Genomic DNA, 60948 nt, shown 5'->3' with positions numbered 1-60948 from the left:
GCTTAACATTTTGAATAATGTTTACCCGAGGACAATGTGTAAGAAATCAAAGTTCACATCATTTTACCTGAAGATGTGTTGTTTGAATCTGCTAAAACTGCAACCGCACAGCATGTGGTAGAGTATGCTATCCCAGTGAGCAAGAGGCAAAAAAACTGCAGATGCTGGAATCCACAGTAGACAAACAGGAGGCTGGAAGAACACAGCAAGCCAAGCAGCTGGAGTCCTGAAGCAGGGTAATAGTCAAAATGTTAACTTCTCCTTTCCTCCAGATACTGCCTAGCTTGCTGTGTTCTTCCAGTCTCCTGTTTGTCATCCCTGTGAGCAACGTTTCTAGATTTGCAGGTTTAGTGCATGTATGACTGTCAGGAACGTTGCTAGCAATTTCAGACAGTAAAGGCAATGAATGAGGGCAGCTTTGTCATTATCACAAGTGCGAATGTCAACTCATTCTGATTCACACCTGTCACACAATCCATGTTTTTGCTGGAAAGGTTTGAATTTTAATAAAACAATGGAACTGACCTCTTTGACTATGAAACTTTTGCTAGCCAACACTACAGTTCCAAGAGGCAAGATCCTGGGAGAGCCTTGCATCTAGACGAGTGGATCTCATAATAAGTCCATGAAAGTGCAGGCAAAGTGGTTGGATTTGAAAGCAGGACTAAAAATAAGATTTTTATTTTGGCCACGTTCTTCCAGCATCCATTTGACAGATTGGGCAGAATCAATGACATTTGTGTGGATTGTGAATTCTGGTGTATGGGTTAAAGATAACCTTCACTTGCATTTCATGTAGGTAGCAGTTATGAGCCATTGTCCCCATAATCCCTCCCATTCTTCTTTTGTTATTTAGTGACATTTGATTCATTACCAAACTTCCTCCAAAAGAACTCTGGGTATTATAAATTGGGGATGAGTGCATTATAAAGGATTTAGGTTGGTTCACTGGAATTTGTGATCTCAACTAATAGCTTGATTGTTCTCACTGCAATTAGAATTCTTACTGGCTCTTGGAGGTACAACAATATATCTAGATGTGATATGCCATTAATAATTTTTGCAATGAGCCTGGCCTGTGAACACCTAATATTTTGTTATTAGGAGAGATCAGCTGGGATTATGAATTGTGCATAGGCTGCCTGTCAGATTGATAGCTATTGACTCTGTACAAGATGCAGGTTAAATTTGATAGGACTGGGAATATACTTCAGCATTTCAGCACCAATATGGGTTCTGCAAAGAGGTTTCATTCCAGGCAATAACAACAATACCTGGGCAGTTACAGTTTGATAGGTCACCCTTCTTCGAATGTAGACAACCAGGATTGTTGCTGGCTTTGTGGAACAACAGATGAAGTGAAGCAATGCATTCATCTTTCATATTCAGAGAAGTGACTTTAGTAAAATCACTCCATGTATTTGTGAATATGATTGTTACAGTGCAGAGTGGGAAGCATACCTTCAGTTATTCAAGGTTACAGTTGTCAGAGTTTACTGTTTGACTAAGAGGCCTGGAATTCCACTGGGTTTAGATGACTTCCAGGTGTTCCAGATGGACTAACTCTGAGATTTCCAGCGCCACCCTTGTTTCTGGAAATTTTTGGATAAAAATAATGCAGTCAACCAGCCTGGAGCACTCCAGCTCTTGGCAGTTCCACTTCAGGAGAGAGAAGGTTAAACTCACATTGCCGTCTGTTAGCCCCCTCAACCCAGGTTGCCCCACCACCCCAACTCCCCCTCCCCTCCAACATCTCAAATTCTGTCAACGTGCAGTCCATGCCACAGCGGAGCCTGTTAGCTGAGCATCTTGGCAGGTGTCAAAACATATATCAAAACCCTGATCCAAAGCTGACTGGGCTTTGATTGCCTGGCAGCTGCCTAAAGCTGAACCAAAGGGCCAGAAAATTCTAACTTGAGTCTATGAACAGCTAATTGGCTGTCAAAATGGTTGCTCGGTGCCTGTCACAGCCCTCACTGGGCTCATCCATCAACATGACTTTTTAACCAAAGGAGCAGATAATCTGGGGCCTCGTACAATACAGTACACAAAACGAATGCTCTCCATTTTGTCATAATTAGTTAGGGCCCCAAAAGCTGACCAAACGCTTTAATGTGAAATATGGCAGATGGCAAAATGGGTGTGTTACATAAAATAATACGCCACCAAGGTGCAGAATTCTTCTATATTTAATCCAACTAGGGTGAATGCCAAACTCAATACTTCCTGATGTTGGTAACTGTTCTATTGGATAAACATCAAAATGGAACATGAGCATCTCTGTTTGTTCACTCATTGGTGGGATAATGTAAAGGAATTTCTTTTTATACATTCATTGATGGCATATGGGCATTTTAACAGTCAAACACATTGCAGTGGTTTGGAGTCACATGTAGGCCTGACAAAGTATGGATGGCAGTTTCTTTCCCTAAAGGACATTAATGAGCAAGAGGGATTTTCTTGTGACAATCCACAATGGTTTTATTGCTATCATTAGACTCTTATTTCGAGATTGTCATTGAATTCAAATTTCACCAACTGCCATGGCAGGATTCAAACCCAGGTCCCCAGAATTTTGCCTGGTCTCTGGATAAGTAGTCTAGTGATAATACCATTAAGCCATTCTCTGCCCATTAAGTAGCTCTCCCTACAATGATTAGACAGCATTATAAAATGTAATTTGAACACAGGGTCATGATGTGGCTTCTGAATCTCTTGCTAAAATGATGTTCTGTCAAATAAAGATCCAACTGAATGTCTCCTCAATCTTGCAAGAAGAAGTGTTCTGGTGCTGCCTTAATACTGGACATCATTAAATCTGCATCTGTCATCTGGTCTGTTCTGTCTTACAAACTATCATGTCCTGGAAGGACATCAGCTCCTTCGGTAAAAAAAATTGCACAGCAATAAAAAAAAACCTTGTATCAGATCAACAACTTTCATTCTTATAGAAAGACATCACAGGAGCTTCATCAGACAAAGATGAACATCAAGTCAAAGAAGAAGAATTCATGAAGCCTGAGCAACAAATTCTTAAAAGAGCTGTTAATTAATGAGTATTTCAGTGGATAGGGAGGGAGTGAGGCATTAGCATTTATGACGAAGCTTCACACCATGGGGCCAAGATGGCTAAATGTACTCCGGCCAAAGGACAGGATGTACAAAGTGTTAGAGACAGAGTAGCAGTAGGATTGTTATTTCTGAGTAGACTTGGGAGGTGATCAACTCATTGTGTATTGTAGACAATAACATTGAGATTAAACTCATAAAGAATCACTTTACAGCATTCAGCAGGAAGCTTATCAGGGTCCAATGTTTTGACAGTAGGATTAAATGTTATTTGTACCTCTAAAAGCAATTAATTAGAATAATCTTGGTAAAAAATCGCACACTTCAATTCAATTGTTTTTAAATGGAATGGGACCTGATCAGAAAAAGACCCAGGCCAGTAATACTGTCAACACAGTTACACTAGCTTTTGCAGTGCAAGGCAAATTCACACCGTTATTCAGCATCAATTTCACATGGGACCAAGTACCATTGTTTGGCAATGGGTTTATTCCAGCAACACGACACATGATGTTGTATACATCAACTACTCTCATTGGAGATGCCTTGTAATTTGATCTGAAATCTGAACATACAAAAACAGAATTAGTCATTAAATTCTTTAATAAAGTTTAGCATTTTGGCTGCTGTCAAAATTGGAGACTATTTTAAAAAATCACCTTATAGCATAGCAATTTGTGATATACATTGGTGAAAAACAGTCTTTAAATGCACTCAGAGATAGTTAGAATGGCCGATGCTGGAGTCAGAGATAACACAGTGTGGATCTGGAGGAACACAGCAGGCCAGGCAGCATCAGAGGAGCAGGAAAGCTGACGTTTCGGGTCAGGATCCTTCTTCATTTCACAGCTCCACACTGTGTTATCTTAGTCTTTAAATTCATGCTGGGAATCACTTTGGCAGCCTTTGATGTGTATTTGTTCCAAATCTGTTATTTAGTTTATTTTCTCATTTGTTGTAAATTTGCTTTCATATTGAACCACTCAGCACTAAAGAATTTGGCAACGTATTTGCAAATCGGAATAATGTGTGAATTGGAGGAGAACTTAGAAATTATACTATTCCTGTAAAACTTTGTTCATCTATCCTGATGAGAGAAAACTAAAGAAAGCATGGGCTATTGCAACCACTTCAGAATGGTTGTATTGCGTCTGTTTGTTAATTGTACCTTATTGTATAGAGACTGTTGGGATTTACTGAGAATTCAACGGTGCACCTATAAACAGAAACAGCAATGTATCATCACACCCAGAAATGTTGCTTCAATTTAAGTTGATACATGTCTTTCAGTGCTTCTGTTTTTATTACAATGAAATAATGGAACAATGTCCCTTTCAGAAGAGGCACTTAATTTATTATGGAGCCCAAAACAGACCTGGAAATGGGAACAAACGGGAAGGATGGTGCTTAGTTTATGAGTTACAAAGATGTTTACTGGTGAAATTCCAGAACATACTGTCTTGATTTCTGAACATGCAACTGCCGATCATTTGAAATGCAGTGGAGGACATGCAAAAAGCCTAAAATGCATTTCACTGCATGGTTTATCACATAAGAAAATATATAAATATAAGATAATAAAGTGTGAAGCTGGATGAACACAGCAGACCAAGCAGCATCTCAGGAGCTCCTGAGATGCTGCTTGGCCTGCTGTGTTCACCCAGCTTCACACTTTATTATCTTGGATTCTCCAGCATCTGCAGTTCCCATTATCTCTTATATAAATATAAATTGTATTTGTTAAACTTACATGTTATATTGTAAAATTCTCTTCTGAAGATCAACTTACAAATATGTGAATGGTATCAAATGATTACCTGGTCCATAGGCCAAAAAGAATCCTTTCATATCCATCAATTCATTGTCGTAGCCATGCCATCCATGCTGCCAACCCTTCTTGCCATCTGTTCCATTGGCCCAATAAGGCAACTTCTGTATATTCTGAAAGATAAATGGCAAAAAAAGACCGCGAGTTGCTAGAGAATAATCAAAAAATAAATTAACTATATCTGTTAGTAATTGTCATTCTAAAAATACACACTAAAAAATGTGACTGAAGCTTAGAATCTCCTTTTTCCATTTACACCGCCTTTAGCCCTATCATGGGCGTCAGTTAGTGCTGATAACTGGTTTGTGATGCAGGGTGACACCAACAGGGTGGATTCAATGCCTGTATTAGCTGAAGTTACCATGGAGGACTTTCCTTCTCAACCTACTCCCTTGCTTAACGTGTGGTGACTCTCAAGTTCAACCTACTCCAGTTGTCTCTCTCCAATGAGACAGTCGATTTAGACTATGCTGACCTCACCTCCACTATTTATTTTCTGACTTGTCCCTTTATTGTCCTTGTTGCCTTGCGCCATCATTCGATTACCCCTGCTGCTTTCTGCTTTTCACAGACCTTCCCTTTCTTATCTGCACACTTCCGCCCATTTTCCTGCCTCTGCTTAAAGTCTGTTGAATCTGTACATTTTTCCAATTCCTACGAAAGAGCATTGACATGACGCACGTGTTCGTCTCCTCACAAATGCTGCATCACCTGTGAGGGTTTCAAGTATTTTAAGTTTTTTCAATGAAAACTCTGCTCACTTCAGCAGGTTTCTAACTTTCCCAAGAAAGTTCTATTTCCAAAAAATCGGACCTTGCGCAAATCTTGAGAATGTCATTTATTTTCAACGCTAATTAGAAATAACAGAAATGGCTCCAGGAAAGCCAACTGAAGAAGAGAATGGGGATGTCTGGATGTCTAAATGTTTAATGTTTGACTGTTACTTTGAACTGATCCATCCAGATTCTGAATAATAATGACTCTATGGGCAATGAACAACAAAAATCTCTTCTTGAAGCAAACATTAGAACAGAGACAAGGAGAAAGTTCTTCAGCCAGAGAGTGGTGAATCATGTGGAATTCACTGCCACAGAAGGCTGTGGAGGCCAGGACATTCAGTATTTTTAAGATGGAGATAGATAGGCTCTTGATTGTCATGGGGATCAAGAGTTACTGGGAATAAACAGGAGAATCTGGCTGAAAAACTTATCAGCCATGAGTGAATGGCAGAGCAGGCTCGATGGGCTGAATGGCCTAATTTCTCCTCCTGTGTCTTATGGTCTTATTTAAACAGTGGCTTATTTTGCACTGTGTTAGTTTTCCAGACTAAGTTAAGGACCATGCTCCCTCCAGTTCCAAGTTGCAATAAATTCTGATTCCATATCTCCATAAATGCAGTCACCTTGAGTTGTAAATGTGACCTTTTTGGAACGGAATTATGTGACACTAATCAAAATTTATTGTCATGATTAGGTATGAATTGTGATGACTCAGAATCTTCTGCTAGAAAAAGATAAATCTGTGACAGATTTATTGGTTCCTGCACTTATATTTATCAGGTCACAGAAGGAAATCAGCAAGGGAATCACATGCGAGTAATAAGCACCAGCCCCTACTTTTCTTGAAATAGAATTTATGGTCTATTCGGGTGAATAGATCTGCACTGACATTTCTGTTCCACATTATCCTATTTCCTCAGTTTAAATAAGTGCAATGAACATCAGGTCCGCTTCCATCCTCACCCAATTTTCCTCAACTTCTTTTACTCATGTGATGGAACAAGAAACTGTAAGGGCTATAGTAAATTGAATGAGTCAAATTTCACATAGCATGCAGATTTGAGTCAGAAATGCACACGCATACTTCCATACTGACAGGTCTATTTTGGCAGAGAACAGTTTGTAAAGCAAATAATACCTGCTTTTTACACATCATTCAGCTGCCATATTCTGAAATGTAAACCCCCCACCCCCCCACCAGCAGCACAGACAGCCACCTTGACAACTTCTTTGAAAGGACAAGTACATAGCTAGTGTGAAGTCAGATTCCCAGACAGTAATGGCCACAGTGCCAGGTGGGTCAGGTGCTGGGGAAGTGCGGTGCTGGGGATAAAGTGCAAGGTTGGTAGGGTGCCAAGTGGGTAGAGTATCAAGGAGTCATGTGTCAGGTGGGTAGGTTGCCAAGTGGCAAGGGGTAAAAGCAAGAGATGGAGGTGGGTGGTGTTGGCTGCTGGGGTGTGATGAGGCAAGTGTTGTGTCTGGCTGCAGTAGTTAGGTCCCAGAGGGTCAGGTGTGACAGCAAAGCTGGGTGTTCAGGTCCTGAGAGCAAGGAGGTTATCAGTTCCTGGAAGGGGATGATAGCAGGCCTGACTGCACGGCAGAAGTGGATGCATTCTGGAGGGATGCAGTGGAGGTGGGGGTGTCAAGTGCCAACATTTTCTGATGTTGCCACAGGCTCATGTTTGTCACTTGGCGTCCCACGCAGGAGGAGATACGGTTGGGGAAAGGGTGTTGCGTTTGGTAGCCAGAGAGGAGGGAGATCCGGACCACTGGAAGGGGCAGGGAGTTTATCAGGTTACAAGGGTTGAGTATGGAGAGGGGAATGTTCTCAGGGCAGCTGGTGGGTGGGCAAAGGTCAGAGCCTATGGGTACAGGGAGATGTCAGATCCAGTGATGGGGAAGTAGGAGTGTTGACTCATGGTGAGACAGAAGGGATGTATCGGGTTCTGGAGAGGTGACCATGGGAGAGTTGGGTCCAGGGGTATAAGGGGTGTATTGGATCAAAGTGTGGGGGTATAACTGTCTGGGAGAGGTTTAGTTAGGGATCAGTTTAGTGATTACTCGGGAGTTAATCTAGAAATTTAACAGTCTAAATTCTCCTGCATGACTATTTATTAACTGCGGTGGAACCCTCCAAATTCTTCAATTTAACTGGGTACTTTCAGAAAGTTCCTTGCTTGGGGAATTGCCCAGCAGCATCTTCAATTTCCCAAATTATTCCTCCAGAGTATGCTACACCTTCATTTTTGGACTGCAGCGGTTCAAGAAGGCAACTCAACACCTTCTAGGGATGGGCAATAAACGCTGGTCGCTCAACATCGCTCATATCCTATGAATGAATAAAACAAAAGCCAAGGATTCCACAGACTCCCTGCACACACTTCACATCTACACTGCAGAAACAAATATCTGGCTGTTGGAAAATGCAGGTCAATGTCAAATCAGGAATTAATCTGAAAATCAAGGAACACAACAAACAGCTACTTTTACTTCCTTGTTGTGTTCCAAACAACCCTTTATTTTAGTTCTGTGTTTAACTCCATGAGTAGGACACTGAACTCTGCACTTCAGAATCATGGTCATTCAGCTGTAGCTGGTGTCAGCCAAACATGACAGGTCAAAATTCATCGATAACACAGGGGACATCTGGAAGCAACAAGACTATAACCATTACATGCAGCAAAATTCTACCATCTACATAGCATTGAATATAGACCTGCGCAGCACAGGAACAGGCTGTCAATCCACAATGTTGTGCTGAACATGATGCCAAATTAAAACTAATCCCTTCTGCCTGCCCATGGTCCATATGCCTCCATTCCTTGTATACTCATATGCTTATCTAGAAGTTCCTTAAATGCCCCTGTCATATCTGCCTCCACCACTACCCTTGGCAGTGCATTCCAGACACCCACCACTCTCTGTGTAAAACTTTGCTCCTCCCATCTCCTTTGAATCTATTTGACATTAAAAAATAAAAGACTCACAGGCTATTAGATCAGTAAATTAGTGGCACATTTTATACTGTGTTTAGATATGATAAACAGTCTGTTGTTTGGTTTACTGCTCTGGCACAAGTAGTTATAAAGCCAACTATTCGCGACATTAATACTTGGAAGTTCAAGGTATTGCTAGCGTTTTATGACTGTCTTTTGCATGATGCAGTTATCTATTTATCTGTAGCTCCACGTCATTCACTTATGTTTACATTTAATATCAAATGTCCTTTGTACTTCGAGATTGGAATAAACATTATTCAATCATAAATGTGATTAGCCTGCATAATTAAACTCTTACTATCAAAAAGCATTCCAAAGTGAAAAATTCATTTGCTTATATTTCTGATTTGGCTTTACATTGAGATTGTGCAATCTAAGTGGTAAGAATCAAGTGAAGTTGGAACAAATTCCTCTGTCATGTCAAGTCCAAGCCTTGAATGCAAGTTGGTTAGTAGGGTTCCATGCTACTGTGGATAATTCTGCTTAAAGAATTTGACTGTACAATGTCACCAGTTTCCAATATCAGGGAAAATAAATCTCTGTTTGGCTTGGTTACATCTTCACTTCGGCTAATATCATTTTATTACTGTATCACATGACAATGCCATTACCAACCGAAGCCATTTGAGATATTGCAGCATGGTGACTCAGTGGTCAGCTCTGCTGTCTCACAATGCCAGGGACCTGTGTCCAATTCCAACCTCGGGCAACTGTCTGTGTGGAATTTGTACATTCTCCTCATGTCTGCATGAGGTTTTCTCCGGGTGTTCCAGTTTCTTCTCTCGATCCAAAGATGTACAGGTTAGGTGGATTGGCTGCGCTAAATATCCCGAAGTGTCCAGGGATGTGTAGGTTTGGTGGATACGCCATGGGAAATATAGGGTTATAAGGATTGGGTAGGGGGTTGGGTCTGGGTGGATGCTTCTTGGAGGGTTGGTGTGGACTCGAATGGGCTGAATAGCCTGCTTACACGCTTTAGGGATACTATGCAGATCTCTCAAGTGAACCAAATACTTCATACAAGATGACGAATTATTGAACTCTCTACCTTAATTTCAAATGCTAGTTCTGACAAAAGCCAGCTAATTCAAGGAAGTAGTTCTGAGGAAGGGTCACCAGACCCGAAGCGTTAACTCCATTTTGTCCCTCGCAGATGCTGTCAGACCTGCTGAGCTTTTCCGGCAACTTTGCTTTTGTTCCTGATTTACAGCATCTGGAGTTCTTTCAATTTTTAATTCAAGGAAAGCAACATTTCGTGACTTCTAAGAGATGCAGATGTACAGAATGCACAAAATGAATACTAGTTTGGCAGTTCACATTGCAAACAAGACCACTTTGTGGCCTACAGAACAATTTTATTCCACCATACCTCAGCGATAAACCAGCCTTTCTGAGCCAGCAGAGTAAGTGGTGCGACAAATTTCCCACCTTTATAATGATATTTGTCTGGAATTTCATCTTTCTTGTACACGCTCATCTCTTTAACTTGTTTAAGGTTGCTGTACAGCTAGTAAAATCAAAGAAATTTTGTCAGTCACATATAGTTGAGTCTCCTCATTCAAAATACCTCAATCAAACTGAAGTTCCCATTACTAAAAAGCCATGTTAAAATGGTTTACAAAATGAATAATTTCACTTCAGAACAGCTGCAAGGCAGTTGGCTCCCGTATTTTTCCACAAGATTCAGTCCACTAAGACAAACTAGAGATGGCTACTCAACAATGTGAAAATTAATTGAGTTGTGTGATGTGAAAAGTCCACAGCATTTTTCAAATTATAGCTAACTGTCTATTGTGGGAGTGAGCAGTTGTCTTTACACAGATTTAAAGTATTATTTAGTCTTTGTGCACAGACAAATGAAAATTTGAATGTGAAATCTGCTGATATTTTATTTGTGACATTGAAAGCATGTTACAGGCTAATTTGGACAAAACAGGCAAGGACATTAAGGGTGAAGACTTGCAGTATTATGCTGATCTGATCTCTAGATCATACAATATATGTGCTCGTCTGATAGAAATGTCTTACTTCTGAGAAGAAGATCATATAAAAATATTCACATAGGTTCAACTTACTGCATTCTTTCCTCCATAATTTAATGTGCTCTATGTTATAACACCAATTTATACACATCACAAATTTTCCAAATTTGATTACTGGCCTATCATGAGTTAGCTGATTATAGCCAATATGGTAGTTCTGAGGACTACAAGGTAGAGTTATTAGAAGTACAGTGATTGCCAATAGGTTTCTCAAACCATTTGTCATTAATCTTGTAATTAAAGAGAGTATCAGACAAAAGATGAAATGTGAGACTAAGCTAACTAATAATCTGAAAGAAGATGGCAAAGAGTTGTTAGGTATCTAAAAGATAAGAGAGGGGCAAGAGTGGACATTAGACCACTGGAAAATGTACTGGAGGTGTGGTAATGGGGAACAAGGAAATGGCAGATGAAGTGAATAGGTACTATGCATTAGTTTTCACTGAGGAAGAAACCAGCAGCACACCAGAATTTCAAGAGTCAGAGCGTTCTAAACTAGGGATCATTTTTTAAAATGACAGGAGAAAGATTTAAAAGGGACCTGAGAGACAACTTTCTCACACAAAGGGTGGTTTATATGTGGAATAAACTGCCAGAGGGAAGTGGAAGATGCAGGTACAGTTACAATATTCAAAAGATATTTGGAAAGGTTTAGAGGAATATGGGCCAAACTCAAGCAAATGGGATTAGTTTAGTTTGGAAAACTTGGTTGGCATGGATGATTTGGAACAAAAGATCTGTTTCCATGTTTTATGACTCCGTGAGTGTATTGGCCATCACTAAGGAGAAGGTGCTGGGGAAGCTGACAGGTCTGAAGGTGGATAAATCATCCAGACCAAATGGACTACAGCTCAGAGCTCTGAAGGTGATAGTTGAGGAGACTGCAGAGGCATTAGCGGTGATCTTTCAGGAATCACTTAAGTAAGGGATTATAATGACTGTAATGGCTAATGTAATGGAGATAATGGGAACTGCAGATGCTGGAGATTCCAAGATAATAAAATGTGAGGCTGGATGAACACAGCAGGCCAAGCAGCATCTCAGGAGCACAAAAGCTGACGTTTCGGGCCTAGACCCTTCTGAAGGGTCTAGGCCCGAAACGTCAGCTTTTGTGCTCCTGAGATGCTGCTTGGCCTGCTGTGTTCATCCAGCCTCACATTTTATTATCATGGCTAATGTAATGCCCCTGTTTAAGAAGGGTGGGAGGCAGAAAGCAGCAAACTATAGGCCAGATAGCCTGACCTTGACAGTTGGTAAGATTTTAAGAGTCCATAATTAAGGATGAGATTGCGGAATACTTGGAAGTGCATGGCAAAATAGGGTTGAGTCAGCACAGCTTCATCAAGGGGAGGTCGTGCCTGACAAATCTTTAGAATTCTTTGATAAGGTAACAAGCAAGTTAGACAAAGGAGAGCTATTGGATGTGATCTACCTGGATTTCCAGAAGGCCTTTGACAAGGGGTGACACAGGAGGCTGCTATATAAGACAAGAGCCCTTGTTATTAGAGGCAAATACTGACACGAATAGAGGATTAGCTATTTGGTAGAAGGTAGACATTAGGGGTAAAGGGGTCTTTTTCAGGATGGCAGTTGGCGACGAGTGGAGCTGTGCAGGCATCAGTGTTAGGACCACAACTATTTATGTTGTATATTAAAGATCTGGATGAAAAAGCTAAGGGCATTGTTGCAAAGTTTGCAGGTGACACTAAGGTAGTTGGAGGGACAGGTAGTGTTGAGGTAATTGTGAGGCTGCAGAACTTGGACAGGCTAGGAGAGTGGGCAAAGAAGTGGCTGATGAAATGCAGTTTATCAAAGTGTGAGGTTGTGCACTTTGGTAGGAAGTATAGAAATATAGCAAATTTTCTAAATGGAGACAGGCTTCTGAACTCTGAAGCACAAAGCAACTTGGGAGTCCTAGTTCAAGATTCTCTTAAGGTTAACATGCAGGTTCAGTTGGCAGTTGGAAAGGCATATGCAATGTTAACATTCAGTTCAAGAGGGCTAGAATGCAAGAGCAGAAATGTACTGTATGGAATATTGTGAGCAGTTTTGGACATCAAATCTATAAAAGGATGTGCTGGCCTTGGAGGGGGTCCAAAGGGGGTTTACAATAATAATCCTGAGCATAAAGGACTAGACATAAGAGAACTAATTGAGGACTCTGGGTCTGTCCATGATAGAGTTTAGAAGAGCGATAGGGAATTTGATTGAAACTTACAGAATACTAAGAGGCCTGGATACAGCAGACGTACAGAAAATGTTTCCACAAGTACGAGAGACTAGGAGCTGAGAGCACAGCCTCAGAGGGGAGGTTGAAGCTTTAGAATTAAATCAAGGAGGAGTTTCTTCAGCCATAGGGTAGTTAATCTGTGGAACTCATCGCCATAGAGGGCAATGGAGGCAAAGTCACTGAGTGCATTTAAGACAGACGTGGATAGATTCTTGATTGGTAAAAGGATAAAGGGTTATGGGGAGCTGGCAGGAGAACAGGGTTGAGAGACATACCAGCCATGATTGAATGGCACAGCAGACTCAATGGGCTGAATGGCCTAATTCTGCCTATGCCTTCCAGTCTTATACATAATCCTGATATTCATACAGGATGTTTTCCTGCTGAGTGCATGGCATTGGCCAATTTTCTCAACGCAAATCAAACTGACGAATCTTGAAATCTATCCTCAGATTCCTTGCTCCTCTCAAACATTGCAATTACTGCATTGCCTACCTCATTCAGTTTTCCTTCTTGAGGCCACAAACTGACTATAGGCCCTCGATCCATCATGTTCAATACATCCGACATATTTATGTATTTATCAAGTTCGATGACCTTCTCCATCCAGAAAATGTCAGTCATTCCGTGGTCCGAAAACAGCATAACATTCAATTCATTCTGGAGACCCATTTCCTGCAAAATATGCAAATCAGTAAGTCCCGAATTTGGTTTCTCTTTCCATGTATTGCAAGAAGAAGTTGCAAACAACTTACAGCAATTTTACTGCTGTAACATTAAAAAAGGTTGCTGCACAAACGCTAGTCGTTTGTTTCTTATAATTCCTCAGAGTAAAGGACGTCAACCTACTAAACACAGATGAAACTAGTGAAACTATATTCATAAATATTAGAGTGATAACTGGATTTAGGCTGCTTTTCTCTACGTATTTCTGAAGTACATCAGCAATATGTGCCCCAGATATGTGCTGGAGATGAAGGAGGTTACTAGCTACTCTAAACTGAGGAAATGTATGCTTAAGCACACACCATGTGCCAGTGCAGCAGCTTTACTCAGAACCCTGACCCACAACCTGCCGATCTGGCATTTCAGTTGCCAAGGTAAATTCCTCAAGCAGACAGCCAGGTCAGATAAGGATCGGCTGAATGATCTTCTTACGTACTGTAGTGATTCTATTAATTCATAAATAATGCTACCAATTGCAACATCATGTTGATACATTAAGATGTTTATATAATCATATTTTGGGGCAGTAAATTTAGGGTAAAAGATGTGATGTATCCTGCAGTCACGTGCCTTATACAGTCATAAGCCCGGTTGGTATGGTTATTAGAGGTGAAAGAAAGGCTTATAAGGATTTATTGAGAAAACACTGCAGGGTAAACATGGTACTTAGGGCACTGAGAAGACAAGATAGTTACATTTAGTGACAATGCCAACCCTCTTTGAGTTTAAAATGCTTTGAGTCTCCCAAAATCCCAGAAGATATTATAGAGGTATTAGGTTGCATATTGTACAGCTGTACATTTGAAATCCTTTCCAAGGTGAAAGGGAATTAAGGTCAAAAACAACACTATGGTTGACACTGAACACTCAAGAATGACATCTTCAAAGTGCCACGGCATTGTTTCCAGAGAAGCAATTTGATTTCACATTAAAGGTTCAGTCTCACCCTGCTTCAATTCTGTGTTAGCAGCAGTATAATTGTAAATGATACAAAGCAAATTTTGAAGAGATCCATTTCAGTACTTTTCTGACATAAAAATATAACTTGACATCTAATTATTAGCAAATCTGCATTAAGTAGGTTGACATCTTTTACTGTGAGGAATTATAAGAAACAAAAGACTTGCATTTATGCAGCAACTTTTTGTTTTAATTTGAGTTGATGCCAAAGTGCTTTACACCTAGTGAGGTACTTATGAAGTGTAGTCAGGTTGTATACTTGCTACATGTTATCCATGGATCTGCATAGTCACAAGGTCAACCCCGGGTCTGATTTTTGCTTACCTCACTGACCAATCAGATCTGAGCGTATAGTCCTTCATGGTAGATAGGGGATTTACATTGTAGCAATCTTCACATTTTTTGTTATATGTAGGAGTCCAAGCCCCTGTCCCCTCTGAGTAACAAGAATTTGGTGTGATGCAGGAAATGTCATAGCCAACTTGTACACAGCCAACTTCCACAAACAACAATGTAACATAGTATGATGGCCAGATAATCTTTCATGTCGATTGAGGGATAAATATTCCCTGGTACACCAGGGATATATCCCCTCCTCTTCTTTCAGTTAATTGCTCTTGAAACTTCACGTGAGAAAACAGGTAGGATCTCAGATCTCCAATAGAGCTGCACTCCCTCAGTACTGCACTGACAGGTGAGCTTGGATGTTTGTTTCTCATGGTGGATTTGAACCTACAACATTCTGACTCATATGACTGAATCTCATTAGTTCAGCCCTGGCCAAGATTGGTTTGTTAAGGCTTAAGTGTGCATACATTGCGTTGTTGTGGTTTTTTCTGATAGTATAAAAGGGCTGACTTGAAAGAAACAATGGAAATGAAATGTGGCAGGATATAAAACAGACTGCGAATCACTATCGCACATTTTATACAATCACATGTAGTCAACATAACTTTTGGGACTCTAAAGGTGTGTTCAAGCATCCGCTGTTTGAAATAAAAAGTAAATCTTCTCAGAAGTATAGTTTTATTGATGAAGCAATCAATGCATATATTGACAGCTGTCATTTTTCTGACCTTAATTTTCATGTTCATGTTTCTTAAAGTCTCATCTAAAACTTTGGTGGCTTCCTTTCTCTGCTTTGACCAAGGGCCAAAATGATGACCTTCAACATCATTGCGTTCATAGTACACTGCAGCCATGTCTGCTTTCCCTTGCCTAATGAGAGAACAAGATAGTTAATTAAAGGGAGACAGCAAGAACTGCAGATGCTGGAGTCAAAGACAACATGTTATGGAGCTGGATGAACACAGCAGGCCAGGCAGCATCAGAGGAGCAGGAAAGTTGACGTTTTGGGTTGGGATCCTTCTTCAGGAAATGGTCCCAACCTGAAACATCAGCTTTCCTGCTTCTCCGATGCTGCCTGGCCTGTGGTGTTCCTCCAGCTCCACACTGTGTTATCTCTAGTTAATTAAAGGCAGCCCTTTCTTTAACAGGTACAGATCCACTTCCCGTTCATGTCATTGTGATATTTTTGGGATCATTGCAACATATTAAATGGCTTAAAATTGTTTTGTTTCCTTGTACAGGTGTCGATTTTGCTGTCAAGTCCAGTATGAGTTTCCCATTCCTAATTGCCGCCTTTGAACTGACTTGTGTATTAGGCCTCTTCAGAAGGCAGTTGAGAGTTGACAACATTTCTGTGGTATTGGAGTCACATGTGAACCAGAGCTAATAAGGACAACAAGTTTCCTTCCCTAAAGGGCATTAGTGAACCAATTGAGTTCCTGTGACAACCAGCAATGGTCACACGGATACCATTTGACAAACGGTTAAACTCCAGACTTTTACTGAATTCAAATGTCACCATCTGCAGGTGGTTTTCTAACCCATGACCCAGAACATTAGCCTGGGGTAACATTATCATTTTGCCTCTGCCTCCCTCATTAGAAATATTGGAAATGCTTCACAATTTGTAGCGGAGTAATAAACAGGCCCTCCTGGAAGTTTCACAAACGTGATGTGACCATGATCCCTTTCTGACATAACCAAATGATGATAATCTAGAAGGGATCTAGTACAATAGCATGGATTCCAGATACATCTTTCCCTGCAATTACAGGAAGGTGATGACTTTTGGTAGATACTGCTTCCTCAGATTACCATTGTATTATCTGTCAGCCAGGACATGTTCTAACAATATATTAATCATATCATCGAGGATCTGCCACGGCGTCTCTGTATCGCAGTTCAGGCAAACCTTCATCAGCTCTTGATAGCAGCAAGGAACCATGGTCTTGTTTTTGAAAGTGAAATTCATCAAATTAAAATGAGCTAAATCAATTTCTTCAGTTCAATCTACTTGTCAACTAGTATTAGATCTAAACAAAATGGAAGATGGATGGAATATACTTCTTCTGGTGGGTTTTTTTTAACATTTTATCTGAATGTGCTCCAGACATTGTGAACAAGATGACCCCTTTAAGATTTCTTCCACTAATCACACCACACATATAGCAGGAAGATCACTGATGTATTTTTAATCGCTCAAAAATGCTTTATCATCAAGCAATAGGTGACCATGTCGAAAGTAGATACACTCCAGATGTCCATCTCTGGGTGGCAAGCCTGTTTGTTTCCAAAGTCCTTGTGACACCTCAGGCTAACTGACTGAACACTGAAAGAGAGATTCTTGTTATAGTTTTTGAAAAACATATATGCTCAGTATGCATTTCACCTACTTGTGTGCTTGTGCCAGAGGTTTGGAAAAATGCAAACATTATGCCTTTGTTCAATGGGGATTGTAAACTTGCAGAATAGTCAGTTTAACGTCAGTGAAGTAGAAATTTCTAAAAACCATTATAAAGGATAGAATTAAGACCACAAGAAATAAAAGCAGGAATAGAGTAGAGTATTTGGCCCTGCTCCTACTGCTCTCTGCGGTGAGCACTTCCCAATACTCAAAGCCCTCAGAAAGAAGAAATTACTCCTCATCCCAGTCTGAAATTAGCACCCCTTAATTCTGAGACTGTGACCTCTGGTCCAAGATTCTCCCTCGGGGGGAAACATACACAATATTTACGAAGTTAAGCCACTTAAGAATCTGATATGATTCAGTAATACCAGTGGTATCAGCTTTCATATTTCTGAACTCAAGTGAGTACAGTCCCAACCCGTTTACCCTTTGCTCTTAATACAATCCCTCCATATCAGAGATCATCTAGTGAATCTTCTCTGAACTGTCTCCAATGAAATGATATCTTTCATTGAATAAGGGGAACAGAACTGCTCACAGTAGTCCAGATGTATCCTTATACAACTGCAATAAGACTTCCCTACTCATACTCCAATCCCTTTGAAAGATCAGCCAACCTTCCAGTAGCCTTCCGATTACCTGCTGCACCTCTGTGTTAGCTTTCTATGTTTCCTATAAAGTATCTCCACAGTGTGGCAGCTTTCTGCAGTTTTTCTCCACTTCAATAATACCATTTTCATTTGTTCTCTCTTACAAAATGAAGAATTTCACATTTTCCTATAATGTACTCCACTTGCTAACGTTTTGCCCACTTAATTAACCTATCTGTACCTCTCTGTAAACTCTTCGTATCCCTCTCACAACTCCTATCGTTGTGTTGTCTGCAAATTTGGCTACTGTACATGCACTTCTTTCCCCTAAATCATTAACATTGATTGTAAACAGTTGTGGTCTCAGCACTGATCTCTGTGGAACCCCACTGGTCATGGGTTCCCAACCTGAAAACAACCCCGTATACCCTCTCACTGTTTCCTGCCCCCCAAAAACCAATTCTCTATTCATGCCAATATACTACCTCCAATAGAGACTCTTAAGCGGCTTTTGGATAAGCACATGGAGGATAGTAAAATTAACCTTCTCAGGGTAAACTGATCTTAGTAGGATAATACATCAGCACGACATTGTGGGCCAAAGGGCCTGTACTGTGCAGTAATGATCTATGTTCTATGTTCTAATACTGTGGGCTATAATTCTACAAATTAACCTTTTGTGAGGCAGGAAAAAATTTAGTTAATTTTTAAGAATCAACAAGGGTTTGCTAAAGAAAACTGGAAAGAACTGTAAACTGTGAGGAGGACAGTGTAGAATTTCAAAAAGACATACGTACTTTGGTGGAGTGGCAGATGAAGTTCAGTATGGAGAAGTGTGAGGTGATGCACTTTGGTACTTTGAAGAGATAGGATAAACTAAAGGGTACTATCTTAAAGAGTTGGCAGGACCAGACAGCCTTGCATGTACGTATATAAATGCAAGTCTAAGCAGGGTGACAAATCAAAGAAAAACGAGGATAGTAATCAAAGAAAGAACAGTAAAATGCAAAAACGGGAGACAGGGTAATCAAGGGTGAGAGATGAATAGGGCCACAGTTTAAGGGAAAGTTAGGATGGTTAAAAATGGCAAAAAGGCAAGCCTAAAGGCTTCATATTTTAATGCACAAAGTATTTAGAGTAAGGTGGATGAACAGGCAGGGCAAATCGTGGTAAATGGATATGATCTCACAGCCATTACAGAGACAGTGATCCAAAATCTCAAAGAACAAAGAACGAAGAAAATTACAGCACAGGAACAGGCCCTTCGGCCCTCCAAGCCTGCGCCAACCGAGATCCTCTTTCTCAACCTGTCATCTATTTTCTAAGGGTCTGTATCCCTTCGCTCCCTGCCCATCCATGTGCCTGTGCAGGTACATCTTAAAAGACACTATCATGTCTGCGTCTACCACCTCCACTGGCAACGTGTTCGAGGCACCCACCACCCTCTGCGTAAAGAACCTTCCATGCATATCTCCCCTAAACTTTCCTCTTTGTGGTTCTATTAAATTCTTGCTACGTTTCATTCATAGGAATTGTATTGCATCATTATCCTGCACTACTTCAGAATCAAGACAGTTAACAGCTCATAACTATCAGTGAATTCAATTTCCAACATTGACTCGCTTGCATAGTTATTTCACAGCAATCCAGCAGGAATTAAATTTCATAGAAATTAATGTGAAATTGTTAAACATTGTAGATGATCTTGTTGACATCTCTCACATCCACCCTTCCAAAGTCAACCTCACAGGAAGCATTAGAATGGATGGACATAATTCATTGAAATCTCACTGGCAATGCTTCTCATCCTCCTGCAATGGTAGGCCAGTTAGAATATAAAGGATAGAGTAAGAACAGCCGATGCTGGAGTCAGAGATAACACAGTACGGAGGTGGAGGAACACAGCAGGCCAGGCAGCATGTGAGGAAGAGGAAAGCTGAAGTTTCAGGTCAGGACCTGATGTGGCCTCCTCTACATCGGTGAGAGCAAGCAAAGGCTCGGAGCCTGCTTTGTAGAGCACCTGCACTCGGTTCGCAACAAATGACAACACGTCCTAGTTGCGAACCACTTCAAGTACCCCTCCCACTCGCTGGGTGACAAGTCCATCTTGGGCCTCCTCCAGTGTCATAATGACACCACCCAAAAACTGGAGGAACAGCTCTTCATATTCCACCTTGGGAGCCTACAACCCAATGGTCTCAATGTGGACAGTACGAGCTTCAAAATCTTCCCATCCCCGGCCTAATTCCATGACCATCCCTCCCTCTCATCCTCACCTCCTTGACCTGACACAACCTGTCCATCTTTTCTCCCAAATATCCACTCCTCCCACCTCAATGACCAATCCCCACCACCCCCTACCTGCACTCATCTATCACCATTCCACCTACTTTCCTCAGGCCCACCCCTCCTCTCTCTATTTATTTCAGAGCCACCTTCCCCCTCCCCCATTTCTGAAGAAGGGTCCCGACCTGAAACATAAACTCTGCTTCAATGCTGCCTGGCCTGCTGTGTTCCTCCAGCTGTCTTATCAGCTATAATATAAAGACTTGATTCTCGCTGAAATGGAGAACCTAAATGCAGGTTTCCCCATTGAATGGTTGATTGCCATTAAGAAAGCCACATACATGAATTGAAAAATAGTTTTGTAATTCTTGTGCAATTCATATGCCGCATTCACACGATAGTGATGTGTCCCAATGATAGTCTTCCTGTCCATTCCACCCAGTGGATTAGCTATCATAGTAATACTAAAAATAGCAGATGATGTGTTCAGGACGCATCCATGGGATTTGACAATATGGGATTTGACAATATGATAATTTATGGCAGAAATTTGACAAAGTTCCCAAGGAGACAAAGTGCCGCAGTTCTCATAGAAATATTCTGATTCATTATGTAATCATGGTTCTCATCCTGATTTTTTAAAAACTTACTTTCATTCCTATTTGTAGCTTCTGCAATGGACCGAGTAGCATTATCTTTAATTCGTTCATTGGCTTTGCTAGCTTAGCCAGCAATCATTGCCCAGAAGGCAGTTAAGGGTGAACAACATTAATATGGGTCAGATGAGGTAAGGACAGCAAATTTCCTTCACTAAAGGAGGACGGTGAAGCAGGTAGGTTTTTATGATAATTGTCAGTAGTTGCCAGGTCTCCGTTGAGGCATTTTATTCTAGATTTTATAGAACTCAAATTTCGCCATCTGCTATAGTGGGATACAAGCCCATGTCCCCAGAGTTTCTTGGATTCTGAATTGCTAGCTAATGATGTTACCACTACACCATTATCATTCCCATTTCCTTGTTCCCTGTGGTATATTTTACAATGAAGAAACTTCTTGTGACATTCTTCAAAATAAAACTGAAACAGCAACCTTGTATAAAACAAAGAAATAATGTGCCCACTGAGAAAAGAGTCACACAAAATTTGTTACTAGCCCAGACTAAATTGCTGAGTTTTGGAGTCTTACAATGAAAACTATCATGTTTTGCTTAAACTGAAGTTTTTGTAAGTGTGAAGCAAGATCAGGGCCAAAACAGTCATTTTCCAAGTAACGTTGATATCTAATTTCTGGACAGAGCTGATGAGTAGATAATCAATTTCAGCTGAACTGCCATTTACAAATTTTATTCAGTGGACCGTGACAAAGTTGTCAGCAAACCATGGTGCACATTTTAGAAGTGCTTTGCTTTCCACTAAAGTAGAACATAGCACAGACTAATCAGTTTGACATGAAAAGCATCAAGGATTTATCTCAGAAACAAGCTTCAGCAAATTCTTATGGGATCTAGTGATATAAGACAATCTTTCTTTATGCCTGCTCTTCAGATGACGAAAATACACACAAAGCCAACGACCCAAGTTGTCCATTCTTCATATTTGCGCCTAGACAGTGTCCCTGTTCTCACTTGACACACCTTTTTTTTAACTGAATGTTGTTGAAATGTTTTGAATTGTGTAGTGAAAGTTCAAAATGTTGTCATAGACTGCTAAATTTGTCTTCAACCAACTTAAATCTAAGATCTTTGGTGCCATGCAATGTGCAGCATATGGCTAAAAAGACATGGAAAATCTAACAAAAATGATGAATCCAGGAATCTGTGGAGAAACTTACGGTGGCTGCTTCAGCAAACCAGAGGTTATGTAGTCTGAAGTGAAGGCACCTTTTGACAAATCATCCCTTCTGCCACCTACAATGCGTAATTCAGGTATACGATGAGATGTGATGCCTTAAAAAATACTAACACAACAAAACTTACGAAATTCAACTCCATCCAGAAGAATGTAAATTGGCAGTGTATACAGCAGAAGAGTTATTGAAACATTCACTGTCTCTTTCTTACTCTCTTTCTCTCTGTCCACAGACGCTGCCTGACTGACTGAACGTCTCTAGCAATTTCAGTTTTTATTTCCAAATTTTAACATCTGTAATATTTTGCCTTTCTGAAATTGAAACTAAATACCAAAGAAAATCAAGGTCTCTGAATTTAATATGAAAGGCAGTATGAATTCAAAGGTTAAGTTCCAGTATTGTACATGTGAAATATGGCTCAATTTCCCTTCTTTCTTTGGAAAATAATCACTATTTCTACAGCTGTTTTAGATTGTATTCAAACAAAATTCAATCTCAGTTTTTCCAGCTGAGTTATTCGAGTTCTGAAGAATTTTAAGTCCCAAACTGGGTCATCACACAACACTAAATTAATCATCTGCACAATGTACAGATGTTTCCAAGATGTTATGTAATTTCCCTGATGGCTTCTTCTAATTACTATTTATGTCTTATAGTTACAGTGACTGATTTGCACATTTTTTTCATATGTAAGATAATAAAGATATGATGCCATTTGTGACTTAATTGTTTTCAAAGGGCAGGCACTCTGCAGGCTTAAAAACATGCCCAACTTGTTTTTATGTGAGCATAAAGTGTGAAAGATTTCAACCTCACAAGAAGATGACAATGTTCCTCCTCCTCTCTCTCTCATCGTCAAATGTTATGTGATCATTAAAGCCGTTAGATCACCACAAATTTAGTTCCCGCAACTTGCAAGAATTCATGTTGAATCCACTATTTAGGAGCCTTCTTACTGTTTGATATGTTTTACCATTTGAACTGCTTTTTTGAATATTCATCAATATATACAGCAATGTACACCCACATCTGTGAACAAATTAAATGAAACAGAATCGATTTGGCTAGAGTCATGAAACAATCTAGATAGTATTACTTTATAGAATATATTCTATATGTCTCTATCTAGTTGGAAAGATATAAAGGAACAAATTAGTTAGGAAATTATAGAATTGTCTGTACAATTGTCTGCACAGTTTCCAGCCCAATGAGGACAGAGACATTGCTGGATCAGGTTTTGGGCAATAAGGTGGATCTAGTATCAGTTGAGGAACATTTAGGCAACTGTGATCATAGTATATTAAGATTTCATTATGTTAGCTATGGAAGGGTCAAAAGAACTCAAAATAGAAATAATGAATGGCAGGTGGGCTAACTTCAATGGGTTAGAAAGGGACCCTGTCCTGTATAATGTAACTGAAGATTAGCGTGAAAAGCCATAATTGAGTAATGAACTGCCTTTAAAAAGGAGATAGTTTGCTGAAATAAGATGAGGGGCTTACTGCTGAAGGAGAAATAAATATATATAAATCCAGAACTTCCTCTATGATGCAAGAGAAAAAGATTAAGATGAAACAAGAGAAGTTTTGATAGTTTACAAAACTTATTGCTTCTGCAAGTGATGTCTAGGCTGAATGTAGAAAGTTTAAAGTGGAAAGGGGGAAAAAAGAGCAGCAAAGAGAGGGTATGAGAAGAGACTGGTAGCTAATGTAAAAAAGAAAGCCAAACATCTTTTATAGTTATATTTCATAAAAAGATGGCAAAAAGAGGAGTAGTGCCATTGAGGAATCAAAAAGGAAACATTCACATGAGGCAGAGGGCATAGCTGAGGTGCTAAACAAGCTACAAACCAGTTTAGCTTTAACTATAATATTGTGTTAAATTCTCGGCACTGTACTTTAGAAAGGATGTGAAAGTATTATAGAACGTACAAAAACATTGATGAGAATGGAGAAACTTATTCCTGAAACCAACATCTGGATAGACTGGAGAATGTTTAGAGCATAGTGACCATTGACCCATTGTGTCCATGTAATTAAACATGGATCCAACAACACTAATCCCATATTCCCAGCACTCGGCCATAGCTCTAGAGGCTATGGCAACACAAGTGAATATCTAAATACTGTTTAAATGAGTTAGATTAATTACAACATGAATTATTTACTCTTGTACTCAAGTACTCTGTAATGATGCTGGAAAACCATCTGCAATTCTAATTGTTTGCTGCACCTTGAGATTAGCTTTACCAACTCAAAATCAAGGACATCCAGGGGAAAACAGGAAATTCAGAGTTTCACTACTAAAGTCAGGAGAGAAATGTTTGTCAAATGGGATGTTCTTGTTGGAAAGGAAGCAATGATGGTTTGCTATTTGATGTAACTGACACATAAATTCAAGGGCGAACTATACAGTAAATGGAAAAGTCCTAGGGAAAATTGATGAACAGAGAGATCTGGGTGTTCAGGTCCATTGTTCTCTGAAGGTGGCTGCGCAGGTCAACAGGGTGGTCAAGAAGGCACACGGCATGCTTTCCTTCATCGGACGGGTATTGAGTACAAGAGTTGGCAGGTCATGTTACAGTCGTGTAAGACTTTGGCTCGGCCACATTTATAGTACTGTGTACAGTTCTGGTCGCCACATTACCAAAAGGATGTGGACGCTTTGGAGAGGTTACAGAGGAGGTTCACCAGGATGTTGCCTGGTATGGAGGGTGCTAGCTTGTAGAGAGATTGAGTAGATTAGGATTATTTTCATTAGAAAGACGGAGATTGAGGGGAGACCTGATTGAGGTCTACAAAATCATGAGGGGTATAGACAGGGTGGGGAGCAAAAAGCTTTTTCCCAGAATGGGGGACTCAATTACTAGGGGTCATGAGTTCAAAGTGAGAGGAGGAAAGCTTAAGGGGGATATGCGTGGAAAGTTCTTTATGCAGAGGGTGGTGGGTGCCTGGAACACGTTGCCAGCAGAGATGGTAGACGCAGACACGTTAGCGTCTTCTTTAGCGTATTTTAAAATGTATCTGGACAGGTACATGGATTTTGTGCTCCTGAGATGCTGCTTGGCCTGCTGTGTTCATCCAGCCTCACATTTTATTATCTTGGAATTCTCCAGCATCTGCAGTTCCCATTATCTCAGGTACATGGATGGGTAGGGAGCAAATGGACACAGACCCTTAAAAAATAGATGGCAGGTTAGACAGAAGATCTCAATCAGCGCAGGCTTGGAGGGCCGAAGGGCCTCTTCCTCTGCTGTAATTTTCTTTGTTCTTTTCTTTGTTCTTTATAAGGATCAAAGATCATTGCAAAATGCAATTGACAAATCACCACACAGTCCACAACATTCAGACGGAGGCAACGGCCCAATAGCATTGTCACTGGAACAGTAATCTAGATCTAATAATCAGGGAATGTACTGAGGACCAGGGTTCAAATCCCATCAAGGCAGACAGTGGAATGAGAATTCAATAAAAATCTGCAACTTAAAGCTCATGAGCCTATTCATTTATGTCCTTTCGGCAAGGAAAACTGCTGTCCTCTCCTAGTCTGACCTACATGTGACTGCAGATTGTTAGCAAAGTAGTTGGTCCCTACCTGTCTAGCAAGCCACTCAATTACACCAATCACTAAACAGTTTCAAAAAAGAAATGAAATCAGATGGACAACCAGAGACAGCAAAGACAACAACAGCAAAAACAGACCTGTTGATCCTGCTAGGACCTTCTTACTAACATGTGACAGCTTGTGCCAAAATGGGATAGCTACCTCACATATTAGTTAAGCAACGCCCATGAATAGTCATGTCCAGAGGATCTCACTCTACAATGTGCCAAGTAACGCCCTGAATACATCCTGTACCACTGGCAGGACAGACCCAGCAGGGATGGCGGCACAGTGTGGAAGTCCTTACATTGACTCCAAACACCATGATGTCTTATGGCATCAGACCAAGGGGTAGGGATAGGGAAAACGCCTTCCAATTATCATATACTGTGCCTTCTTAGTGACGAATCTGTACTCCTCCATGTTGAACACAATTTGGAGAAAGCACTGAGGATAGTAAGGGTAAAGAGTGCACAGTGGATTAAGGGCTTCGAGACAACAACGAGACTGCTCATGCTGGTCAACCCTTGAAGGGTGTAGCTGCTTGCCTGGAACTGTGACAAATGATGTGGGGACGAACAAGTGAGAAAAAGATATCAGACCTCATCCTCACCAATCCTCCTACCACAGATGCTTCTGTCCATGACAGTCGCGGTTAAAGTGACCGCTGCACAGTTCTTGGAGATGAAAAGTTCCATCTTCATGCAAGAATACTCTCATTCATGCAGTATGTCGCCATCAGCTTGCAAATTGAAACTGACTTTGATCAGATCTTGCAATTCAAAACTGGGCATCAATGAGGCATCTATAATGGAGTAACAGCAGCAATGGAATTGTGCTCCAGCACAATCTGTAACTTTACGGCCCAGCGTATCTCCCCCACTCAAGCATGGCTATCAAGCCAAGGGAACAACCTCAGTTCAATGAACCATGCAGGAGAATATGCCAGGAGCAGTACCATGCATACCGAAAAATGAGGTAGCAACCTCGTGAAGTTACCAAACAGGACTGTGCCAAACAGTACAAGCCACAAGTGATAGAGGGAGCTAAGCAATCCCACGACCAAATGATCAGATCTAAGCTCTGCAGTCCTGCCACGTCCAGTTATGAATGGTGGAGGACAAATTCAACAACTCACAAATGCCCCCATCCTCAAGGATGGGACAGCCCAGCACATCAGTGCAAAACATAAGGCTGACACATTTGAAATAACCATCAGGCAGAAGTGCTGAGTGGATGATCCATCTCGGCCTCTTCCACAGGTCCCAGCATCATAGATGCGAGTCTTCAGCCAATTTGATTCACTTCATGTGATAATCAAGAAACTGTCAGATTTCTTGTATACTGCAAAGGCAATGGGCTCTGCCAACATTCCAGCAACGGTACTGAAGACTTGTTCTCCAGAATGTTCCTTACTCATTCAGGGAATGAGGATGTTACTGGCCAGGCAGCATTTATTGCCCATACCTCATTGCCCAGAGGGCAGTTAAGAGTCAACCACCTTGCTGTGGCTCTGGAATCCCATGTAGATGAGGATAGCAGTTTCCTTCCCTAAAGGACATTAGTGAATTAGATAGGTTTTTCCTGACAATCAGCAATGGATTCATGGTCATCATTAGAATCTTAATTCTGGATATTTGTTGAATTCAAATTCTACCATCTGCTTTGACAGGATTCGAACTGAGGTGCCAAGGATATTACCCAGGTCTCTGGATTAACAGTCCCGTGATAATACCATTAGGCCATTGCCTCCCCATTCGGGGACATTCCAAGCTGTTCCAGTACTGTTATAACAGTGGCATCAAGCAATATAGAAAACTGCCCACATATGTCCTGTTCACAAAAAGCAGGATAAATCCAACTTGGTCAATTTACCACCGTGACAACAAGGTGTAGAGCTGGATGAACACAGTTGGCCAAGCAGCATCAGAGGAGAAATTTTCAGAAGAAGAGTCTAAGCCTGAAATGTCAAACCTTCCTGCTCCTCTGATGCTGCTTGGCCTGCTGTGTTCATCCAGCTCCATACCTTGTTATCTCAGATTCTCCAGCATCTGCAGTTCCTACTATCACTGAAACAATTTATCACCTTTTACTCTTGATCATCAGTAAAGTGATGGAAGGTGTCATCAATTGTGCTAGCAAGCAGCATCTGTTCAGCAATAAACTGCTCTGTGACACGCAGCTTGGAAACTCATGTCAGCATTGGTTCTAACATGTACAAGAGAGCTGAATTCCAGAGGTCAGGTGAGAGTGACTGCTGTTGACACCAAGCCTGCATTTGAAAAAGTGTGGCATCACGGAGCCTGAGCAAATCTAAACTCAATGGGACTAAAAGGGAATGATGTTATTAGAGGTCAGCCATCTCAGCTCCAGGACATCTCCAGGACGTAACCCTAACTCTATTGCAGGAGTTCCTCAGGATAGTGTCCTAGGCCCAACCTGCTTCATCAATGACTTTCCCTCCACTATAAGGTCAGAGTAGGGACACTAATCAATGATTGCTCGATGGTTAGCACCATTCATCACTCCTCAGATTCTGAAGCACTCTATGTTCAAATGCAGCAAAACCTGGCAATATCTGGGCTTGGGTTTACAAACAGCAAATAATATTCTTGGGTTTACAAACAACAAACAACTGCCAGGCAAAGACCATCTTGAGCAAGAAATATTCTAACCACTGACTCTTGACATTCAAATGTCATTACCATCACCAAATCCAACACTGTATATATTCTGGAGATTACCACTGGTCAGAAACAGAACTGGACTGGCCATAAAAATATTGTGGTTACAAGTAAAGCTCAGAGGCTCAGAATTCTGCAGCAAGTTAAACTACCTCCTGACTCCCTATATCCTGTCCAACATCTAAATGGATTGTAATTGTAAGACAGCTGATGGGCTGAATGGTCCCCTCTATGCTTTAAAAATTCTATGATATATGATTTCAAAGCAAGTTATACTAGTCACCCAAAGTGGCATTTCACAATGACCTACCACAAAACATCAGTGGTAACTGTATTCTTGACAGTATGTAGGCCTGGTTCTCCAAGTCTCAACCTCACAACCTCATTCAAAGTTAGGAATGTGATGGAATTCTCCCCATTTGCCCACATGCTTACAGCTCCAACAACACCCAAAAAGCTTGATACCATACAGAAGTTTGCTTGATTGTCACCACATCCACAAACATTCACCATCTTAAACACCAACCCTGCTAAATCATGAAGGATCCTTAGACTTTACCTACCAAACCCACAACCATTCCTATTTAGAAGAACAAAGACACCGGACACCAAACAACATGGCCACCTGCAAGTTCCCTTCCAAGCCACTCACCATCCTGGCCCAGAAATAAATTGCGGTTCCTTTATTATCCTGGAATTCCCTCCCTAAAGGCATTGTGGGTCTACCTATAGAACATGGACTGCAACAGTTCAAGAATGCAGCTCATCGCCACCTTCTCAAGGGCAACTAGAGAGGGCAATAAATGCTGGCCCAGCCAGCAATTCCCATGTCCCATGAATGAATAAACATATTTTTCTAAGCTCTGTAAACACTATTTGGGAACACTGAATCCAATTCTGAGATCACTATGTCAGATGAAGGACATGAATTAAATGAGGCCTCATTTGATGTTCAATGATAGCTTACTCATCCACCGTTCTTAAGTGACTGTGTTCCAAGGTGAACATCTTTATTGGCAAACAAGTCCTATATCTTAATTTACACAACATATATCATACTTGACAGCATTGTTAAATTAATACAAAAGTTTAAGTACGTTATTGTACTACTGAATATTCAAGGCATACTTAAATTAATAGTTTACACTTTTGGAAAGAACTTGTTAAAAGATGATATGCCTCTCTCAGAGGAAGGGTGTTGTGCAATGCAAATTTGCATTTCACATTTTTCCCATTCAAAGCTAACATACAAATATGCACCAACGATGAGACTCTAGATTGAAATAAGTGAGACTCCAGGATATAACAGCAGGTGCAGTTTCATTCCAAATGTTCTTGCGACGTTCTTACTGCTTCTTCCCAAGAGCTTCAGAAAATTGGATGAAGGGGGAAAAAATTGGCAGGCCGCAGGGAAAGGAGAGTGAAATTAGTTTGATTGTTCTTGCAAGATTGAATGATCTCCTTCTCCACTCTAACAATTCTATGATATATGATCCAACAGCTAGTAAATAATAGATAGCCAAAATGGCTTTCTCTTAATGACCTACCACAAAACATCAATGGCATCTGAAACAGCAGTTGTAAAATTTTTGTCTGACGGATAGTAATAGTAATCTCGACAGTACGTAGGCTTGGTACTCCGAATCTCAACTTCACAACCTGATTCAAACAAAAACAAAACATATTGATGCTGTGGGTCCTTTTGTTATGAAAGAGTGGCTCCAATTTGACTATCATCCCCATACTCACTCATCTATATTGGCTGTCAATCAGAAACACTCAACTTTAAAACAGTACAGACTGAAAATTACACACAACATATGCGGTAGTCCCTAGGAATGCTGATGGAAAGATCCTGCCATGGAATCTTTTAGCAGGAGTAGGTTATTACACTGTAGCTAACACACAGTTCAGCTGACTGGGAACACTCTCCCACTCTCACAACCTGCTATAGCTGTATCAGAAGCCTTTACACATTGCTTAATGACACTAGTTCCATACATCTGGCCACAAAATTACATGTGATTCTGTGACCACAAACGCACCCAATTTTTAAAGATTGAAAACAGTAAATCACACACCCCAAATTCCTGACAACTTTTTTTGTTTGAACAGGTGTATAACCAATTTGGCATGGGTGGCACAGTGGTTCAGTGGTTAGCGCTGCTGCCTCACAGTGCCGGGGTCCCAAGTTTCATTCCAGCCTTGGTTCTCTGTCTGTGTGGATTTCCGCATTCTCCTGATGTCTGTGTGGATTTTGTCCAGGTGCTTCAGTTTCCTCCCACAGTCCAAAGATGTACAGGTCAGGTTGATTGGCCATGGGAAATTGCCCAAAGTGTCCAAGGCTGTGCAGGCTAAAAGGATTAGCCATGGGAAACGTGGGATTATGGTGGGAGGGTCTGGGTGGGGTGCTTTCTCAGAGGGTCAATGTGGACTTGATGAGCCAAACGGCTTTCTTCCACACTTTACGAAAACATTTAACGGCAACAAACAGCACTTCATCAAGTGTAGTCCAAAGCAAAATACAACATCATATGACCATAACTTTGATCTGAGAGGCATTAAAGGAGAAAAGCAAATGAGAGGTAGAGAACATATGGACAGGATACCAGAGCTGGGGGTCCAAGGCACAGCTACTAAAGTGACTAAAATTAGGGAGGCCAGAATCATAGGAGCATAAATACGTTACAAGGTTGTGAAGTGTGTGAAGATTACAGGAATGGCTCAGTGGTTAGCACTGCTGCCTCACAGTGCTAGGGGCCCAGGTTCAATTCCAGCCTTGGGCGACTGTCTGTATGGAATTTGCACGATACCCCCAAGTCTGTGTGGGCTTCCTCTGGGTGCTCCAGTTTGCTCCCACAGTCCAAAGATGTACAGGTTAGGTGGATTGGTCAGGTTAAATTGCCCATTGTGTTCAGGGATGTGTAGATTAGGTAAGTTATGGGGGGATGTGGGTCTGGGTGGGATGCTCAGAAAGAGCAATGTGGACTTGTTGGGCTGAAGGGCCTGTTTCTACACTGTAGGGATTCTATGAGATATGCAAACATTGCACCTTGTTGGGGAAACAAAGCTTTGTTATCTTAAAAAACATTACACGTTGGTTTAAATGTTTCATGCAAGACATGAAAAGCAAGAGCAAAGAATGGGAACTGGACAGCAGGGAAGATTAAAGGAAGTCAGACTGAGTTGTATATTTGTACCCCAATGGTATGCATTCATTGGTTGTTGTTGAAACAATTCAGTGATAAGTGATGACATTCACCAAACGTAAAGATATGAATATAAATGTTCATGCAATGCCAAATACTAACCTGGCCAGTAATACATATAAACTTGACGCTTATTCTTCATCATGGTAACCCAGATTGGCTCTGATGCTTCCCACCACATAGGGAGTCGACTGTCCTCATTCTCACCAATTAGAAATGACTTGTTTGTTTTCTCATCCCACATATAATTTCCAATCATTTGGTGCACATTGCAATAGTGTCCTGTAAGAGACACAGATCAGAATAAACGTGAGACTTCCCTTCATAATCATTTCACGCTTTCATTAGTCTGCCAGTCAATGTGATGTGTATTGTTCAACAATTCCTCATTATGGACAAGATTTATTGATTTTAATTTCATATTTCTAACTAATCTAACCTATGCCTATTATTTTCTTTGAAAGTAAAGTTAACCTTTAAGTCAGTCAATTCAGTTGATGATGTATGAAAATATAAAGGGTCACTGCCAAGTCAGTATGATCATTCATTGGCCCTAAGCCTAACCTAATGCAGTCAAGTCATCTGATCCACTGTCTATGAGATTTAGCACACTGTGAAAGATTATTCGGAAAACTCTTTGCAAATTAAACATTTGCTGAACTCATTGACTTTAAGGTCAATTGTATATCTTTACCCCGGCCCTGACAGATGTGTTAACTCAGCAGAGTTCAGAAATCAAATCTGTTGGAAAGCTAATAAAGCACTAAAATAGGCATTACTAATTTCATCCTTTATTCCCAAGTGCCCACTGCATTGCCAACACTGTTAGTTTCTTTCTAACACCTTTTCTACTCATTTCCACTCAAATCCGGGATCAGATAACATGTTGACATTAATTGGAATTGATCTTGTTATTGCAAAGAATATACAGAATATATCGGCAACTTTTATACAGCTATGGACATTTACAGCACAGAAGAATGCCATTTGGCCCTGTTGCATCCCAATTGTTCAACAAATACCTGATTACACTGATGACATTTAGCTGTTCTTGATCAATATCCCTTAGGCTATGACAATGCCAGTGAATATTTAATTATTGGTTAAATGTTACAAGAGACTCTGATCTGATTACCCTTTCAAACTGTGAGTGCCAGATCCTCATCATCTTTTCCCCAACTTGCCTTCTACCTGTGACCTTAAATCTATGCCTCCTGGGTATTGACCCCTGTACTGATAGCAAATGTGCATTCCCAGCCTCCTTTTCTATGCCTTTCAAAATCTTATACACTTCTATAGGTGCCCTTCTCTGCCTTTGTACTCCAAAGAAAACAACCCAGTTTATTCAATCTTTTTGCATACCTCACACCTTCCAGCCCAGGCAGCATCCTGGTAAATCTCCTCAGCACCCTCTCTAGTGCAATCACATCTTTCTTATAATGTGGTGACCAGAACTGCATACAGTACTTCAGTTGTGGCCTACCAGTATTTTATTCAGTTCCAGAATCATCTCTTTGCTCATGTATTCTATGCCTCAGCAAATAAAAACAAGTACCCCCTTTTTTTTTAATCACCTTTGAAATAATTCTTTTGAGGCTGATACTCATCATCAAGTCACCCTTTATTTATATGTGGAAATATCCTTATCACTGATCCAGCTCCTTCGCAGCCAGCTCTCAGAGTGAGCACAATCTTTGACACTGCTATTCTTATCTGTCAGCCAGGGGTCCCTGATCAGGGATATTATATTCTACGAGGTCCACCTGGCTAGCCTCATTACAATAACCACATCCCTCTCCCTCAGACTCTGAAGATAAAGGCTGTTATTTTTGCAGCTCTCGCTGGGGCGTCTTCGCACGTGGTCAGGTTCCTACAGTTCCGCCTCTGATATAGCAGCGTGTAACACGCAGTAGCTTGCCTCTTGGACCCCGAGCATCTCGGAAGAAATTCATTCTCTCCCTCAGGTTACAAAGGCGTCAAGGCAGTGACTTTTGCTGCATCCATCTCACATGTGGACGTACCTTCAGAACTTGACAGAAAGGGAGAACCCACAGGTTTCAGAACAGATGCAAAGGCAGTAGAGGAGTTGGGCAGATTTTGCTTCCGCACCATTTGCATCTTTCATATAGTGCACCTGCTTGTTCAGGACCATTGCACCCAACCAAACTTTATACATCACTGGATCTGATCTCATGTTACCCATGCAGGGCCATCCCCATGGTTCCTATACCAAACGTCATCCCCTGATGTAAACCTTCTCTTTCATTTAGCAGAGTCTTGAGTCTGGCATTGGCGTTCCTGCTGCTTTTTCACCTTCCCACCAGGTCCGAGAAAATCAGATTTAACCTGGTGCAGGTTCTTCACTCCATTTGCCTTATGATGGAGCTATTCCTTTAGTTGCATGAGAGGTAGTCCTATAATCAAATAGGAACTGGGACAGTTTGGTATCTAGTGAAGTTTAAGCTGCGTTTTTAAGCCTGCCTTCAAAGTTTGGACTGCTCTTTCTGCAAGACCATTAGATGATGGATGGTACGGAGCTTTCCTTATATGTTGAATATCATTCAACTTTAGGAAATACTCAAATTTTCTGCTGGCAAACAATGGCCTGTTTTCTGTAACTAGCACTTCTGGGAGTCTGCGTAATGCAAAAGATGGGCAGGTTTTCTGTCGTTGTCCCTGTGTTTGATGAATGAGCTGTGCATATCCAGATACTTTCTGTGGGTGTCCACAATGACTAAGAACATTGAGCCCATGGAAGGTCCAGCATAGACAGGATGTAACTGAGGCCAGGATTTACCCAGCTATTCCTAAGAATACGCGCGAGCTGCTGGCGGTAATTTTTGTCCCTTTTGGCACTCTGGGCACTGCCCCACAAATGCAACAATGTCTGCATTCAATCTTGGCCATCAGACATAGATTCTTGCTAGCATCTTCACCTTGGGAACATCTGGATGACCCTGGTGGAGTTCAGCCAATATCTGGTGACAACCTTTTGCTTGGTAAATCACTCTTGCTCCCCACAATAATATACAGCCTTCCACTGTGATCTGGTCGCTCAAGGTCCAGAAAGGTTTCAATCCTGGTTGTGATGGCCCTTTGGTTACCCCCACCCCCATTCCCCCAACATTCAACCACCCTCACTACCAGCTGTTTTATTTTTAGCCAAGACAGAATTTTTCTGCATCCAAAGTCTGATATCAACAGCTGTGACTGGAAGAGTGTTCAGAAAATTTAGAAACATTACAGACTCTTCCAATGGCAGTATCTCCAGTGCTGTATCAGTCAGCAGGAAGTGACTCAATGCTTCTGTATTTGCTACTCGACCTCCCAGATGGCGTTCCAACTTGTAATTGTACACAGAGATAATGGGAGCTGCAGATGCTGGAGAATCCAAGATAACAAAGTGTGGAGCTGGATGAACACAGCAGGCCAAGCAGCATCTCAGGAGCACAAAAGCTGATGTTTCGGGCCTAGATCCTTCATCAGAGAGAATGTGCTCCTGAGATGCTGCTTGGCCTGCTGTGTTCATCCAGCTTCACACTTTGTTATCTTGTAACTGTACACACTCAGCATTAGAATCCACTGTTGAATTTAGCCTGAAGCTATGGGCAGCACTGCACTGTCCTCTTTAAGTAGACCTAGCAGAGGTTTATGGTCTCCAAATATGACCACCAAACCTTCTTTATTTATCTGGGCATAACTGCTCTCTGCATTAGCCAAAGTCCTGGAGGCACACATTATTGAGCGTTCCTCTCCGTTGGGCCACTTATGAGTTAATACTACTCCAATACCGTATGGGGAGGTATCATATATCAATACCAAAACTCACTGGAATCACAGTGTGCCAACACCTAGAGGATGAAAGCTGTTCTCCACTTCCCTGGAAGCTAGAGGTTGGCTATGCAACCATTTCCAAGGCTGACCTTTTTTTAGGAGTTGATACAAAGGTGCCAGGTCAGAGGTCTAGTTAAGTATGAACTTTCCATAATAGCTCACCAGCCCAAGGAAGGACCTGAGCTCCAGTCCAGACATGGAAACCACGGCACCTTTGATCACCCTCACTTTATCTTCGACCAGGTGTAACCTAGTCTTGTCGACTCTGTAGCCTAAGTAGGTCAGTTGGGGTGCCTGGAACATACATTTTCACTTCTAAGGCATGTGCTTGCCTGGAAGAAATATCTATGGACTATCTCCAAGTTCTCTAAGTGCTCCTTATTAGTCTTCTTCGTTATTAGCATGCCATCTAGACAAATGTCCACCTGGGGTAGACTTTGTAAAACGCTCTCTTTCATTGAATGAAAAATTGGACAGGCTGACCAGAGCCCAAATGGCAAACTTGTCTATTAATACAAACCCTTATAGGTATTTATTGTAGTATATTTCTGGGAATCCTCATCTAACAGTAATTGCCAAGTGCGTGTGGCCCATGTCCAGCTTCCTGAAGGACAGCCCTTATAAGCACAGCTTTCCTTATAAATCCCCTTTGCAAGGGACTGAGTATTTATCCAGTTGCAAAAAGTGGTTTGCAATTTGTTTAAAAAACAACCTGTCGAGTTTCAGAAGCAGTACAACCGATGCTGCCCATTCTGCAAACCAGACAGGAGAATATTGTAAAGGAGACGACTGAGTTACGGGCTACTAGAATTGAAAGGATTAAGGTTAGTAAGGAGGAGGTGTTATCAATTCTAGAAGGTGTAAAGATAGATAAATCCCCTGGGCCAGATGGGATTTTTCCGAGGATTGTCTGGGAAGCTAGGCAGGAGGTGGCGGAGCCTTTGGCCTTGATCTTTCAGTCCTCATTTTCTACAGGTTTAGTACCAGAGGACTGGAGGATTGCAAATGTTGTGCCCTTGCTCAAGAAGGGCAGTAGGGATGACCCAGGTAATTGTAGACCTGTGAGCCTTACGTCTGTTGTAGGAAAAGTTTTGGAAAGCATTATAAAAGTTAGGATTTACAATCATCTAGCAAGCAACAATTTGATTAGAGATAGTCAGCATGGATTTGTCAAGGGCAGGTCAGGTCTCACAAACCTCATTTTTCAGAAGGTGACCAAGCATGTGGATGAGGGAAGGGTGGTTGACGTGGTGTACACGGACTTCAGTACAGCCTTTGATAAGGTTCCACATGGTAGGCTATTGGAGAAAATACAGAGGCACGGGATTGAGGGAGATTTAGTGGTTTGGATTAGAAACTGGCTTTCCATAAGAAGGTTGATGGAAAATATTCAGCCTGGGGTCCGGTCACTAGTGGTGTGCCTCAAGGATCTGTTTTGGGACCACTGCTGTTTGTCATTTTTATAAATGACTTGGATATAGGCATTGGTGGATGGGTTAGTCAGTTTGCGGATGACACTGAAGTCGGTGGAGTGGTGGACAGTGTGGAAGAATGTTGCAGGTTGCAGGGATACTTGGATAAACTGCAGAATTGGGCTGAAAGGTGGCAAATGGAGTTTAATACAGATAAATATGAGGTGATTCACTTTGGGAGGAATAATAGGAAGGCAGAATACCAGGTAAATACCGGGATTCTTGGTAGTGTAGATGTGCAGAGGGATCTTGATGTCCATGTACATAGATTCCTGAAAGTTGCCGCCCAGGTTGATAGTGCTGTTAAGAAGGCTTACTGTGTGTTAGGTTTTATTGGTACAGGGATTGAGTTCCGGAGCTGTGACGTCATGATGCAATTGTACAAAACGCTAGTGCGGCCTCATTTGGAATACTGCGTGCAGTTCTGGTCGCCCCATTACAGGAAGGATGTGGAAACATTGGAAAAGGTGCAGAGGAGATTTACCAGGATGTTGCCTGGTCTGGAGCACAGGCCCTATGAAGAAAGGCTGAGGGACTTGGGTCTGTTCTCATTGGATAGAAGGAGGCTAAGAGGGGATTTAATAGAGATATACAAGATGATCAGAGGATTAGATAAGGTGTACAGTGAGAGTCTTTTTCCGAGGATGATGACTTCAGCTTGTACAACGGGGCATAGCTACAAATTGAGGAGTGATAGATTTAAGACAGATGTCAGAGGCATGTTCTTTACCAGACAGTGGTAAGGGCGTGAAACGCCCTGCCTGCCAATGTAGTTAGCTCAGCCACATAAGGGACATTTAAACAGTCCTTGGATAAGCATATGGATAATGATGGGATAGTGTAGGGGGAGGGGCTTAGATTAGTTCACAGGTCGGCACAACATCGTGGGCCAAAGGGCCTGTTCTGCGCTGTATTGTTCTATGTTCTATGTTCTATGTTCTATGTTCTAGGCTGTTCTGGTGATTCCTTTACTTTCCAGCCTCCTGATTTCTGCCTTTACAATTGCTTGCTAGGCAAATAGCACTGAGAGGACCTTGCAGAATCATGGAATTGTTTCCTGGTGAATATGCAAGATGCCTTTGGGTTCTTTGCTAGTCCCGAGGCCTGCCTGAAAACCCTCCAGGTATTTAATTATGACTTCACTCAGCCGTTTTCTATTCAAAAATGTCAAGCTAACCGGAGTGAATCTTTCTCAAACAATTTTGCCCCATCATGTTTGGGCCCAAGCCTTTTACTACAATCAGTGGTAACTGAACTAGCTGTTTCACATAATAGACCACAAAACGAAGGTGTACCCTTAATCTATAAAGGTTGCCTAGTACAGGTTCTCAGTCTAGCAGAGGTCTTGCGCAAATGAAGGTTTGGAGTTCAGAGCGAATTTTGTGAAACACTGGTTCTGCATCGCTGCTGCGACAGTATTGACCTCCATTAGAACCGGGTGACTGTTTAGGCAGAGCTTTATTTTGATTGGTTCTGATGTCGCTAAGCAATTGAAGTGTTCAAACCAGAAGTAGATGGACTTCCAGGGTGTGCACTGTCCTGGATACCAGCCTATGAATTCTTTTACTCAATTTATGCCTAGTGGGCCTTTTGTTTTGCTGTCTCGAGTTGGCATACTGGCAACAAATGCAATGGCTTGCGACCCTGGATCCTGAAGGAAATTTTAACCATTTGAGTCACAGAGTCATAGAGACACGTCGCGTGGAAACAGACCCTTCAGTCCAAACAGTCCATACTGACCACAATCCCAAACTAAACTAGTCCTATTTGCCTGTATTTGGCCAATATCCCACCGAACATTTCCTATCCATGTACTTATCCAAATGTCTTTTAAATGTTGTAACTGTACCCACATCCAGCACTTCCTTTGGCAGTTCATCCCACACACAACCCTCTGTGTGTGAAAAGGTTACCCCTTATGCCCTTTCTAAATCTTTCCCCTCTCACCTTAAAAAATAGCCCTCATTTTAAACTCCCCCCACCTTGGAGAAAAGACCCTTACTATTCATTTTTTTCTATGCTCCTCATGGTTTTACAAACCACTGTAAGGTTAACCCTCAACCTCCCACACTCCACTGAAAAAAATCCTACCCTATCCAGCCTATTCTTATAAGTCAAACTCTCTATTCCCAGTGACATCTTGGTCATTTTTTTTCGAACATTCTTGCATTTAATAATATCCTTCCTAAAACTGGGCCACCAGAACTACACACAGTAGCACAGAAGAGGCCTCACCAACTTCCTGTACGACCGTAACATGACATTCCAAACGCCTAAGCTCAACGGTCTGAGCAATGAAGGTGTGTTAAACACCTTCTTAACAACCATGTCTACCTCCGACACAAAATTTCCTGAAACCCCATGTCTCTCTGCTCGACAACTGCTTACCATTGACTGTGCAAGTCCTGGCCTCATTTGTTTTACCAAAACGCATCACCTCACATTTATCCAAATTAAACTCCAACTGCCCCACAATTCATATGCTCCACTTGCTGCATTTTCCAATGATAACACCAGCTCTCTGGTCTACTGAATTCCAACTGGGCTGCAGATAGAACCCTTAATCAGGAAAAATTCCCCAGTGTAGGTTCTCAGCCTAGCCAAAAGAACATAGAACATAGAACAGTACAGCACAGAACAGGCCCTTCAGCCCACAATGTTGTGCCGACCATTGATCCTCATGTATGCACCCTCAAATTTCTGTGACCATATGCATGTCCAGCAGTCTCTTAAATGACCCCAATGACCTTGCTTCCACAACTGCTGCTGGCAACGCATTCCATGCTCTCACAACTCTCTGTGTAAAGAACCCGCCTCTGACATCCCCTCTATACTTTCCTCCAACCAGCTTAAAACTATGACCCCTCATGGTAGCCATTTCTGCCCTGGGAAATAGTCTCTGGCTATCAACTCTATCTATGCCTCTCATTATCTTGTATACCTCAATTAGGTCCCCTCCCCTCCTCCTTTTCTCCAATGGAAAGAGACCGAGCTCAGTCAACCTCTCTTCATAAGATAAGCCCTCCAGTCCAGGCAGCATCCTGGTAAACCTCCTCTGAACCCTCTCCAAAGCATCCACATCTTTCCTATAATAGGACGACCAGAACTGGACGCAGTATCCCAAGTGCGGTCTAACCAAAGTTTTATAGAGCTGCAACAAGATCTCACGACTCAAAAACTCAATCCCCCTGTTAATGAAAGCCAAAACACCATATGCTTTCTTCACAACCCTGTCCATTTGGGTGGCCATTTTAAGGGATCTATGTATCTGCACACCAAGATCCCTCTGTTCCTCCACACTGCCAAGAATCCTATCCTTAATCCTGTACTCAGCTTTCAAATTCGACCTTCCAAAATGCATCACCTCGCATTTATCCAGGTTGAACTCCATCTGCCACCTCTCAGCCCATCTCTGCATCCTGTCAATGTCCCGCTGCAGCCTACAACAGCCCTCTATACTGTCAATGTTTAGTGCAAACTTAGAGGTTGGAGTTGAGAGTGGATTTTGTTAAAGACTGTTCTGTGATCACTGAAATGGTCGTGCCAGCATCAACCTCCATTAGAACCGGGGCCAGGGAATTTTGCATGGTTGCATCACGTTTATTGCCACTGAAATAACTCCACAGAAACCAGTGTCCCATTTCCAAGTCAGCCTTTATTTAGAGTCCTTGACACTGATCCAGCTCCATCAGAGCCAGCTCTCAGGGTGTACAGGATGTCTGACACCCCTGTTTATGCCTGTCAGCCAGGGCTATCTGATTGGACCAGATTAACAGCCCCAATGAGGGAACTCATATTCTATGAGGTCCACTTGGCTGGCCCCATTACAATCACTACAACCTTATCTACATTACTTGATACTTTCAGGGATCTGTGGATATGTACATCAGGGTCCCTCTGACCTTCAGTACTTTGCAGGCTCCTAACATCCATCTTGTCTTGTTAACTCTCCACAAGATCATTCACTCTTACTTTTCTGCATTGATTTCCATTTGCCACCCGACCAGTCTATCAATACATTTCTGCAGGTCTCAGCTGCTCTCCTCAGTATTTAGTACTCCCATTGTTTCAGTGTTATCTTTGTATTTCTTCAGTATACTCCCCACGTCACTGTATATCACAAACAGCAAGTTCCCAAGCACCAGTCCCTGTAGAAATCCACTGGAAACAGATTTTTAACAATAGTCACACCCCTCTACCATCACCTTCTGCTTCCTGCCTCTCAGGCAATTTTGAATCTAATGTACTACTTTGCCTTGGATATCATGAGCTCTTACTTTCTTGACCAGTCTGCCATGAGGCACCTTATCGAAAGCCTTGCTGAAGTCCATGTGGATCACATTAAATGCACAATCCTCATCAGTACTTCTGGTTAACTCCTCAATATATTCAAAAATATCAAAATTGTCAAACATAATCATTCTTGCAAAAAATCTTTGCTGTCAGTGATTTGCCCATGTCTCCCCAGATATATTCTGTCCCTCAGAATTCTTTGCTATAACTTCCCCAGCACCGATGCTAGACTGACTGGCCTGTTCTATCCTGCTCTACCTCTTCCTCCTTTTTTTAACAATGGGACAATGCTGGTGCAGTGATTGTAATGAGATCAGCTAGGTAGATCTCTTAGAATATGAGTTCACTGATTGGGAACTGGTGATTGGTCCAATCAGGGAGCCTTGGCTGACTGATATAAACCAGAGTGTCAGAGGTTCTGTTCACTCTGAGAGCTGGACCAGTGTTAAGAACTCTCCATGTTTAAATATAGGATGACTTGGAGATGGGATGCCTTCCCCTGTCGGGTTGTTCCAGTTAGCAGTCCTCTAGTCCTCTGGCACCTCACCTGAGGTTAGAGAGGATTTGAAAATTACTGCCAGGACCCTAATATCTTCTCCCTTGTTTCTTGAAACGATCTGGAATACATTTCATCAGGGCCTATGGATTTATCCATTCTTAAGCTGCTAAACACTTTCTTACCTTCTCTCTCTCTAAGATTTTTCAGTTCTCCACCCTGATATATGTACATAATATATACCTGCACTGCTCTTTTCGCTTGTGAAGACTGGTGCAAAGTAATAATTAAGGACTGTGCCATGACTCCTGGGTCCACACACTGATTACCTTTATAGCCTCCAATGGGCCCTACACTTTCACCAAATGTTCTCTTGCTTTTCGTATATTTTTCAAAATCCATTTGGATTTTCTTTCATTCTACTCACCAACAATTTCTCAAATGTTCTCTTCACTTTGCTAAATTCCATTTTAAATTCCACCTCACCCCGCCAATAACTGCACAGAGGCTGGTATCCCATCACCAAGCCACCCTTTATTTACATGTGCACAGTGCAATGGCTGTGATTAGCCAACTCAGAGTCAAACACTGAAGTTAGGAGACTCTCTGAATCCCCTGCTTACACCAGTCAGTCAGGGCTCCCTGATTGGCCCAGGTCAACAACTCCAATCAAGGATCTCATAGTCAATAAGATCCGTCTGGTTCCAATTATCACATCCCTGCAACTTTTCTACTCTTACATGGACTCTGTCATATTGAGCCCTCAATGTCTGCCATAAGCTTCTTTATTCCTGAATCCCACTCTTTATGTCCCTTGACATACATGGTTTTGTAGTCTTTGACTTTACAGAAATATATTTGCCCTGTATCTTTGCTCTTACCTCCCTTCTGACAGTTTTGTTTGCAACTAGCTGCTTCCAGTCAAGTTGGGCCAAATCATAACATTAGCCTTCCCCCAGTTTAGAACTTTAATTTGTGGTCAATTCTTATCCTTTTAAGGAAATTTCCGAACTCTGAGTTATCGATTCTAAGTCCAAGAGCTCTTCCCTACTCGTGCCAGGCTTATTTCTGAAAATTGTTTTCCACAAACTAACTATAAAGGTTCTCCTCAAGACAATTTGTGAATCTTGCTGCCTCTTTACCTTTCACAGTAAAACTATCCCAGTTCATGCTCGAATAGCGAAAATCCCCTAGCGCTATCTTATCATTCTCATATTCCTCACACTTTATGTCGATCGCCTGCCTTTTCCCTGTTTCCCTCTATGTTGTTTCTATTTAATTCTTCATCCTATGCCCTCAGTTGAACATTCCTCTAATACATTTCCAAGTACTGTATTGCAGACCTAAACTACTATGCTGCATGAAAACAACTTCTTCTCACTTCAGAGATAGAAAGAACTGCCAATGCTGGAGTCTGAGATAACACGGTATAGAGCTGGAGGAGCACAGCAGGTCAGGCAGCATCAGAGGAGCAGAAAAGTTGACATTTCGAGTTGGGAAGGAAACGTCAACTTTCCTGCTCCTCTGATACTGCCTGGCCTGCTGTAGTCCTCCAGCTCCACACTGTGTTATCTCTCCTTCTCACTTTTTTTTTGCATAACATTTTAAAATTATGCAGTCTAGTGCTCAATCTGTTTCTGAGTTTCTCCCTATCCATTCTGACCAGATTCCTTGTGATTTTCAAAATGTCTATATCTCCTCTTAGTCTTCTCCTATCCAAAGAAAACAGTGCCAACTTCCCTAGTCTTTACTCTTAACTGAAATAGCTCATCCCTGGAATGTTTCTTGCCCCAGATGACCATCCATCCCAACCCAAAGTCTCCCCCCCACCCCCACAACCCAGGTAGATACAGTTGTTAAGAAGGCTTATGGTGTGTTAGCTTTCATTAATAAAGGGATTGAATTCAAGAGCCATGAAGTTATACTCCAGCTTTACAAAAGGCTGACTTGGCCACACCTGGAGTATTGTGTCCAGTTCTGGTCGCCTCATTACAGGAAAGCTGTAGAAGCATTGGAAAAGGTGCAGAGAAGATTTATCAGATGTTGCCTGAAATGGAGGGAAGGTCTTACGAGGAAAGGTTGAGAGAGCTAGGACTCATCTCTTTAGGACAACGAAGATGAGAGGTGACTTGATAGAGGTGTACAAAATGATCAGAGGTACAGATAGAGTGGACAGCCACAGATTTTTCCCAGAGTGGAGGTAGCTATTATGAGGGGGCATAGTTCTAAAGTGAGTGGAGGTAGATGTCAGGGAGACGTCAGAGGTAGGTTCTTTACTCAGAAAGAAATAGGGGAGTGGAATGCATTGCCGGAAGGGGTAGTGGAGTCGGCCTCGTGAGGGTCATTTAAGCTGCTATTAGCTATGTACTTGAATAATAGTATAAGGTAGGGATGGGCGTTAAATAGATCTTAGGTTTAGGGTAAACGTTCGGCACAACATCATGGGCTGAAAGGCCTGTACTGTGCTGTACAGTTCTATGTTCTATGCTCTATGTACCTCTTCTACACTTTCTCCAATGCATTCACATCCCTCCTATCTTGGGGCACCCAGAACTGTGTACACTGACTGAGAAAACTGTATATGCCACTCAGTTACCTTAGTTATATTTATGCTGATGGAAGTAGTGAAGTCAAAAAGTAATGAATTGTAAAGCGAAGAATCGGCATACATTGTGTTGCTTGTTTGGATGTTAAACAGGCACAACGTTTTCCAGTACAGCAGTGAGATGACCTACTTCTAAGCTGAGCATGCCTCTGAGAGTGGAATTTGGCTCCAGATCTCATTACACCCTTGTCTAAATAAAGAGCTGAATTCCTGAGTATGAGTGACTGCCCTTGATATCAAACCAGCATTTGACCGATTATAGCATCAAAGAGCCCTAAAAACACTGATGCCGATGGAAATTGGCCAGAAGCTCTAGACTGGCCAAAGTCAAACCTGCATTTGTTGTTCTTTTTATGAGGCCAATCATCCCTGTCCCAGAATATCAATGTGAGAATTCCTTAGGATAGTGACCTAAGCTTAACCAATGTCAGATGTTTTATCAGTGGGTTTCCCTCTGTAAGTTCAGAATTGAGAATGTTTGTTCGTGATTTCAGAGTGGTCAGCAGCATTCACAGTTCTTAGGTAACATACTGAGCTACAGCTGGATTTAAGCAATGCTTATCACACAAGAGTCATACAATAATTATCTCTCCTTTACATTCAACAGCATTATGGGCACTGAATTCCCCCAACATAAACATCCTGGTTGCCACCACTGATCAGAAACTTAAACCTTAAATAATTTGTGTCTACAAATGCACGTCAGAGGTTCAAATTCTTTTGGATAGCCACTAGCAAAAGCCTGAAGTATTGGGTACGCAGCACACTCCTGAACTGCTCACACATCCAGATACAGTATTTGTTGTCCATCCCTAATTGGCCTTGAAGTTGTGCTGAGTTGGAACAGTGATATTGTTTTAAATCAGGATAGTGTATGGCATGGAAATGAATTTGTAGATGGTGGTGTTCCATTGTATCTGCTGTGCTCCTAGGTGCTAGTCAATGCAGGTTTGGGAGGTAATGTCAAAGCATTCTTAGCAAGATGCTACGTGCATTTTGTAGATACTACACACTACTCCCCATGTGTGTCCGTGGTGAATGGATTGAAACTGATGGCAGTGGAACTGGTGTTGAGTATAGTCTGTTTTGCCCTGGAACATTTGGGCTTCTTGAATGTTGCTGGGGCTATATTCATTAAGTAAGTAAGGGAATATTGCACCACACTCCTGATTTTTGTCTTGCAGATGGTGGACAGGCTTTGGAGAGACAAAAGATACAGCAACAGTAATACTGTTAATTTTCATGAGAAAATGGTTAGATTCTCTCTTGCCAGTCAGCACTGAGAATTGTGTGGTATGAATGCAATTTGCCACTTCGCAGCCTAAGTTGGAGCATTATCCAGGACTTGCTGCATTTGGACATGGACTGCTTCAGTACCTGAGGAGTTGCAAATGGTGCTGTATACTGTACAATCATTGGCAAATATCCCCACTCTAACCTTATGATGGAGGGATGGTCTTTGATGAAGCAGCTGAAGATGGTTAAGCCTAGGACACTACAATGAGGATCTCCTGCAGAGAAGTCCTAGAGATGAGACGACTGACCTCCAGTAACGTCTATATTTGTACTAGTTAAGGGACAAATGTTCCACCTCCCAAATATGCTGAATGGAAGACTCTGGCGCCTGATTAACACTTCCCATATCTTTGTAGTCTTCTCTCTCAAAAGGCTACATTGACAAGAGGATCAATGCAAAACCAGCTGAAGTACAAACTTCAAGAGCAGGTATTTGACAAAACAGACCTCTGCATCACTATCAAAGCCCTAGAATACAGAGCAGCTGTCATCACCATGCTCCTGAAATCTGTGAGACTTAAACTATGTATCACATCACATACAGCACTGAGTAAATTATATTAGCAATGGCTTGGCTTCTTCTTTTGGACTTAATGGAAAGACTGGTAAACAAACAATGATGTACTTCTGCAGGCCAGTTCTACAATCACTTAGGTAACACCTTTACAACACCAAATTAAATGACATACACTATATCCAGATGGCTGATAACCAGCTCTCACAACAGTACCTGCTCTCTCAACTCTCAAAAGACCAACTCCAGAAAGCAAAACAACAAAAATACCTTCTAATGCTGCCCTTGAAGCATGGTAACATTGACCTAAGTGACCAACAGGAGCTGGCTACCAATTCCTCTGAATGATTACAAATTGTCCATTAAGCAGCATTGTACTTTAGGTCCCAAAGAATGTTGAAGCAGAGCAGTGGCAAAGGAATCTGTATTTCAAATCAAACTGTCTCATGGTCATCCTGTAATTGTGCTCAGAGATCTCAAAGCACATCCTTAATCTGTTTATTCACATGAAGACATATTGCGATCACAAGTACACATCATCTGCAAATGAAAGGAAACCCAGTGACAGCTCCAACTCGTAGAGAGCCTTCTCCCTGATTCCCATAAACTTCACTGTTCCACAGGCTCCTTGATGCTGCACTTGGTTAAATACTGCATGATGTTCAGGGCAATCACTCTCATCTCACCTCATAGATTCAGCTGTTTTATCTAATCTCTCATTGATTAAAAATCTGTCTATTTCAGCCTTGAATATTCCTAATGGCCCAATTTCAGCATGCCTCTGCAATAAATAATCCCACAAATTTGAGAGAGGAAATTCTTCCTCATGTCTGTCTTGAATGGGTGACCCATTATTCTGAGTTTATGCCTTCTGTTCCTAGACTCTCTCCCAAGCTGAAACAGCTTCTATGCATCCACCCTGTCAAGTCCCCTAAGAATCACACTTCAATAAGAGACAGTAGGAACTGCAGATGCTGGAGAATCTGAGACTACAAGGTGTAGAGCTAGATGAACACAGCAGGCCAAGCAGCATCAGAGGAGCTGGAAAGCCGATGTTTTGGACCTAGACCTTTCTTTAGAAAAGGGTCTAGGCCCGAAACGTCAGCTTTCCTGACCCTCTGATGCTAGTTGGCCTGCTGAGTTCATCCAGCTCTACATCTTATTATCTCAGTATTTCACTAAGATCACTTCTCATTCTTCTAAATTCCAATGAGCACAAGCCCAAACCTTTTGGCCTCTCTGCAAAAGAAAATCCCTGCGTATTTGGAAACAACCTAGCGAACCTTCTCTCAACTGCCTCTAATACCAGTATATCCTTTCTGGGATAAGGGGACCAAAGCTGTTCACAGTGTTCCAGATGTTGTCTAAATAGTGCCTTGCAAATGTTTAGCAAGATTTCCCTATTTTTGTACACTATTTCCTTTGAAGTAAAGGCCAACCGCTTATTTGTTTTCCTTATTACTTGCTGAACTTTGATGATTGCTTTTTGTGGCTTTCTGCAGTCTTTCCCCACTTAAATACTATACAGCTTCTCCATTCTTCCTGCCAAAGTACATAACCTCGTAACTTCACACATTGTTTGTAAGTTTTCTGTTTTCAAAAGGGCTGTTCTTATTTTGATAATTCTGTAGTGCTAGCTCTGAAAGCGGGGTTTTTTTTAGGTGGATTGGGAGGCTGTGTTCTGAGCTTTCGGCCCACCAACGTTTCTGACAGTGCCAACCCACAATAAATAGGCTTAGCGACAGGAGATCGGACTCCAATCTTAGCGAATTTTTTTCAGGTGTAGGTAGATCTGTTTCATAGTGGGTGTGGCATCTTCCTAGGTCTGAGCAGACATTGGGTTAGTATCTCTTTACACAATGATGAAATATGTGAACTTAAGGCTTCCCAGTCTGGTAAATAATTGTAAACAATATTTTCTGAAATCACAATAGGATTTTTGCTGATTAACTTCTCCCATTTCCCTAACAGAATTGAGGTCTACACCTCACCTTCACTTATAGGATAGAATTCCTGATTCAGCATAATGTACAATGTTTCCAACATCTACTTTTCCTTCTGTTGAAGAGATACCTGTAATTTTCCCTTGATTATTAGTTTGGTTCTTCCAGAACTATAAAGTAACTGGATTTCCATTGGCTGCAGGAAATGCAATGATAACCATGGTTCATTGTTTCATAAAACCATTACACTCAATCCAGTTTTCATTTTAAAATTGGTAATAGATCTGATGTACATTATACTCCTGCATTCCAGAAAACATGATTGGCATAACTGGACTTTCACCTTCATTAATATCCCTATGTACAAAGATTGTTCTTTGGGGCCCACAAGAGTACAATGGCTTATTCCTCTGAAATTATCTTTTTTTTAAAGTAAGCATTCTACACTATTTGCACAGCAGTTACTGCACCTGTCGATTTTATCAGTCCCACAGGACTGGTAGACATGGTTATATGGTATTTTGCATATTCCCTCCCACTGAACATTGACTCGTCTTGTTTACATTCATGTGCTTATAGATCTGATGGTCACAGGAGCATTCCCAAGCCAACGTACATCTTCAGCTCTCAGAAATGCTCTGATCTGTTCATAAGCATTTGTTTGTCTCACCAGCTGTATTGTTTTCTCCAACGTGAGATCTTCATTAAACTGCAGTAAGTCTGATACAGATTCTTCAGCAATATCTATTACAATGTGGACTTGTGTTAATTCTACTTTTAGGTCTCCATTCTCTCATCCTGCCACAGTCTTTGGAAGTCATTATTAAACACATCTGAAGTTCCACAAGAGAATCATCCTGGACTTGATATGTTAAATTTGTTTTTCTGTTCACACCTCCTGCCAGACCTGCTGAGTTTCTCCAGCAGTTTCTGCTTTTATTATTTATAAACCTTTCACCTGGTTTCTGGGCCCTTTCGTATTGAAATTGACCCTTTACAGAATCATATTGGTGCTCAGATTGAAGTAGTTTTCACGTTTTTTAAGACTACTTCAATTTCTTGCTGTCTTATCATTAAGCTGTCTTGCAACAATATTATCTGCTACTGTTCCTTTGAAGTAATGAGTTGACCTGTTAAACTTCAGAGCTTATTGCCTTATTTTGAAGCAGTTCAAGAACCCAAACCTTTCACAACATCCACAAGCATTCACTCCCTCCAGCACCAACGTTCAGTAGCAGTAGTGTGTACCATCTACAAGATACACTGTAGATATTCATCAAAGATCCTCAGATCTTTGCAAAGCACCTTTCAAACCTATAAGCATGGCCATCCAGAAAGCCAAGAGCAGCAGATACATGGGAACACCACCATCTTCAGGTTCCTCTCCAAGACACTCACCATCCTGACTTGGAAATATATCATCATTGCCTCATTGTTGCTGGGTCAAAATCCTGGAATTCTCTCCCTAAGGGTATTGTGGACTAACCTACAGCAGGTGGGCTGCAGAGGTTCAAGAAGCCAGCTCACCATCGCGATGGGAAGGGTAATAAATGCTGACTAGCCAATGATGCCCACATCCCTTCAAATGATTTTAAAAATGGGAATATGGGATTCAAGAGCATTTCCAATGTTTCAGGTGGTTTATCTGAAGTTTTAATTCTATCTTCCACTATTTTAAACCTTCCTGCAAAACCCAGCCTCTCACTGACTCCCATGTCAGTGACCATCTGTCCCCATGGAATCCCTCAGTTATAACTGGTCTCTGAAGACCCTGGATGGATAAGGCAGACAGCTCTACTCCACTCTTCTCCCCCTCCTTCATCCTTATGCAGCTTATCCCACTTTGTGTTGTCTCCACACATTCTCCCAATATTGTTCCAGGCCAATGTAAACGGGAATACATGCCTGGAGAGGCATCTGAGCAGAACTCTTGAAGACATTCACTGTGTCCCACACTATTCCTTGTGAACACAAAGGTCGGAGGTGTCGTTGACAGTGTAGAGGGCTGTTGTAGGCTGCAGCGGGACATTGACAGGATGCAGAGATGGGCTGAGAGGTGGCAGATGGAGTTCAACCTGGATAAATGCGAGGTGATGCATTTTGGAAGGTCGAATTTGAAAGCTCAGTACAGGATTAACGATAGGATTCTTGGCAGCGTGGAGGAACAGAGGGATCTTGGTGTGCAGATACATAGATCCCTTAAAATGGCCACCCAAGTGGACAGGGTTGTTAAGAAAGCATATGGTGTTTTGGCTTTCATTAACAGGGGGATTGAGTTTAAGAGTCGTGAGATCTTGTTGCAGCTCTATAAAACTTTGGTTAGACCGCACTTGGAATACTGCGTCCAGTTCTGGGCGCCCTATTATAGGAAAGATGTGGATGCTTTGGAGAGGGTTCAGAGGAGGTTTACCAGGATGCTGCCTGGACTGGAGGGCTTATCTTATGAAGAGAGGTTGACTGAGCTCGGTCTCTTTTCATTGGAGAAAAGGAGGAGGAGAGGGGACCTAATTGAGGTATACAAGATAATGAGAGGCATAGATAGAGTTGATAGCCAGAGACTATTTCCCAGGGCAGAAATGGCTAGCACGAGGGGTCATAGTTTTAAGCTGGTTGGTGGAAAGTATAGAGGGGATGTCAGAGGCAGGTTCTTTACGCAGAGAGTTGTGAGAGCATGGAATGCGTTGCCAGCAGCAGTTGTGGAAGCAAGGTCATTGGGGTCATTTAAGAGACTGCTGGACATGCATATGGTCACAGAAATTTGAGGGTGCATCCATGAGGATCAATGGTCGGCACAACATTGTGGGCTGAAGGGCCTGTTCTGTGCTGTACTGTTCTATGTTCTATGTTCTATGTAACACAACAACACTGGCATGGTGGTACAAACTACCCACTACAAACTTAATCACAGTCACAAAACATCAATCAGCAAGTCACATGAGAACGGTTAATAAATAGCAGTGGTTTTGGACATTTGGTCCCTGCTACTGAGTACATGTTGGCAGTCCAACACCAGAAGTGTGATACAGAGGCCAATTCAAACATGAAATGGCACTTTTGCCACCACAAAGATGGGGCCTCCAGGGCCAAACCAGGATGTCAGTGAAGTGCTTTAGGATGGTTATCTTAATGAAAAATAAATGGACTCAATGTACGTAAATATAATCTTGTATGTGTAAGAGATGACTTTGGTGTATTCGGGAAAAGTCAAACTCAATGTTTGCTTGCTTACATGACATGATAGTGCACAGAACTGAAGTGCATTTGTGACCATGTATATATACAGAGTTTTTTATGAATAAAGTATATTTTTGAAATATATTTTTAAAAATGAAAAAGAAATGGACTGAGATGACTTTAAAAGGACTTGTAGGTCCTTCCAATATCCCAGCAGCTGCCTCCTTTTTTGGCGACGGTTCCTTTCTCGGGATTTTGTTTTGAATTGGGTCTGTAAAGTCGCCTGCTCTAAAGAGAGACTCGACCGCTCTGCAACGAAGTTCTTACAAACCAGCCTGAGGTTTCTCTGTGAACGGGGTGTGGTCGCGCTGCAAACGGGCCACTGATTCCATCATGGGCTGGGGAACCAACAAGAGCAAAGCTCCATTGCACAGTGTCCCATTGTAAGGGGGAACTAGCGTCAACTAATAAGCAGCGTTGAATGCTCACATGAGCAGCCCTCACTGAATCACCCATCACAAGAGCACAGAACGAAGAACACACTTTTATTTGATTCATAAAAACTAATGACTACATTGTTCCATTATTAGCAACTTTAGCAACAATGTTGCAAGAGTTCGAAAATTATTTTGATATTTGGGTTTCTAAATGCAGTCGCTTACTTTAGGGAGGTTATAATTGTGTTTGTAAAAGTTTGAAATGCTACTACAACACGTTAAATAATGATCGGTCCCGACCCAAAGTTTGTTTAATGTTTTATGAATGCAATATTTTACTGGTTTGAAAGACCCTTGTGATTTCCACTGTTCAGAAATCCGTTTTCTTTCCCTCCTTCCGATTTGACTTACCGGTCATCAGGGAGTAATAATTGGGAAATGAAAGGCTGGGGAACTCCGGTGTCAGGTAATCCGCTTTGACGCCCAATTGCACGATCTCCCTCAGACCCGGCAAGTTCTGCAGTTCCTCTTCGTTGATGTAATCATAGCGGAAACCATCTATGAGGAAAACCAGCAGTTTTCGGTTCGCAAGGCATGGGATCGAGAGAAAGGCAATCAATGTGGCGGTATAGAGAGTTGTGTGCCTGGCCATTGTGAATCCCTGGCGGTGAGTGCTGGGGCAGTGCGAGCTCTGAGCGGATAGATACAGGCTCTTGGTGTGAAAGCTGAAATTTTTGCAAAGGAGCGGCCAGGTCAAAGTACGAGATCAAAAGGGCTTCGTAGATAAAGCCACACAATTTCTCACCAGTAGTTTGTTGAATCCATCTGTCTCGACATCAACTTTAACATAGAAGAGCTGTTAACTCTAATTTTGGACTGCCTCGTGTATATTTTGACAAGTCCAATGTTTTTATTGCTCTTTTTTCACTCTTCTCATGACTTGTGCCCGGAAGCCAGCTGGCGGCAGACACACCGGGACTAATCTTCACAAAATTTTATATGGGCACACAGGGGTAACAGAGTAGATGCATAGATGCCGTTTTCCCTTGTGGGAGAGTCTAGGAGCAGAGGGCATAAGCACAGAGCAATGGAGTCACCCATTCAAGACAGACGTAGGAGGAATCCAAGATAATAAAATGTGAGGCTGGACGAACACAGCAGGCCAAGCAGCAGAGATGAAGGGTCCAGGCCCGAAACGTCAGCTTTTGTGCTCCTGAGATGCTGCTTGGCCTGCTGTGTTCATCCAGCCTCACATTTTATTATCTTGGAATTCTCCAGCATCTGCAGTTCCCATTATCTCAGACGTAGGAGGAATGTCTTGTCTCAAATTTGTGGCATTATTTATTGCAGAGGAAATGATGTAGCTGGGACACTATTCTTGGCTGATCGAGAGTTTTAATCAATGTGAGGATCGAGGAATATAGGGGAAAGCAGTAAATTGGAGTTAAGGATTATTAGGTCAGCCATGATTTCATTGAATGGCAGAGTAGATTGATGAGCCAAATGGCTTACTTCTGCTCCTACACCTTATGGTCTCATAAAACTATGTCCTCTCATAGTAGCTACCTCCACCCTAGGAAAAAGTCTCTGGTTGCCCACTCTATCTATACCTCTGATCATTTTGTACACTTCTATCAAGTCACCTCTCATCCTTTGTCATTCAAAAGAGAAAAGCCCTAGGTCTCTCAGCCTTTTCTCGTAAGACCTTCCCTCCATTCCAGGCAATATCCTGGTAAACCTTCTCTGCACCTTGTCCAATGCTTCCACATCTTTCCTGTAATGAGATGACCGGAACTGGACACAATACTCCAGGTGTGGCCGAATCATGGTTGTGTATAGCTGGAGCATAACTTCATGGCACTTGAACTCAATCCTTCTATTAATGAAAGCTAACACATCATACGCCTTCTTAACCACTCTATCCATCTGGGTGGCAGCTTTCAGGGAACTGTGGACATGAACCCCAAGATCCCTCTGCTCCACCACACTGCCAAGAATCTTTCCGTTAACCCTGTATTCTGCTTTCAAGTTTGTCCTTCCAAAATGAACCACCTCACACTTTTCAGAGTTAAACTCCATCTGCCACTTCTCAGCCCACCTAGACATTGTATCAATGCCCCTTTCTAACGTGGAACAGCTGTCCGCACTGTCCACAACTCGACCCACCTCCGTATAGTCTGCGAACTTATGTATCCATCCTTCCACCCCTACATCCAAATCATTTACAAAAATCACAAATAGAAGAGGACCCAGAACAGACCCATGTGGTTCACCACTTGTAGCTAAGTTTTCCAGCAATTTCAATTTTTGTTTCAGATCTTCTGCATCCGCAGCTCTTTGTTTTACAATTAAAATGTTCTGCCTCTGTCCTGTCATCACAAGATAGACCATAAGATGTAGCAGCAGAATTAGGCCATTCAGCCCATAAGGTCTGCTCTGCCATTCGATCAGTCTGCTATGTTTCTCAAGCCAATTATCCTGCCTTCTCCCTGTAATTCTTGATGCTTTTACTTATCAAGAGCCTACCTGTCTCTATCTTAAATAGTGCCCAAGATGGTGGCAGCAGTGACAGGAGTGTTTAGCTCCTGAGCACAGGGTTGGCTGCCTATGGGCTCATGTGGCAGGTCCGGCTGCATCCACATGTCTTCATCATAGTTTTTGCAGCTCAGTAGCTTGGTCACTTTGTTTTTGGTTTTGGTTGCCCTGGGGCCTCTTCCCGATGTCCTTCTGGGGGAGGCCAGGACCCCATGTATCTCCATCCTCACTCTAGTGGGGGAAGGATGTTTAGCTTACTTGGGTAACAGGGGTCGATAGGTGGCAGCTGGGTACAGCAGAGGAGAGTTTAAGGGGAGCCTGACAGCCAGCATAAAAGCAAAGGCAAAACTCCTGTATAAACATATAAATAGTGAAATGATGGTAAAAGGAAGAGTGGGGCCAAACTGTCTCTTTGTCTTTCCTACCTGGCTTTGCAGTTTCCCTCTGAATATATTGAATTGGATTCTCAATGATATTATCCACCTGACATCTATCATATGTAGCCATTTTCTATTTTATCTTACCCACTATCTCTTTCATCATTCAAGTACTTAAAAAGAGATTCATGCTTGAGCATATTGATGATGTCACAAAGGAATACTTTGTATCTGTCTTTACCAAGGAAGAAGACACTGCCAAAATTGTGACGAAAAGAAGATAATTGATACTAAAAGCACTTAAAAATTGATAAAGAAGTGGAATTGGAAAACCCAACTTTATTAAAATCTGATCATTCGTCAGGACTGAATCTGATGCATCCTGAGCGAAATAAGGCTGAAAGTGGTGCAATGAATGAATCAGTGATTTCATTGTCACATGTATTTGGGAAAATACAGTTAAAAGTGTATTGTCATGACAATCTAGCAGCATTTTATATTACAAAATGCATAGAAAGAAATTATTTAAATAGAGGTTCATCTTCTGTTCAACTGGCAGAGAAATATAAAGGTAGGTAAACAAGAAATAATGTCCAACTTTACAGTCCTTCTATCACTCATGGCTTTGGGTTTTCTTCAGGCCTCAAGCATTTCCGTTAAGGAGGCAATGGCCATAATTTTACAACCTTCCCAAATACAGGGTGGAGCCAAAGGATTAGGGATTTGCAAATTTTCTACTTTGCTCAGAAAACAGTGTAAGGACAAGGCCACCAGCTGCCAGTTTAACCACAATTCTGAGCAAGCTTTTTGAAACAATAATGCGGAACAGCACTGAGAGTTGCTTGGACAAATACAGGTTAATTAGGGAACACCAGCATGGATTTATTAAGAGCAAATGTGTGCATGATTACCAGAGCCACATGAAAATTGGCATTGGGCAAATAAGATTAGGCAAACGAATGAATGGCTTAAAGACTGGTTTTTGAGATATGGGCTCTTATTTATGTGACATTGAAACTGTCGCAAATGAGAGTTGTACCATCTAGAATGTCTAAACATAAATGGTGGTGCCATCAATGTCCTAGAGGGCCACATCGCTGGAGAAGTTGAGTAGGTTTTAAAGAAAGTACTAGGGGCAAGGGATCAAATTTCAAGAAACGTGATAAATCAAACAGTAGAGAGAAGGCAAGAGAATAGGATACTTATTTGGAAGGTGATAGGAAGTTGGTGACAAAATGTAGAGTACTTCAACAGATGAGGTTGGAGCTTAAAAATAATTTAAAAGACAAAACAAAGGATAACAAAACTGTATTTGAATGCACATAGCATTTGAACAGAACTGATAACACCAACATAAATAAGTATGATCTGGTAACCATCACAGAGACATGGCTGCAAAATGACATAGATTGGGACCGATATATTGAAGGGTTCGGGACATTTAGGAAGGATGGGAAAAGGTGGAGGAGTGGCTTCAGTCATTATTGCTGCCATTTGCAAATAGAGAGGGAGAGAGAGTTCAGGAAATCAGGATCTACAAGCAGCTCAGATAGAGATGAGAAGCAATATCGTAAAGAAGTCACTTCTGGGAGTGGTGTACAGGCCCCTACCTGTAACCATGTAGTAGGATGGAGAATAAAGGCAGAAATAATCAGAGTTTATGAGGAAGATACAATGAAGATCATGGAGGATTTCAATCTGCATATATGTAGACTGGAAAAATTAGATGAGCAAAGGTAAACTAGATAAGAAGTTCATAGAAAATTATCAAGATGTTTTCCTAGAATAGCATATTCTGGACCTAACAAGAGCGTGGCTGTAAAATACTTAGTTATCTGCAACAAGACTGGGTTAACTAATGACCTCAATGTGAAGGTGACCCAGGGTAGCGGCCATCATAATATGATTGAATTTTACCTTCAGTTTGAGGAGGAGAAAAGCTGTTCTAAGACAAGCTCAAATAAGGGCAATTGCTGGGTCATGAAAGCAAAGCTAGCTAAAGTGAACTGGCAAATTTGTTTAAAACGTAAGTCAATATTAAGTGGTAGACATTTAACAGGATTTTACAGAACATACAGAATAAAATATTCCAATAAGAAAGAAAAAGTCCAAGGGATGACTTAACTTTAAAAGTTAAAGATCATGTCAAACTTAAGGAGAAAGCATATAATTGTGCAAAATAGAAGGCAGGGTGAAAGATTGAACAAAATATAAAAATCGCAAAGAATGATTAAAAGATTAGCATGGAGGGAAAACTACATTGCAAGAAAAGGTTAACATTAAAATGTTTAAAATCTAATAGAGTTTCTTGAGATATATAAGAAAAAAATGTTAACAAAGACAACGTTTGACTTGTAGAAAGTCTTGTAGAGAATTTATGATGGAAAATAAAGAAATCACAGATAAATTGAACTAGTATTTTGTGTCAAAATAGAAGTATAGCTATAAATCAAGAATTGGAAGAGAAGGAGGCACTCAAGAAAGTTAGTCACTAGGGTGTCATACCGTTGAGATCCCTGCTGATGTTATTACTGGACTCATCAGATCCCGGACTGAAACCTGGCTTGTTAGATCATATTTTGGTTCAGTTTGGTATTAATAAGATGATCTCACAGTGAAAGTACACAAGATGCAGATTTTTTAACAACAAAATTGTAATTTATTGGCCAAACTAAGTGAAATTAAAACAGAATAAACCAAACTACTTTATTTTTAAAAACTCTGAATTTTAAACACAGTAAAAGTATAATCCCATTAATGACATAATACCTCTTTATAAATTCTAAAAACAAACAAGATCCCTCGCAAGTACCCAAAATAACCCTTTATACAATACACATACCTGAGGAAAAAGCTCCTTTCCCAATAGCTGAATAGGTTTAAGATAACTGTGACTTTATCTTGCAGACTGGAAACACTGATAGTTTCTTCCTGGAGCTATTATATACCTGAGTTTAAATGCATTCAGTGTCAGTAATCACTTCAGGGTTTTATCACAACAGTTCTGCTTTTGGACTATTACTAATTCCTTAGCCTAGTTTTCTAGTTGTCTAGTTTTACTGTAGTCTCCCTTTCTCAGGACCACTGTTCTACATAACCATTTCCATCCAAGGACTTCATAGAACTGTCGCAAAAGCAAAGTAAAATTGAAAAAGAAATCTCTCCCTATAACCGTTGGGCATTTCTCCTAAACTTAAAAAGAACTAAGTCTAGAAATTTCTAACAGATCTTAAACCACAATGGTGCACCTCATGAAATCATAAAGGATCCTTAGTTAAAGAAAACCCACTAATGCTACCAAAGTACCTCTCACAAACAGTCTAAAATTAATCATCATGGTTATAGAAATGCCCACAAGTTAATTTTAAACTTCAGACACAGAAAGCTCACTGCCACTATTCAAACATGAAAGTCCAAATTTAAATGATATTTGAAATATATATAAATCAGATAGAAGATATCAGATTTCTTAGCAGATTGTTAGAATGGCAATTTCTTAAAAGAAGTATCTGCAATTATTGTTAATGAGGTGGTTATCAGTGTTCCAAAATTCCCAAGTCTTGGGAAAAGTTCCCTGAGATTTGAAAATAGCAGATGTAATTCTTTTATTCAAAGAAAAAGAGACAGAAAGCAGAAACTACAAGCCAGTGAAACTGGCCATTTTAGGAAGAAAAGTATACCTAAACGCGAAGAGATTGCAGAGCTTTGATAATCTAAGCAATCTGGGTCTCCTAGTACTTGCATCACAAATGCAGGTTACTGAATGTAATTAGGAAAGCTACCAGAATGCTTTTTATTGCAGTTTTATACAAATGTAGGGAGGTTATGTTTCAGATATACAGAGCATTGGTAAGATTGCATCTGGAAATTGTATATGTTGTTGGGTTTCTTTATTTAAGGAAAGCTGTAAATGATTTGGAAGCAGGTCAGAGAAAGTTTGCTAAACCAATATCTGGTATGGGGTGGTTGACTTATATGGAAATGTTGGATATGTTGTGCTTAGAAGAGTGAGAGGACACTTGACAAACATATCCTGATGTTCTATCAGGATAGGTATAGAGATAATATTTCCTCTTGTGGGAGAACCCTCCCACTTTGGTTATACTCTCGTACACCCTCTTTCATCGGGCAGAAGATATAAAAGTTTGAATACACATAATAACAGATTCAAGAGCAGCTTCTTCCCTGCTGTTATCAGACCTTTGAATGGACTTTTCAAGTGTTAATTCTGATCTCTCTCTCTCTCTCTCTCTCTCTCTGCGCCTTCACAGCAGCAGTAATACTGCATTCTGCACTCAGTTCTGCTACACTGATACGCTTTGTATCATACAATCTGTCTGTACAGCACACAAAGCAACGCTCTCCACTTTCTCTCAGTACATATAATAAATCAAATCAAATCACTGATTAAAAGTGAAGGATTGCATATTTAAGGCAGGGATGACAGGAGTATTTTTTTCTCAAAGAGGGTCATGGGTTTTGGAACTCTTCTTCAAAAGGTGATGGAAACACAGTCTTTAAATATTTTTAAGGCAAAGATAGAGAGATTCTATCTAAGAAAGAGACTAAAAAGTTATCACAGGTAGGCAGGAATGTAGAGTAATGAGATCAGCTATGATTTTATTGAATGATGGAATGCATTCAAGGGGCTGAGTAACCTACTTCTGATATTAATTTGTATGTTTGTATGTGAGTTGTCAGTGATTTTGATTTGGAATAGACTTTGTGGAAGAGTTGTGAAAGAAAAGTCAATTGAAGCTTTCAGAAATCAAATTGAATCATTGTATCTGAAGTATTTGCAGGACTTTGGGGGAAAGGCAGGGAATTGGCACTAAATAAATTGCTCTCGCAGATAGTCAGAATAGACCGTCCCTGGGTCAAATGACTATAATTCTATGGTCATTGACAACCAATGACCCAATTGGCTTTCTAACTCATTCATACCTCCAAGTGTTTTATCCTGTGGACTATACCAGCAGATCAGCTTCATGAACTCAAATGCATCAATTTTCAGAATGTCCAATTACATGTGCACAAAGGCCATTTCTATCCTTAAGTTATTGTTGCTAATTATGATGACATGCTTACCTTGATAACTTCTTTCTCAATGAAATTTTCCCTCCTGCTTATATCTTCCATCACTGGCCCACCCAGGTTGCAAATCAAACCTTGATCTGACTCCATACTCATCTGTCACTTCCCCTTGTTTGAGCCCAAAACTTCAGCTTTCATGCTCCTAAGATGCTGCTTGGCCTGCTGTGTTCATCCAGCTCCACACTTTGTTATCTTAGTTTGTTGGCTAATACTCTTAAACAGTTCCCTCTTTGCTAGCACTGTCTCCCATCGCCTTTAAACATGCAAATTTTTGTAAAAGCACAAGCTTGACTCCTCTGCCTTTGTCAACCACTGCTTCATCCTCAACCTCAACCTCCTGCACCTATCTCAAATCCTTGTACGTGTTGTTGCCTTCCAAATTTGTGTCCATATTTTCCATAACCGAATCCCTAAAATCAAGTTTCTGCTAATGCCACACTACAATACGTGGGACCTCTGCAACTCTTTGAAGAATTAATCAGCTGCTTGGTGCTCAAAGCTAAAATAATGCTGCCTAATGCTTCTGTCATGTCCCTTCCACATTCAGCGTCTTCAATATTTCCAGCTCTATCTCTGCCAGTTAAAAGGGGTGAGTAACTTTAATGCAGCAGTAAGAGTCATACCTGGCTGAATTAGCTAAGCTTATTCTTGGACAATGATATATGGTTAGCAATCAGCAGAAATTGTGATTTATTTGCTTCTTTCCCAGTCCTGGAAATGCTAAGTTGAGCTCCAGTATAATAAAGACTGGAAAAATGAAATCTATACACACAGCACAATCCAGATATCAAATCTGGGACCACTTTGCTTTATTTGGTTAAATCAAGATCAAGCAAAACATTTAGCTTCTGACTTATTTGAGCACTTTTGGCAAAGATTAATGTTTGTGCAGATTGCTTATTGACACCGTTGTGTTAGCTGCTGAGCCTTGTGTCTAAGTAAGTACAGGACTCAATTATTTCCATTCCAGAAATAGTGCTGTTACTATATGCAGCCCCTGATGAAAGAGTGTATCAGTTTTCCAGCAGCGGTCAGAAGTGAGAATATTTGCTGATCATTATGCAATATCAAGACCATTTGTGATTCCTGTCCAAATGCATCAAGACACGGAAGATATCCAGGCTTGGGCTGACATGTGGCAAGTAACAGTCATGCCACACAACAAGCCAGAGTTTACTGATCAGCCTTTGACAGTCGAAGGAATTGCCATTGTTGAATCTCCCACTATCAGCATCCTGGGAGTTCCATCATCTAGAAATATAAATACAGT

General features: G+C 41.3%; 1 protein-coding gene across 1 annotated transcript; it reads right to left on the bottom strand.

Annotated features, from left to right (window-relative positions):
* Nucleotides 1-1743: 1743 nt before the first annotated feature.
* On the bottom strand, nt 1744-52471 carry enpp6 (ectonucleotide pyrophosphatase/phosphodiesterase 6). Its single transcript, XM_048527773.2, has 8 exons — nt 52084-52471; nt 31711-31890; nt 29947-30058; nt 15710-15851; nt 13443-13622; nt 10045-10182; nt 4887-5010; nt 1744-3634 (listed from the first exon to the last, which is right to left on the bottom strand). Exons 1-8 carry the CDS (start codon nt 52322-52324, stop codon nt 3429-3431), a joined length of 1323 nt encoding a protein of 440 aa, XP_048383730.2. The 5' UTR covers nt 52325-52471; the 3' UTR covers nt 1744-3428.
* Between the last annotated feature and the right edge of the window lie 8477 nt (nt 52472-60948).

The sequence above is a fragment of the Stegostoma tigrinum genome, chromosome 3, assembly GCF_030684315.1.
Source record: "Stegostoma tigrinum isolate sSteTig4 chromosome 3, sSteTig4.hap1, whole genome shotgun sequence".
In the NCBI taxonomy this organism is placed as follows: Eukaryota; Metazoa; Chordata; class Chondrichthyes; order Orectolobiformes; family Stegostomatidae; genus Stegostoma; species Stegostoma tigrinum.
The sequence above is the reverse complement of the archived record's forward strand: the minus strand, read 5'-3'. Positions and strand labels throughout refer to the sequence as shown.

Bases quoted from the DNA above. Each gene is read 5' to 3' on its own strand.
- enpp6 (XM_048527773.2), bottom strand. From the start codon at position 52,324: ATGGCCAGGCACACAACTCTCTATACCGCCACATTGATTGCCTTTCTC. The intron at 30,059-31,710 runs GTTAGTATTTGG...TGTTTGAATCAG, and splicing joins TTATATGTATTACTGGCCAG to GTTGTGAAGTTGAGATTCGG. The intron at 5,011-10,044 runs GTATGGTGGAAT...TTTATCTTTCAG, and splicing joins AAGGCTGGTTTATCGCTGAG to AATATACAGAAGTTGCCTTA.